The sequence below is a fragment of the Pristiophorus japonicus genome, chromosome 4, assembly GCF_044704955.1.
Source record: "Pristiophorus japonicus isolate sPriJap1 chromosome 4, sPriJap1.hap1, whole genome shotgun sequence".
NCBI classification, from domain to species: Eukaryota; Metazoa; Chordata; class Chondrichthyes; family Pristiophoridae; genus Pristiophorus; species Pristiophorus japonicus.
The window spans coordinates 262,957,358-263,029,446 of record NC_091980.1 but is presented as its reverse complement, the minus strand read 5'-3'; positions in this window follow the sequence as shown (position 1 = coordinate 263,029,446).

Sequence of the window (72,089 nt, the reverse complement as noted above, 5' to 3'; positions counted from 1 at the left end):
CGCCACCACCTAAGCACAACTCCAGCCCGACACGAGGTTGAAAAGGCCATCCGACAACTGAACAACAAGAAGCCATCAGAAGCAGATGGAATCCCCGCCGAAGCATTAAAACATGGCGGAGAAGCACTGCTGGTACGGATCCATGACCTCATCTCTCTTATCTGAAAGGAGGAGATCATGGCAGAGACGCTGTGATCGTGACCATCTTCAAGAAAGGTGACCAGTCCGACTGCGGTAACTACAGAGGAATCTCCCTGCTGTTGACGACCGGGAAAGTCAGTGCAAGAATCTTCCTGAATCACTTTCTTCCTGTGGCTGAAGAACACCTCCCAGAGTCACAATGCTGATTCCGCCCACTAAGGGGCACAATGGACATGATCTTCACCTCGCGGCAGATTCAAGAGAAATGCAGGGAACAAGACCAACCCTTGTACATGGTCTGCTTTGACCTCATAAAAGCCTTCAACACTGTCAACCGTGAGGGATTATGGAGCGACCTCCTCAGATTCGGCTGCCCTGAAAAGTTTGTCACCATTCTCCGCCTGCTCCACGATGACATGCAAGCCATGATCCAGACCAACGGATCCACCACAGACCCATTCCACTTTCAGACCAGGGTCAAGCAAGGCTGTGTCATCGCACCAATGCTCTTCTCAATCTTCCTTGCTGCAATGCTCCATCTCACCCTCGGCAAGCTCCCGCTGGAGTGGAGCTAAATTACAGGACAAACAGGAATCTGTTCAACCTCCGGTGCCTCCAGGCCAGAACTAAGGTCGTCGATTCGTTAGTCATCGAATTACAGTATGCAGAGGATGTCTGCGCACACTCGGAGGCCAAACTCCAAGCCATCATCAACACCTTCACCGAGGCATATGAGAGCATGGGGCTTACACTAAAAATCCGTAAGACAAAGGTCCTCTACCAACCTGCCCCCCGCCTCACAGCACTATCAAAATCCACGACGAGGCCTTGGACAACGTGAACCATTTTCCATATCTCGAGAGCCTACTGTCCACAAGGGCAGACATCGACAATGAGGTCCAACACCGCCTTCAGTATGCCAATGCAATCTTCGGTCGCCTGAGGAAGAGAGTGTTTGAAGACTAGGATCTCAAACCCAGCACCAAATTCACGGTCTACAGAGCAGTGGTTATATCCGCCCTCCTATATGGCTCAGAGACATGGACTATGTAAAGCAGGCATCTCAAAGCACTGGAGAAGTACCATCAGCGCTGCCATCGCAAGATCTTGCAAATCCATCGGCAGAATAGGCAGTGTCCTCGCTCAGGCCAACATCTCCAGTGTCTAAGCACTGATCACGCTCTATCAGCTCTGCTGGATGGGCCACATTATCCGCATGCCTGACACAAGACTCTCAAAACAAGCACTCTACTCGGATCATCGACACAGCAAGCGAGCCCCAGGTGGGCAGAGGAAATGCTTTAAGGACACCCTCAAAGCCCCCTTGAAAAAATGTAACATCCCCACCAACACCTGGGAATCCCTGGCCCAAGACCACCCAATATGGAGGAAAAGCATCGGGCAAGGCACTGAATGTTATATATGCAAGCTTGTATTGTTGTGTGATGTCTGTAACACTGAATGTACCCTTACACTGTACACGCCTTAGCTGTACACCAGAGGGTGCTGCTGCTGGAGACCTAAGGGTTATTAAAAGGGAATATTATTTGAATGGGGAGAAATTACAACATGCTATGGTGCAGAGGGACCTGGGGGTCCTTGTGCATGAATCCCAAAAGGTTAGTTTGCAGGTGCAGCAGGTAATCAGGAAGGTGAATGGAATGTTGGCCTTCATTGCGAGAGGGATGGAGTACAAAAGCAGGGAGGTCTTGCTGCAACTGTATAAGGTATTGGTAAGGCCGCACCTGGAGTACTGCGTGCAGTTTTGGTCACCTTACTTAAGGAAGGATATACTAGCTTTGGAAGGGGTACAGAGACGATTCACTAGGCTGATTCCAGAAATGAGGGGGTTACCTTATGATCATAGATTGAGTAGACTGGGTCTTTACTCGTTGGAGTTCAGAAGGATGAGGAGTGATCTTATAGAAACATTTAAAATCATGAAAGGGATAGACAAGATAGAGGCAGAGAGATTGTTTCCATTGGTAGGGGAGACTAGAACTAGGGGGCACAGCCTCAAAATACGGAGGAGCCAATTTAAAACCGAGTTGAGAAAGAATTTCTTCTCCCAGAGGGTTGTGAATCTGTGGAATTCTCTGCCCAAGGAAGCAGTTGAGGCTAGCTCATTGAATGTATTCAAGTCAAAGATAGATAGATTTTTAACCAATAAGGGAATTAAGGGTTACGGGGAGAGGGCGGGTAAGTGGAGCTGAGTCCACGGCCAGATCAGCCATGATCTTATTGAATGGCAGAGCAGGCTTGAGGGGCTAGATGGCCTACTCCTGTTCCTAATTCTTATGTTCTTTTCTTATGTTACCTGCACACTGCAGGTAACCCAGTCTAAAAGGAAGCTCACAGCTTGGTGTCCTCACTCGAGGAGCTGCAAATAAAGGACTACAGTCTACACAGTCTAAGTACCATACCCTGCCTCGTGGAGTAATTGCAAAAGGTACCTACATACACAACACTCAACACCTCGACTCTCTTCGCCAAGAGCAAGCTAAAGCCAAGCGTCGACAGCGGAAGGAGCCACAGCAACCCAAGCACCCCACCCACCTGTTCCTTCAACCACTGTCTGCCCCACCTGTGACAGACTGTAGGTTCGGCATTGGACTCTTCAGTCACCTGAGAACTCATTGCTAGTGTGGAAGCAAGTCATCCTCGACTCTGAGGGACTGCCTATGATGAGTGAGAGAGGGAATGAGAGAGAAAATGAGAGAGAGAAAGAATGCGAGAGGGATTGAGTGAGGGAGTGAAAAAGATGAAATTAAGAAAATTAATGAACTGCAATAAAATAATCACTAACATTACAAATTAAGATGGAAGGAGATGACTGGTATTCTTTCAGTCCTTTGTTTCTAAAGTTTTAAAACTTTTGATCAGAGACAACTTGGATATTTTGTGTAAAACGGGAATTCACACCGGTGATGTCAACAGTTGGGAACTTGATTCAAAGTCACATGGTTTCTACATAAAATATCGGCTCCTCGGTTACCTCTGACCATCCATTTTGAGGCACTATACAAGAGCAAAGAAAAGTAGAGTCACAGCACTAATCGAAAATATATCTCCCTGCCTTGCGTTAACGGTTAAGTGATAATATTTTCCCTTTAAGATTAGGTAGTACTATGATAAAGTTAGTTCTAAAATGTAATATATTTCGAAGTTGGAAGGAATAAATTCTTGGCATATTTAACATAAAATGGCTGAAGAATAAACAATTTTCCGTTTGCTTGATTTGAGCTCTAAAAGGAAGAAGAGTACGGATTTCTCTTGTGGATATGCTAAATAAGCTCCAGGAGGAGAATGCCAAGTACAACTGCAGTGTGATGGGGAAATCAAGCAAACAGTCCTTTTCATAATGTAGAGTTAAGTTGGGCTGAATCCAGCTGTTGTGCTGAGCGGATGAATGTCCTGCAGAAATAGGTGGGACTAAATTAATTTTGATGTAGACTAATTTAGATCCTGGATATTAACTCCCAGCAGGAGCTGTGTGGGCAGAGGTTGAGACAAATGGGAAACCATCTGGCCCTTCGTAATGTGAGGGTCAGGAGATGTGAACTATTTGGCCCCATCAGCATAGTCCACATAAGCCTCCCGTCTGAACCTGGCAATAAACATTGGTTGGTCAGTAGGCAGGAGCAGGATTTCGACTGGCAGGAGGCTGCCACCAAGGATCAGCGGTGAACAGGAATGGTCAGGAGGACATCGTGGTCAGGTGAGGGAATGAAAAGCCCAGCTCATCGTGTCTGCCGACTCTTTGCTGAAGCAATCCTTATTAAATCCACTGCCTCAACTCACTCATAAAGCTCTTCATCTTCCTTGATTTCTCTTCTTTTCCCGACAGTGGTCCCTACCAATGAATTGTTCCCTTCTATGCAAGGACAGGAAGGAAGTAAGAATTTCATGATCCAACACATGGCCCAGGTTTCAACACTGGTGCAAAGCAGCCAGCTGACATCTGGCATTCAAGGCCTCCAGAACTGAGGCAAACTCCTGATTTCATTTGAGTAATTTATGAACTGCATGGTTGAAGAAAATAAATGAAAAGCTAATTGGATAGCATCAAGGCTAGAAACAGTGCACCAAATCAAGTCTTAAAACCCACTGTGTGTGTGAGAGTGCGACAGAGATCAAAGAAAATATATATGCACTCACAAAGGAGGTTTAGTGACTAAAAGAACTCAGTTCCAAGTGGAACACGCTATGCCAAAACCAACAGCAGTAGCAGGAAGAGGTAGGAGCCCAGTGGATCGAATCTGGTCCGTGCAACTGGATAGAATGTTGGAAAGTGTGAGGTCATGCACTTTGGCAGAAAAAAATCAAAGAGAAAGTTATTAGTTAAATGGAGCAAGATTGCAAAGTGCAGCAGTACAAGCGGGACCTGGGGGTACTTGTGCATGAAACGCAAAAGGATAGTATGCAGGTACAGCAAGTGATCAGGAAGGCCAATGGAATCTTGGTTTTTATTGCAAAGGGGATGGAGTATAAAAGCAGGGAAGTCTTACTACAGCTATATAAGGTATTGGTGAGGCCACACCTGGAATACTGCGTACAGTTTTGGTTTCCATATTTACGAAAGGATATACTTGCTTTGGAGTCAGTTCAGAGAAGGTTCACTCGGTTGATTTCGGAGATGAGGGGATTGACTTATGAGGAAAGGTTGAGTAGGTTGGGCCTCTACTCATTGAAATACAGAAGAATGAGAGGTGATCTTATCAAAACGTATAAGATTCTGAGGAGGCTTGACATGGTGGATGTAGAGAGGATGTTTCCACTGATAGGGGTGTCTAGAACGAGAGGGCATAATCTTAGAATAAGGGGCCGCCCATTTAAAACTGAAATGAGGAGAAATTTCTTCTCTCAGAGGGTTGTGGATCTGTGGAATTCGCTGCATGAGAGAGCTGTGGAAGCTGGGACATTGAATAAATTTAAGACAGAAATAGACAGTTTCTTAAACAATAAGGGAATAAGGGGTTATGAGGAGAGGGCAGGGAAATGGACCTGAGTCCGTGATCGGATCAGCCATGATCGTATTAAATGGTGGAACAGGCTCGAGGGGCTGTATGGCCTACTCCTGCTCCTATTTCTTATGTTCTTATGTTCTTATAATCTAGTGTGCATTTAATTGCTCACATTGTTAGAATTTAACTTATTAACTTGTGCTGTAAACAGGCTACAAGGTGTATCATCATAGATAGTCCTTCGAGTCGAGGATGACTTGATTCCATGTCAAAAAGTTCACAGGTGTTTCAATGATGGACCTAAAACTCCAGGTCCGCACTAAATCTTGAAGGGTGGAAGATGCCTCACTTGGATTTTTTTAATGTGAGGTGACCGTTGTATACCAGCCACACGGGCTTGACAGAGCTACGTCTTGGTCCAGTAGCAAGGATTAACCAAGACGACTGGAGACCTGCTCTGCTGCATGGACCTAGTGCGCACACATATCGCAGTGTGGGCTGGCCCGTGCTGTCTCTGGGCCCTCGTCTCTTCTGAGCCCCGAACTCGCGCCTCTCCTGGGCCTCGATCACGGAGCAGGCAGGGAGTGTAAGGAGCAGTGTGGCAGCCTAGCCCAGCATACTGCACGGCCCCCGGCCTGCGAGAGACCATCGGTGCAAGCCGGGGAGCGGAAGGAGCAGCATGGTAGCCTACCAATCCAGGGAGCAGCACGTGCTGGAGCTGGAGAGCAACGGCAGTGAAGAGTGACGTCATCAAGGTCCAGGTAGGTGATTGGAGCGTGGGCAAGTACTGCAGGAGTGACGAGGTCGGGGCGAAGGAGCGGTGAGAGACTGTAGAGGGACGTACAGGGTATAATGTGGGAATCATCAGAAATTGTTCACTGAACAGGAGTAAATGGGAATGAATACAATAAGGTAGATGTTCCATTGGTTATGCAAAATGGGCACAACTCCTCCCAAGCAGACGGCAATACTGGACTTTGAGCAAGCTCCATCAAGTAGCAAACAGGGTCACCTCCCTCACACCCATCTCATTCAGCACCACTTTCACTTCACCTGCATTCATATAGGGGCATATTGAGCTACTCGTCAGTTGCCGACAGACTCCATTGCATGCCCCCATATTGGGTTTCATTTCATTTCATTTTTGCTCGTTACTTCTGGCCTTTCTATCTTTTTAGTCTTGGTAAAGCCTTATTATGGTTTGAAAAGTAGAGAAAGACTCTTTTAAAAAAAAAAATTGCCTCATCATGTGGCCATGTAAAGATGGGCATCCCTCTAAATTTTGTAGATCGCCACATTAGGCTAAGTTGCTGTACGAGACCAAAGCTGCCCATGGATAATTTGACGGATGAGCTGACCTGCACTGAATGTCTGGCCAACTTTGTACCAGTTCCAGGCCATTATGGACCAAACGACACTAAGACCGGAAAATCTACCTTAATGTGGTGGGGGCCTGAGACAGGCTTGCATGGATACATTTTAGATCATTCATGTACAGCATGAAGATCAAGTTAATTCAATAGGCTGATAACAGGACATTGTCGTAAACATTTGCCACAAATGAGCAACGTTAAGTTTCAACATGTTCTGAGTAGGTATAATATTTCTGTGGGCAGCATTCCACAAGAGCCAGATATTCCACAAATTCTCATCTGTGAGCAATGGTGTCATCATCTTTATCCTTATCAGTTTACACTACCTCCAAGATTTACTTGAGATTTTACTCTCTGTGAGATCCACTGTGAATCTGTACCTGCCACTTACATTTCTTTCTCAGTCAATTACTGTTCAGGAAAAGATGGACAGAATTGGAAAAAGATTAAACTAAAAGATAACACAACATAATGAAACTACAAAATAGATACTTGGCCCACAGTCACCATTGATGGTTATGCTTGATTTGCCATTTCATTAAAAAAAATACACAGACCTTGCAAACTAACTTCAAGCAATGAAGATCACAGAACTGTGCTCTGCTCTTTATAAAGCAGCAGAGACATGGCATATGGGAGTCATTCAGGAATTTGTCCACAGCGCGCAAGCACAGTTGGATCAGATATGAGAGGCTCTTCAGTCACATTGACTTATGTTGTTGAGTTTGCAGATAATTGGTGTAACACTAAAGTGCCATGATACTAATATTAAGCTGTTTCCATTGGTGACCATGGTAACTGGTGAGGTACCTTGAAGGTTGAATCTGGCTGAGAATTACACTGTGGGCAACATGGGTGGGTAGTTATCACAAAATACCTTTTTCTTTTTGTTATAGTTTTACTAAGCATTCCTTTGCTGAATGTTGAGGAAGGGTTTTGGCTAAAAGCCAGAGCTAGATAAATTAAAAAGTTGCGCAGACTAAGAAAACTAATCTCATGTAAATCCGTCAAGGATGAACATGCTCATTTTAAAATTGCGTCAATAAGACTATTTTTTGATTAGTTTGTTATTTGGAAGTGCCAAAATATTGATGGGAGATGCAAGGCTGATCAAATTTAATTAAGTCCCAATAACAATTTTTAAATATGTACTTGTATAGTCCTATCGCAATCCAATAAAACCATTTTAAAATTAAATTATTTGTGCTATTAAAGCATACAATCTTGAAATCGGTTATCTATCATATGTTGAGGATGACAACTGCATTCCTGAACAGCATTAATATACTTGTTAATTTTAATCAAATTATTTGATTAGTAAAGATATGCAATATCAAAGACTGTCCCAGACATTGATTTACAGTGAGATCCATTGTACAACCTACAATAAGATCGAGTTCTTGCAAGATTGATTTAGTTCACATTAAATAAAAAGCAAATGAAATGTGTCAACCTTTTGTAAAATCCGCCAATGAAACAACTAGGCCAATGCTGTGCTTCCAGTGAGGGACTGTGCTTGCTTGGAGCGCATTACAGGAAATCATGGGTGATTTACCATGGACAGAAAATCACAGGAAATCACAGGCTATGTATGCATCTGCGATTTCCCATGACGTACTGCCTGCGAGCACCACTCCCCATTGAGAGTGCAGAATTGACCCTTGTACGAGCACATACGGTACCTGCTTCGCTGCTGTGGCTGTGATTGCTCCGTCCCAATCGTTTATCTGAAGGCAGATGGCTCCATGGTAATTGAAATAACAGTCACATATCTTAATCAGAACCATTCATTGATGCTATGAGCATCAGGGCTGACTCTGCAGTGCTGCGTGCCAAGACACAACTGTGCCTTCGTTGCAGAGTTACAGAGTGCAGTAGGCCCTGCAGCCATTTCCTACTGGACTGCAGTGTTGCTGTCTGCTGCATTGTGCGTGCTAGAGAGGGTGTGTGCCTATTGCATGCTCGTCTCATCAAAGAAAGAAAAAAAGACTTGCATTTAGATAGCACCTTTCATGACCTCAGGATGTCCCAAAGTGCTTTATAGCCAATTAATTACTTTTGAACTGTAGTCACTGTTGTAACAAAATTAAGCTTCCAGATTTCAGGCAAATACATTTAAATAAACATCCCGCAGACTTGTATGTGATTTGCATTTTGTTTGCTCTGTTATCAAACAGCTGACTGATGCACTGGACAGCACTTTTATCACTGAAATCACAATGATGCATTTCCCAAAGTAGAAAGGGTTAACATACACAGCTTATCTGGGTCAGCAGATGACTAAGTCAGTGTTACAATGATGTGACACGTGACACCCTTAAAGCATGTGAATGTGGTGAGGCTTTCAATTGCAAACTGTAACTTGAATGTTGCCCCTCTGCAGCACGGCTACGTAATAGAAGCAACTGAGAACCATAAAGTTATGCAAAGGCTTGGCATGGTTGAGCAGTAAATGTGGAACATACTGGCAGGTGATATTTTATATGGTACAGCTGAGTTGCCTCATCTTGTCAGGCTCTTCACTGTGTAGTCTTCTCCAGTATCTGTTCACTGATCCTGCACATATTGTATACAGCATTGAGTCGAGCTTCTGCCTCCTGTCAGGCATGATGCATTGCTGTCCTTTGGGGAGGGTTCCTTGGAATGTCTAAGAGAGCAAATCCTTCTCATACAGCAGCACATCCATGTCACCAAACATTAAACAAGGGGCTATGGCACTCTTCCACTTGCCCATAGACACAATTTCATGTCACGTTTGTGGGATCTCCCCATACTACCTTTTGGAAAGGCTAACTAATATTAAAGCTATTCTTAACCTTTCTAAACGTTGAAAGAATTTTTTCCTTCTAAACAGCCACTCAACTTTAAATGATGACATCCCTTTAAATTTTCCTGCCAACCTATCGCTTAAGGAAATTTGCAACATACAGCAACTTAAAATGATAGTAAAACTTTTGGTCTGCGATTTTTCTCAAATGGCCAAGAAAATCACTATAAAGATGTCGTTGAAATTTCTTCTGCATCAGATTCTACCTTCTCTCCAGTTAGTGCATTCCCTGCATGGAATCCGATCCTTCATCGCCAAATGTGGTATATTCTCTACGACATCACAAAAACACCCAGACAACAAGATGGCTCTTAACACAGGAACTTGTCAGGTGACCTGTCACCTAATGCAGCAATGGCTGCATTACCACAGTGGTCCACTAGGTGGAGCTATATATTACAAAAGCAATGTGCACTAGGAATGTATTCATCATTTGAATGAGCTCAGGTCAGGACAGGTCAATGCATTACTGGCATACGTTTCGCTCAAGGAGTAGTTCTCTTACTATCACTGTGTGCAACCATGGAATCGGCCCCATCAATTCAGCAGCACAAGGTGATATTGTAATCTAGTTACAGGTCTAATCCTGGAATGCACAAATGACTACAACCGGAATACCATGCACAGCCTCTAACCAACTGGGCAGATCTAATAACTTCCTGTTGGCATGCCAACAAGACAGCTGGCAGCCAGAAGAGGTTTCAACGACATTAGTTCTTTACTATTAGAAACACATATTCAGTAAAGTGCATTTCAGATACCACTGCATTGGCAAAACAAAAGGCTGGAGATATTCACGTCTAGGCTTGCCATTAGCAATTTCCCTGACCATTAAAATAAATGGGCTGGCAAGCGCATAAACCTGGGCCAAAAATGTTACTATCATTTTGAACTGGTGTATACTGCTTGTAGGCAAATTTCCTTCAACAATACATTTTACAAGTATGCAGCACTCTTGTGAATGAAACAGAAAACTAATCAGTACACAAAACCCTGAGCCAACTCCAGTCATACAGAACTCAATCATTATTAGAATACATGTGTAGTCAGAACTGGTTTGTGAAGGAAGGAAGCACAAATAATTTACAGTTGCATAGTGCCTCACCACATTGTGAGGTTGTGCCAAAGCACTTTACAACCACTGTATTCCTTTGTAGTGCACTCACTTCGGCCGCCTGAGGAAGAGTGTGTTCGAAGGCCAGGCCCTCAAATCTACAACCAAGCTCATGGTCTATAGGCTGTAGTAATACCTGCCCTCCTGTATGGATCAGAGGCATGGACGATGTACAGATGATATCGCCAGTCGCTGGAGATATATCACCAACGATGTCTCCGCAAGATCCTGCAAATTCCCTGGGAGGACAGGCACACCAACATTAGTAACCTCGTCCAGGCTAACATCCCCAGTATTGAAGCACTGACCACACTCGATCAGCTTCGCTGGGCAGGCCACATGGTTCTTATGCCAGACGCGAGACTCCCTAAGCAAATGCTCTATGCGGAGCTCCTTCATGGCAAATGAACCAAAGGTGGGCAGTGTAAACATCACAAGGACACCCTCAAAGCCTCCCTGGTAAAGTGCGACATCACCACTGACACCTGGGAGTCCCTGGCCAAAGACCACCCGAGGTGGAGAAAGTGCATCCGGGAGGGCATTGATCTCTTCGAATCTCAATGCCGAGAGCGTGAAGAGGTCAAGCGCAGGCAGCGGAAGGAGCGTGTGACAAACCAGTCCCACCCAACCCTTCCCTCGGCGAATATCTGTCCCTCCTGTGATAGAGTCTGTGGCTCTCGTATTGGACTGTTCAGCCACCAAACAACTCACTTCAGGAGTAGAAGCACGTCTTCCTTGATTTCGAGGGACTGCCTATGATGATGATGACTCACTGGTGTTATATAAGAAAACTTGGCAGCTAATTAAGGTCCCCACAAACAGCAAAGGAACGAATGACTGGATAATCTGCTTTTCGTGTATTGGTTCAGCCAGGAGCACAGGACATCTGTGCTCTGTGCTCTTCTTTAAATACTCCACAAATAGTTTTGTTTTTAGATATTTTACTGACCAGTTGCCACCTTTTGTCAAGTCCAAAAGGAAGGTTGGGGGACGTGGTTTGGCTTTGAGGCATTAGTTATTAAGGATGTTAATACATTTTCATCAATAGCAATGTCACAAGGTTTAAGATGTCATAAAAAAATAGCAAAAGTAAACAAATCACTGTTTAAAAATAGGGAAAGAAATCAGACTTTTGGGACTGAACTTTAATGGGGAGGTGGGCTGGGAGTGGTGAGGCCCCGAGGTGGTCAGGAAACCCAGGACAACGGGTTTCCCATAGGCCCTGCTGAATCCGATTTGCAGCCAGCCAGATTGAGAGGTGGAGAGAGATTGGGAGGGGAGAATGATGGTGGGGAAGTGAGTGCAATAAAGTTAGTGAAAAGATAATGGGGAGAAATTCGGTCGTCCCTCTGTTGCGGCGTTAATCCAGGCGGAGCGGTACTTTTAGTGCCTTGAAAAAGTTTGCGCCTCCCACCAGAGCTGGGCGGGGGGGTGGTGGGGGAGGGGGCAAATCCAAAGTTTGATTGGTACATATTGCAGATCCTTTGCGCATGTGCTGAACTCCGAATCAGATCCTGGGAAAAGCCGAGTCTTAAAGGTACGGCATAGTAATGCACCCATTAAAGTTTCCACTCCCTCGAGATCGCCGCAGGTCAGGGGTAAAAAGAACTGGAGCGGCCGAGGAAACAGCATGGCCCCCCGACCTGCGAGAACATAAGAACATAAGAATTAGGAACAGGAGTAGGCCATCTAGCCCCTCGAACCTGCTCCGCCATTCAACAAGATCATGGCTGATCTGGCCGTGGACTCAGCTCCACTTACCTGCCCGCTCCCCGTAACCCTTAATTCCCGTATTGGTTAAAAATCTATCTATCTGTAACTTGAATACATTCAATGAGCCAGCGTCAACTGCTTCCTTGGGCAGAGAATTCCACAGATTCACAACCCTCTGGGAGAAGAAATTCCTTCTCAACTCGGTTTTAAATTGGCTCCCCCGAGGGAACACCAGCGTCTGCAGGGAGCAGCTCGAGCTGTCCCAAGAGGGCGATGGATCCGACGAGGGTGACTGGATTGATGTCACCAAATCCAGGTCGCCGATTGGAGCGCGGACAGGAACATCGGCGGCGCCCAGGTACAGCAGGAGAGGCGGCAAGCAGCAGAGGAGTGGCGAGGTCGAGGCAGAGGAGCCACGAGAGATTGTGGCGGAGGTGCGGCGAATCATGGGGGCAGAGGAGCAGTGAGAGATCGGAGTCCAGGAGTGATGTGATTGGGGCCCAGGAGAGGCGAGGGCCCAGGGAAAGGGGCAGCATGGGCCAGCCCACACTTCGATTTCTGGACAGGAGGAGTATGTGTGCACACTAGGTCCGTGCAGCAGAGCTTGATCTCCAGTCGTCTTGGTTAACTCTTGCCACTGGACCAAGACCTTGCTCTGTTAAGCACGTGTGGTGGCTGATGTGCATCGGCCACCTCACATTAAAAGAATCCACTCACAGGCATCTTCCACCCTTCAATATGTAGTTCAGGACCTGGATTGTCAGGTCCCTCATTGAAACACCTGTGAACTCATCCCTTTTTGGTGTGGAAGCAAATCATCCTCGATACGAGGGATCACCTAATACTACTGTACTAAAGTTTTCAAAATCACTTGTTTACAATCTGTACTGTTATGTCTGTCTGCCACTGCAAACTCAGAGGCTCACACATCGTGCTCTGTGTAAACGAACTTACTGTGACCTCCGAGGGAAGCGCTTCCTCACCCCTTTAAGTAGCCACCAGTTAACGACTCTGCAAGCCTGTTTTTCCAGATATTGTTATTGTCGGGTGCTTAATGAGGCACATGCATCGAATTTAGAGACCGCAAGCGTGCGCGTTGCACCAGGATTACATCATAATCGGAGTGATAGTCAGCAGCCAGGCGCTAGCGGTTTGCGCCCCTGGTGAGCCACTAATGAATTTTCCGTCGGGGTGTTAAAAGCTGCACCTCCAGTCGTCAAGCTCGAACGCTGGCATTAACGCTCCCTCTGGCTTCTAACTAAGGCATTAGGCAACCGAAAATCCAGCCCTCAATATCCTAAGGGATATATTATATCTTGTTAATCCACTGTTGAAAACTCTTTGATGCTATTTCACCTTCACCTTCCTTATCCTTTCACGGATCACATGGTCCCTATAAAGATCAGCATGCTTACAATGCTCATTGTAAGAAGTGCTTCATAAAAAATCAGAACATGAAACACATACGTAGAACAATAACTGTGAAGCAGTGGATTTAAGGGACATAGGAACACAGGCACGGGAGTAGGAGTAGGCCATTCAGCGCCTTGAGCCTGTTATAGAATCAGAAAGTCATTATTGCACAGAAGGGGGCCATTCGGCCCATTGAGTCCATGCCGGCTCTCTGAGCTATCCAGTCAGTCCCATTCCCCCGCTCTATCCCCGTAACCCTGCAAGTTTTTTTTCCCTCAAGAACCTATCCAATTTCCTTTTGAAATCATTGATCATCTCCACTTCCACCACCCTCGTTGGCAGTGAGTTGCAGGTCATTACCACTCGCTGCGTAAAAAAGTTCTTCCTCGCATGCCCCCTTATCTCTTGCCCAAAACCTTAAATCGGTGTCCTCTAAGTCGTTGTACCATCAATTCATAGGAACAGCTTTTCTTTGTCTACCTTATCTGAACTTGTTCGGCCATTCAATTTGATCATGGCTGATCTGTACCTCAACCCCATTTACCCACCTTTGCTCCATATCCCATGAGTCCCTTATATAACAAAATCTGTCAAACTCTTGGAAGCTTCAATTGATGCAACATCCACAACTTTTTGGAAGAGTGCTCCAGGTTTCTACTACCCTCTGTGTGAAGATGTTTTTTTTCCTGATTTCATTCCTGAATGGCCCAGCTCCAATCTTAAGATTATGTTCCCTTGTGCTGAATCCCCCACCAGAGTAAATAGTTTATCTTTATTTACCATATCAAATCCTTTATCATTTTAAACACCTTGATTAGGTCACCCCTTCAATCTTCTATATTCAAGGGAATGCAAGCCATGTTTATGCAACCTGTCCTCATAATTTAACCCTTTTATCCCCAGTATTATTCTGGTGAATTTGCGCTGGACCCCTTCTCAGGCCAATATATCCTTCCTGGGATGTGGTGCCTAGAGCTAAATGCAGCACTACAGATAGGGTCTGATGAAGGCTCGATACAACTGAAGCAAAACTTCCTCCCCTTTGTATTCCAGCCCTTTGAGATAAAGGCCAACATATCATTAGCCTATTTAATTGCTTTTTGTCCAATAACTTTTAGTGATTTGTTTACATGGACACCCAATTCTCTTTGTTTCTCACCATTTAGAAAATATTCTGATCTGCCGTTCTCTGATCCAAAGTGGATGACCTCACATTTCCGCATTTTGAACTCCATTTACCACAGTTTTTTCCACTCACCTAATCTAGCAATGTCCCCTTTGTAACTTCCTGCTCTCATCTGCACTACCTATTGTGCCTCCCAACTTAGTATCATCTGCAAACTTTAATAAACAATTCTCTGTTCCTTCATCCAAGTCAGTGACAAATATAGTGAAAACCTGAGGCCCCAGTACAAATTCCTGGGGAACACCACTTGTCACACCCTGCCAATCAGAGCACATCCCCTTTATCCTTAATCTCTGTCTCCTACCTCCCAACCTATTTCCAACCCATGCACTTTCATTTTGACTAATAATTGTCGATTCCGTTAAAATACCAGCTCATCAAAACTGTTATACTGCCTGTTATCTCTCTACCTGCCATCTTCTATCCAATATGAAAATTAAGGTTTAATAACTTGGGTCTATACTTATAATAATATATAATTATTTATAAACAATAGCCCTATCTTCACCATGTTTTGATGACGCACAAATATTTTTACATTTAAAAACGCAAACAATACTAAAAGCTGGAACTTTCAGTATGGAAATCTTTAATATCTCAGTCCATCATCACTCCTATTCATTTCAATTCAAAATATGAATTCAATGTCCACATACAAAAGTGTTTAAATTATAGATAACCATGCAAAAAGTGCTACAAACTTCCAATTTCTATCAGGCGAGACCTTCATTTTGAGAGGGGGTACCTGATCAAATCTCAACATTGGCCCCGATTGCTGCTAAAATGCATATGTCACATATCCGGCCTAGATTGAATTTTGGGACTGTTGAGATGGGAATAGTATGCGAAAGGCTAGTACTTAGATATTTTTAGTAATAATACGTATGTAAGTGTGTGCATAGAATAGCAAACTTTCCATTAAACAAGTATCTAGAACCAACTTCCAAGATTCTGAATGACCTGTCGTAACCTGTACATGAAATGCTGAGGTTTGCTTAAAATGAAACTCCAAAGACAGACAGGATGATGTGATCTTGTTCAAACCCATGATGTGATCTTCTAAAGACCATGATGCGGTCTTGTTGGAAGCCATGATGTGATCTTGTTAAAAACCACATGTGGACATTCATTTAATTAAACGTTGAGTAAGAAAGAGGATAAAAACCTGGCACTCAAAGGGAACTTCACACAGACACTGTAAAAACCCAAGAACGAGAAGACAGACTGAAGACGACGTCACCTGTGTTTGAGAGGCTCCAGGGACCAAGGGCTGTGAGTAACTCATCAAACTATCTCCTGTTAGTACGTGTATCACACTCTGAATTTAATAAACTCCTGATCTATTATTCGAACATCACTAGTTGCTGCCTATTTTTACAATAGACTCTGAGCTGGTCCCTCCAGGCTGCAGTGTTAAACGCATACTCTAATATGTAGGGCCCAGCAGGACTTCTCACAAACATCAATCATTCCAAAGTTTGATAAGCAGGAACCCGAGGACCTGCAATACAAACACACGCTATGCAGGATAGCAGGCATTCCTTCAGGGTATATAGCACAGGCACAAATCCTTGCTGTAACCATCTGAGAGCTTTGCCTTTGACAGCAGGCAGGGTTGTTATGTTGCATTGCTCACAATTATACAGAAAGGGTAGCCCAAATTTAAAATATATATATAAATCCATTTAAAAGTCAGGAATTATAATATTAAAGTTTACTTTCTCCATGTAAAGTCAAAATGGAGAGGCATAAGGGGGCTAAGAACAAACAGTCCTATTCTCTACTTTATAGAAAAAAACACAGTCAAAGGCTAGTATGACATGAGCTTAATTTCCTCTAAACCACTAAACTCACTTCTTTCTTTGCTTATGATGAAAGAGATGCAGCCAAAGATAATCAATATGAACAACTGGAGATCTCACAAAGAAGGCAGAAGATAGTTAGTAATGTGGAAATAAGCTGAGAACAAAAGAAAAAGAAACACACAGAACCAGCATAGAAACATAGAAACATAGAAAATAGGTGCAGGAGTAGGCCATTCGGCCCTTCTAGCCTGCACCGCCATTCAATGAGTTCATGGCTGAACATGCAACTTCAGTACCCCATTCCTGCTTTCTCGCCATACCCCTAGTAGTAAGGACTTCATCTAACTCCCTTTTGAATATATTTAGTGAATTGGCCTCAACTACTTTCTGTGGTAGAGAATTCCACAGGTTCACCACTCTCTGGGTGAAGAAGTTTCTCCTCATCTCGGTCCTAAATGGCTTACCCCTTATCCTTAGACTGTGACCCCTGGTTCTGGACTTCCCCAACATTGGGAACATTCTTCCTGCATCTAACCTGTCTAAACCAATCAGAATTTTAAACGTTTCTATGAAGTCCCCTCTCATTCTTCTGAACTCCAGTGAATACAAGCCCAGTTGATCCAGTCTTTCTTGATAGGTCAGTCCCACCATTCCAAGCTCAAGAAAAATCTGAGTTTAACTCCATCTAAATGAATTTGAACTAAATGTGTCAAAAAAATCTACCACAACATTCCAGACAACAATTCCAGAACTTCCCTGACCCACTTTGTCTATTGGCCACTTGACTTCTCATTTGCAGTCCTGACAATATTTGGGGAAATGATGGATGAAAGTTTGACGCCCCAAACTCTCCGCCTTTCTATAGAAATGCAATAAATCACAGAGGGGAATAAATCCTGGCAGCTGCACTACACCAGTCAAAGTACAGCACAGCAGAACCCAAAGGTGCCAACCCTGGGGGGAGAAAAATGGGGTCATTAGCATAGTCAGGGTGGGCACATCAACCCTGCCCTCCCCAACCAATTCCGCCGATGTTGGAGTGGCTCCATGGTACTCTGACATAGCAGCTGCTGCCCAAGAAGGGGACTTAGGTATCAGTAGTAGCACTCTTGTTCGAGTCAGAAGGTAGTGGGTTCAAGACACACTCCAGAGACTTGAACACATAATCCAAGCTGATACTTCAATGCAGTCCAAAGGGAGTGCTGCACTGTCAGAAGTGCTGTCTTTCAGATGAGACATCAAATCAATTACTCAGGTGGATGTTAAAAGCCCAATAGCACTATTTTAAAATGTGCCGGGGAGTTCTTCTTGTGTGATGCCCAACATTTATTCTTTATCGACCACCACCAAACAGATTATTTGATCAGTTATTCCATGACAGTCTATGGGACCTTGCTGTGTTGCAAATTGGCTGCCACGTTTTCCTACACTGCAACAGTGACTATACTTGAAAGTACTTTATTGGCTGTGAAGCATGTTGGCATGTCTTGAGTTTGTGAAAGATGCTAGATAAATGCCAGTTCTCTTTCCTTCTCTGCAGCTCCCAAAAGGAGCTATTGGGATGTCCTTTTGAGATAATCAGTGTTCTCCAGGATCAATCGCCTGCTCCCTCCAACATAGAGAGATTTTTACAAAAAGCATGCCGAGAGCAGCGGCGAGAACGGACCTGGTCAGGAACAGAGCGGAGCCGGGGAAATAAAAAGCTGAAGAGAGAGAGAGAAAAAAAATCAAGGAGTGACATCACAGGACTGCAAGTAGGTGATTGGTTAGTATCATTGTTCTCTCAGTTAGGCAAGTGGATTAAATTCAGAACTGGAAGGGTATTAACTACTATAACTTTATTGAATTAATAACTTAAACTAAATTAAATAATTAAAACTGTAATTAATTATGCAAATAAAATAAAGTTAATAGAGATGGCAGGGCAGGTGGTGTGTCGTAACATGTGAGAGTTGGTGGACACCAATGAGATCCTGAGCAACCACATTGGTGGTAAGTACCTGTAGCTCGAGGAACTTTGGCTCAGAATTGATGAGCTGGAGTCAAAGCTACAAACATTGCGATGCATCAGGAAGGGGGAGAGTTACCTGGACACTTTGTTCCACGAGGCATTCACACCCCCTAGGTTAAGCAGAAGTTTGTCAATTGTCAGGGCCAGGAGGGTGTAACTGCGAGTCAGGAAGGTATGGGGACCCAGGATATAGTGATGGAGGAGCCTCAGCCCTTGACCTTGTCCAACAGGTACAAGGTACTTGCAGCCTGTATGGATGAGAACAAGGACTGCGGGGAGGATGGGCAAATTGACAATGGCACCATGGTACAGGAGGCCATTCAAGTCGTGGGAGTAAAAAGGAATGTGGTAGTGGTAGGCAACTGTATAGTCAGAGGGATAGATATTGTTTCCTGCAGCTGTGACAGGGTGTTCCAGAGGTTGTGTTGCCTACCAGGATATCTCTTCGTGGGTGGACAAGAACTTGGAGTGGGAGGGGGAGGATCCAGCTGTCGTGGTCCATGCAGGAACCAATGACATAGGTAGAGCCAGGAATGAAGTTCTGCTGAGGAAGTTTGAGCAGCTAGGATTCAAATTAAAAAGCAGAACCACAAAGGTAATAATCTCTGGATTGTTACCTGAGCAATGTGCAAATTGGCATAGGGACAAACATATTAGAGGTTTAAAGGCATGGTTCAAAGTGTGGTGTGGAATGAAGGGATTTCAGTTCATGGGGCAGTGACAACAGTACTAGGGAAAGAGGGAGCTGATCCTTTGGGACGGGCTCTACTTAAACCAGGCAGTGACCAGTGTACTGGTGAACCGAGTAACTAGTGCAGTAGACATGGCTTTAAACTAATGAAGGGGTTGGGAGGAGAGGGGAGGAGGATTCTGGAAAGAGTAAATTTAAAAGCAGCAAGAGAAATGTCAAGGTTCTAGAGCAGAGTAGAGTTTTGGGTAAAAATAAGCAGAGTGGGTCAGGAAAGAATAGAGGGAGTAACAAAGGTAATAAGGAATCAATGACTAAGGTGATATCAGGGAAGTATAGAAATAAGTCAAAGCTAAAGGCACTATATCCGAATGCGCGAAACATTCGCAACAAAATACATGAATTAATAGCGCAGATAGAAATTAATAGGTTTGATCTAATAGCCATTCCGGAGATGTGTTTACAAAGTGGCTACAATTGGGAACAAAATATTCCAGTTTACTTAACTTTTAGAAGAGATAGGTAAAATTGAAAAGGAGGGGTAGGCCTGATAATAAAGGATGGGATAAAGACAGTAGAGAGAAAGGATCTTAGCTCTGAAAATCAAGAAGTAACATCAGTTTGGGTGGAGCTAAGAAACAGCAAGGGGCAGAAAACATTAGCGCGAGTTATTTATACTTCCCCAAACAATAGTTGAAATGTACGGCAAAGTGTAAATCAGGAAATTAGAAACACAAGAAACAAGAGTAATACAGAAATCATGGGGGACTTTAATCTGCATACAGATTGGGCAAACCAAATTTTCAGTAATAATGTGGAGGACAAACTCATGGAATGTATACAAGATAGTTTTCTAGATTAATATGTTGAGGAACCAACTAGGAAACAGGCTATTTTAGATCTAGTATTTTGCAACTAACAGAAAACAGAGAGTTGGGATAAATGGTTCATTCTCTGGTTGGCAACCAGTAACTAGTGGGGTGCCGCAGGGATCAGAGCTGGGACCCCAACTATTTACAATCTATATTAACAACTTGGAAGAAGGGACCGAGTAAAACGTAACCAAGTTTGCTGATGATACAAAATGGGAGGAAAAGCAATGTGTGAGGAGGATCAAAAAATCTGCAAAAGGACATAGACAGACTAAGTGAGTGGGCAAAAATTTGGCAGATGGAGTATAATGTCGGAAAGTGTGAGGTCATGCACTTTGGCAGAAAAAATCAAAGAGCAAGTTATTATTTAAATGGAAAAAGATTGCAAAGTGCCGCAGTACAGCAGGACCTAGGGGGTACTTGTGTATGAAACACAAAAGGATAGTATGCAGGTACAGCAAGTGATCAGGGAGGCCAATGGTATCTTGGCCTTTATTGCAAAGGGGATGGAGTATAAAAGCAGGGAAGTCTAGCTACAGCTATATCAGGTATTGGTGAGGCCACACCTGGAATACTGCGTGCAGTTTTGGTTTCCATATTTACGAAAGGATATACTTGCTTTGGAGGCAGTTCAGAGAAGGTTCACTAGGTTGATTCCGGGGATGACTTATGAGGAAAGGTTGAGTAGGTTGGGCCTCTACTCATTGGAATTCAGAAGAATGAGAGGTGATCTTATCAAAACGTATAAGATTATGAGGGGGCTTGACAAGGTGAATGCAGAGAGGATGTTTCCACTGATGAGGGAGACTAGAACTAGGGGGCATGATCTTAGAATAAGGGGCCGCCCATTTAAAAGAGAGATGAGGAAAAATTTCTTCTCTCAGATGGTTGTAAATCCGTGGAATTCACTGCCTAAGAGAGCTGTGGAAGCTGTGACATTGAATAAATTTAAGACAGAAATAGACAGTTTCTTAAACGATAAGGGGATAAGAGGTTATGAGGGTTATGTACATAAACATTGTAACTGTGTAAGACTTGCCACCAGGTGGCGCAACTGTTGGAGGGCCAAGGGTCACCTGCACACCTCACCTCGTGCAAGGGAATATAAAAGGTTGTCTGCCATGCTGCTTGGGCACTCTGGAGTAGTATTAAAGAGACTAAGGTCACATCAGTTTTAGCTCACAGTACTCAGTCTTGTGGAGTTCTTCTATACTTAGCAATTGACGACGAGTAACAGATTACGAACTTTCACGCGATCATGGCTGCCGTTGGTATTTTAGAGAGATTTGTAGAGAGTGATGATTGGGAAGCCTTCGATGAGCGTCTCGACCAGTACTTCATGGCCAACAAGCTGGATAGGAACGATAAAGCGATCAAGCGCAGGGCGATTCTCCTCACCGTGTGTGGGTCCACAATATACGGCCTCATCAAGAATCTGCTAGCACCGGAGAAACCAGCGGTGAAGATATATGGAGAGTTGTGTATGCTGGTTTGAAACCACCTCAAGCTGAAGAAGAGCATCTTAATGGCCAGGTATTGCTTCTACACGCACCACTGCTCCGAGGGCCAGGATGTGGCGAGTTATGTCGCCGACTTGAGACGCCTTGCGGGAAATTGCGAATTTGCTGGATTTTTGGGGAAATGCTGCGGGACTTTTTTGTGCTTGGCATCGGCCACGTGGTCATTCTTCGCAAGCTGCTGTCCACCGAATCCCAAGACCTGAGCAAGGCTATCACAATAGCTCAGGTATTCATATCCACGAGTGATAATACCAGACAGATATCTTCCCAGCATCAAAGCTCACCGGCAAGTATTGAGCATAAAATAATGTTGCTAGCAGGCAGAACTGCATATGGCAAGGCCTACACATCTGCAGCTGCAAGACCTAGGATGACTCAGTCCGCCATCGGGCGTGAATGCAAATCCATTAGCACCATGTTGGCGCTGCGGGGGTAATCATCGAGCCCATCAATGTCGAGTCAAGCACTATGTGTGCAAAGGCTGCAAAACAATGGGGAACCTCCAGCGAATGTGCAAGAGTGCTGCGACTCACCACGTGGCAGAGTCGACAGAGGATGATCGATCCGGCGTGGATCATGCAGATCAAACAAGAGAGGCAACTCAACCCAAGGAAGAAGTGTATGGGGTACACACCTTCACCACCAAGAGCACTCCTATCATGCTGAAAGTCAAATTGAATGGTATTCCGGTATCAATGGAATTGGACACGGGGGCGAGCCAGTCAATTATGAGCCAGAAGGCATTTGAGAAACTGTGGGGCAATAAGGCACAAATGCCCAAACTGAGCCTGATTCAGACAAAGCTGCGCACGTACACCAAAGAGCTCATATCAGTCATTGGCAGTGCGGCAGTTACGGTATCATACAATGGAGCTGTGCATGATTTATCACTGTGGATTGTACCAGGGGATAGCCCAACGCTATTGGGCAGAAGCTGGCTGGGAAAGATTTGATGGAATTGGGATGACATCAAAGCACTATCTTCAGTGGATGATGCCTCGTGCGCCCATGTGCTGAGCAAGTTTCCGTTGCTATTTGAACTAGGCATTGGCAACTTCACAGGCGCCAAGGTGCAGATCCATCTAGTCCCCGATGCAAGGCCTGTTCATCACCAGGCTTGAGCGGTTCCATAAATGATGAGGGAGAAAGTAGAGATCGAATTGGACAGACTTCAACGAGAGGGAATCATATCACCAGTCAAGTTCAACGAGTGGGCCAGTCCAATTGTTCTGGTGTTGAAAAGCAATGGCATGGTCAGAATCTGCGGAGACTACAAAGTAACGATCAACTGAGTCTCGTTACAAGACCAGTACTCAATACTCAAGATGGATGACCTGTTCGCAACGTTAGCCAGGGGGGGGGGGGCGGGGAAGTCGTTCACCAATTTGGACCTAACCTCCGCCTACATGACACAGGAGCTGGCTGAATCTTCAAAAAGATTGATGTGCATCAACACAAAAGACTGTTTATATACCACAGGTGCCCTTTTGGGAGTCGCTCGGCTGCTGCCATTTTCCAGAGGAACATGGAGAGTCTGCTGAAATCGGTTCCACGCACCATGGTGTTACAAGATGACATCCTGATCACCAGTCGTGACACCACCGAACATCTGCACAACCTGGAAGAGGTTCCAAGTCGACTAGACAGAGTGGGACTCGGGCTGAAATGCTCCAAGTGTGTTTTCCTGGTGCCAGAGGTCGAATTTTTGGGGAGAAAGATTGCGGCAGACGGCATCAGACCGACGGACTCAAAGACAGAGGCCATCAAGAATGAACCCAGACCACAGAATGTGATGGAGCTGCATTCGTTCCTGGGACTCCTCAACTATTTTGGTAACTTTCTACTCGGGTTAAGCACTTTGCTGGAACCGTTGCACATGTTGCTACGTAAGGGTGATGACTGGGTTTGGGGTAAATCTCAAGAGACAGCCTTTGAGAAGGCCAGAAACCTACTTTGTTCTAATAAGTTACTTGCACTGTATGACCCGTGTAAACGATCAGTGCTAGCTTTTGATGCATTTTCTTACGTGGTCGGCTGTGTGTTACAGCAAACCAATGTATCGGGCAAACTTCAACTGGTTGCATACGCATCTACAAGTCTGTCTAAGGCTGAAAGAGCCGACAGTATGGTCGAGAAAGAGACAGTAGCATGTGTATATGGGGCTAAGAAAATGCACCAATACCTATTTGGACTTCGGTTTGAGCTTGAAACCGACCACAAACTGCTCAATTCGCTGTTTTCAAAAAGGAAAGATATAAACACCAATGCTTCGTCCCTCATCCAAAGATGGGCACTAACATTGTCCGCCTATGACTGTTATCTGCCACGGACCAGGCACAGAGAACTGTGCTGATGCCCTCAATCGGCTACCATTGCCCACTACCGGAGTGGAAATGGCGCAGCCTGCAAACTTGCTCCTGGTCATGGATGTTTTGGAGAGCGAGGGGTCACCCGTCACTCACCAGATCAGGACCTGGACCAGCCAGGATCCTGTGCTATCACTTATAAAAAGTTGCGTCCTCAATGGGAGCTGGCTGGCCGTTTCCGGGCAAATGCAAGATGAAATTAAACTGGTTCACCGATGTAAAGCTGAAATGTCCATCCAGTCGGATTGTCTCTTATGGGATAATCGCGTGGTTTTGCCAAAAAAAGGCAGGGAAACATTTATACGCGACCTACACAATACCCACCCAGGCATAGTCATGATGAAGGCTGCAGCCAGGTCGCATGTTTGGTGGCCCGGCATTGGTTCAGACTTAGAGTCATGCGTACACCAGTGCAACACATGCTCGCAATAGAGCAATGCACCAAGGGAGGCTCCATTGAATCTGTGGTCATGGCCCTCCAAACCGTGGTCCAGGATCCACGTAGATTTTGTTGGCCCCTTTCTTGGAAAGATGTTTTTAGTTGTAGTGGACGCTTACTCTAAATGGATTGAATGCGTAATCATGTCAACCAGCACATCCACTGCCACCATTGAAAGCCTCCGGGGCATGTTTGGTCACCCATGGCTTGCCCGAAGTCCTTGTCAGTGATACTGGACCGCGTTTCACCAGCTCAGAATTCAACGAGTTTATGGCCCACAATGGCATCAAGCATGTCAGGTCTGCCCCATTTAAGCCCAGATCCAATGGTCAAGCGGAACGGGCAGTCCAAACTATCAAGCAGAGCTTGAAACGCGTGACGGAAGGCTCCTTGCAGACCCGCTTATCTCGGGTTCTGCTCAGCTACTGGACGCTACCCCACTTGGTCACTGGGGATCCCCCTGCAGAATTGTTAATGGAGAGAGCACTCAAAACCAGGCTCTCCCTAGTCCACCCGGATCTAAATGATCAATTAGAAACCCGGCGTCACCAGCAAAATATGTACCATGATCGCACGGCTGTATCATGTGACATTGATGTTAACAACCCTGTGTTTGTCCTTAATTACGGTCATGGTCCTAAATGGGTTGCTGGCACTGTCTTGGCCAAGGAGGGGAATAGAGTGTTTATAGTCAAATTATTGAATGGACAAACGTGCAGAAAGCATTTGGATCAGATCAAACTGCGGTTCACCGACAACCAGGAACAACCTGAAGAGGACATCACCATCATCGATCCACCAATACATACCCAACCAGCAATTGACCTCGCTGTCAGTCAAGAGGATGAACCCACAATTCCCAACAGTCCTGTCAGACCAGCCGCGCTGCAGTGCAGCAATGGTCTGACCAACTCACCCATGCCAGAGTTTGAACTCAGACGATCAACCAGGGAGTGTAGGGGAGGGGGGGGGGGGCGGCGGGGAAGTGATGTTATGTATGTAAACATTGTAACTGTGTAAGACTTGCCACCAGAGGGCGCAACTGTTGGAGGCCCAAGGGTCACCTGCACACCTTGTGCAAGGGAGTATAAAAAATTGTCTGCCAGGCTGCTTATTAAAGAGACTGAGGTCACATCAGTTTTAGCTCACAGTACTCAGTCTTGTGGAGTTGTTCCATACTTAACAATGGGGAGCGGGCGGGGAAGTGGAGCCGAGTCCACGATCAGATCAGCCATGATCTTATTGAATGGCGGAGCAGGCTCGAGGGGTTATATGGCCTACTCCTGTTCCTATTTCTTATGTTCTTATGTTTAAAGAATTAATACATCATTTACAACAAATATACAATCCTAATGAAGGATCCCCTTGGAATGAGTGGTCATAGCATGATTGAATTTCAAATTCAGATGGCCCCCAAATACACCTGTCGATAAAAATCGTCGTTTCTGGAGGATTCCTGGTGTAAACCGTGGCCCTCGTCAATTTCAGCCCGAGGCCAATTAATGGCAAAAATATAGTCCCTGGGAGGGGAGAAAACACAAAAAGAATGTTGCAAAAATTTTTTTTAAAAATTTTAAAAATCACAAAACATTCTCAATACACTTAAGTAATGAATCGCTGAAAATGAATTAAATAAATAAAAACTTCAACTTACCTTTTTTGTCGATCTTCATATCTACTGACGTTTCTGGGGCTGCAATGCAAAAAAATGGTACTGGAGGAATGAATGGGACTGAAAGCCAATACATCCCCTGGACCTAATGGCCTACATCCTAGGGTTTTGAAAGAGGTGACTATAGAAATAGTGGATGCATTGGTTCTCATCTTCCAAAATTCCATAGATTTGAGAATAGTTCCCGCAGTTTGGAAGATAGTAAATGTAACCCCACTATTTAAGAAAGGAGGGGAGAGCAAACGGGGAACTACAGACCTGTTAGCCTGACATTAATAATAGGGAAAATGCTATAATCTACTATTAAGGATGAAGAATCATTTTGTTGACGTTGTAACTAGCTGAATAGATAAGCGGGAACCAGTGTATTTGGATTTTCAGAAGGCATTCGACAAGGTGCCACCAAGACATTATTAAATAAAAGGCAGGCTCATGGGATTGGAGTTAATATACTTGCATGGATTGAGGATTGGTTAATGGACAGAAAACAGAGATTAGGAATAAGCGGGTCATTTTCACGTTGGTAGGCTGTAACTAATGGGGTACTGCAAGGATCGATGTTTGGGCCTCAGCGATTTACAATCTACATCAAAGATTTTGATGAGGGGACAAAATGTAACATATCCAAGTTTGCTGATGATACAAAGCTAGGTGGGAATGTAAGTTATGAAGAGGATGCAAAGAGGCTTCAAGGGGATATAGACAGGCTAAGTGAGTGGGAAAGAATATGGCAAATGGAATATAATGTGGAAAAGTGGGAAGTTATCCATTTTGGTAGGAAAAATAGAAAAGCAGAATATTTTTAAATGGTGAGAGATTGGAAAATGTTGGTGTTCAGAGGGACCTGGGTATCCTTGTGCACGAATCACTGAAAGTTAACATGCAGGTACAGCAAGCGATTAAGAAAGAAGATGGTATGTTGCCATTTATTCTAAGAGGATTTGAGTACAAGAGCAAAGACGTCTTACTGCAATTATATAGGGCCCTGGTGAGAACATACCTGGAGTATTGTGTACAGTTTTAGCCTCCTTACCTGAGGAAGAATATACTTGCCATTGAGGGAGTGCAATAGAGGAAGGTTCACCAGATTGATTCCTGGGATGGGAGGATTGTCCTATGAGCAAAGATTGAGTAGACTAGACCTATGCTCTTTAGAGTTTCGAAGAATGAGAGGTGATCTCATTGAAATATACAAAATTATTACAAGGCTTGACAGGGTGGATGCAGGGAGGATGTTTCCCCTGACTGGGGAGTCTAGAACCAGGGGTCAGAGTCTCAGAATAAGGGGTCAGCCATTTAGGACTGAAATGAGGAAACATTTCTTCACTCAGAGGGTTGTGAATCTTTGGAACTCTCTACCCAGAAGGCTTTGCAGGCTCAGTCCTTGACTATATTCAAGAGAGATTGATAGATTTTTGGATATTAAAGGAATCAATGGATATGGGAATAGTGTAGCCAAGTGGAGTTGAGGTAGAAAATCAGCCATGATCTCATTGAATGGCAGAGCACGCTCAAGGTGCCAAATGGCCTACTCCTGCTCCTATTTCTTATGTTTGTATGTTACCTGGCTCCTAACAGAACCTACACGTGCTTGGAACAGGTGTAGGTTACAATGGTCCCACTGGTAGGAGACTGGACAGAATATCCTGGGGAAGACCTCTTCGTAATGGAATTTCTTTACCTCCTTTCCCGGAATCTTGGATTCTGCCCCATTTACCATCCCCCAAACTCAGCAACAACACCAGAGGTGCATCAAACACAAGGCCCAGTTTGTCTTACTGCAGGTAAAGCATTCCCAACCTTCCTCTTGCCAAGAATTATGTTTCATCCATATTCACTGCACTTAGTTCATTCACAATGGAACCAACCCACTCTTCCTTTTCTCTCACCTACCAAAGATATATGTGCCTGTAATTTCCGCAGGACTCTCCTGAAAAACAGCATGAATAGCTAAAAATAGCCTTTTACACCATTTCTTCAGGGTTGCTGCTGACCTTTCACTGAAGTTATAGTGGGAGCTCCCCACAAAAATCCAGGTCCATGATATTCTACTCAGGAGGGTGGAACAATTCAGTCAACAAATGTCTCCGCAAATGCCAGCAGTGCCATTCCTTGTCTGGGCCAAACAGGAAGGGGGATGTCCCCTTCTTGCCCCACCTCCATACATCCCTTCCCCCAACATACCACCAAAGACTAATAAATTCACACTCTGGCAGAAGTTTAAGTGGAACTCATAGAACACTAAAGCTTAGCAGTTACTGACCAATATTTCATCATCTATCAGACTCAGAGCTTTTAAAGTCAATCCAGAACATCCAAGATAGAGTCAGGAGCAGAGAACATTAGGGCACAAAATAATCCAATAAAAGGAAGATTTGTTTGGATAATTTCTTTCAAAAGCTGATTTTCTGAACGACTGTATGAAATGTGCTTGCCTGGCTTATCCTGCTTTTCTCCTGGATTTGAAGTATTAGTATAAGGTATTATAGAATAATGCAGAGCAAATTGCAGTTTCAGTGACTTTTTCCAGTATAGCTTACATTCCGTGCAATGTTTTGCAAAAATATATCGGCCCCAGAAACTCAAACTCGTTCTCTGTATAAATCTGCATTCAATTAATTATTTTTTAAATGAAGAAAATGAACCATTATAGAAATGCATCTATAAATAGTGCATTTTAAATGTGGCCCATTCCCCAGCTCATCTATCTTTTGTCTGGAGCTGAACAGGAAATCTTTGCAAATAATCCTTAGCACGAATACTTCCTGCCCATCAGAGAACAAAAATAACGAGGGATAAAAGCTGAGGTTAGAGCTTGTTTTATTAATATTTATATAATAAAATACACCATTTAACTTGACATTATTCAAGAAGAAATATTTGAGGATCAGATAATGGATGATGCAGCACCTCTGATGCTGTTGTTACAAATTCGGGTCTGCAATAGATGACATGCTTGGGTTCAGGAGTCTTAGTCACTCCTGCAAGTGGTTTGAGCACCTAACTTTTTATAAGAATTGATTCACACTGTCCTATACCTAATTGTATGAGGGCATAACCTCCCATTGTGATCCGGACGAGATTTTTTTGTGTCTTTAACACGTGTGTTTCTTCATTTTCTCTGAAGGTAGACTGTGCAAACATGAGATGAAGCTTGATATGTAAAGTTGCATTATTTCACATGGTGAACATGCAGAGCAACAGTTGATTGGGTTCACTTATTTTAATCAATACAACTCTGATATATTATTTACGACATCACCATCGCACACATTACACAAGAAGGCTCTTACAGGAACTTGTCTTGTGACCTTGTCACATGACCTTTTTTGATATTTACATCAGCATAGTTGATACATTAGATAGTTGCATTACCACAGTAGTCCACCAGGTGGAGCACTAGTCCACGAGGGGGAACTCTATATTACACTTCTCCCTCCTTAATGAAAAAGTAATCATAACAAAATAATCATCATACATAACTTGCATGGTTATACACAACAAAAGATATGGACTTATCTTCCATTTTATAAATCAAACTTAACCACTGGTTTTCTGTTTCAAAGAGGACACTTTCACTCTCGAACATAACTTTCTAATCTTGGTGTAGTACTTAGACTCATTCTAGGCTGAGCCTGAGGAGAATTTTTCTCCAAGGGTAAGCCTTGATCTACATTTGGACTCTCTACACCTTCAGACTGTTTGTCTGCTTGACTCGGACTCGGACTTAAATTCTGACATTCTCTTGGACTTGTTTCTAGTACATCTGATGTAGGATTTGCTACTGGTACTCTACTTGTACCAAGACTATCTGACTCATCAGAAAAAATTGAATCCTTCCAACTTTTAACTCCTTCCACATCTCTAGATAAAATATCAATATGAACAAACCTAACCTTTCCATGATCAAACATCTTGACCAAATATGTGCGAGGGCCACATATCCTCACTTTAACCATTTATGTTGATGGTTCTTCACTCTAACCTTTTGATTCAATTTCACGCTTTTCTCTCTTATTCTACCTCGATCATGATTCTCTTTCTGTCTTGATTGTTTCTCTTCTACTGACTGTGTCAAGTTTGGCTTTAACAATGAGAACCTGGTCCATGGCTGTCGTTTGAGAAACAACTCTGCTGGTGTTCTACCAGTAGTTGTATAAGGAGTATTACGATAAGTAATTAGAAAATTTGCTAGTTTGTGATCCAATGACAACTGCCATTTCTTTGGATTTGGATCCAACACTTCCTTGATGAGGGCACATTTTACAATTTGTACTGTGTGCTCTGCTGCACCATTTGAAGTAGGGTGATACGATAGAACCTTGGTAGGTTTCACACTATTTCTGCTCATGAACTGGGCAAATTCTTCTGAACAAAATGTGGCCCATTATCAGATACAATTTCTTCTGGGAGACCATATGAAGAAAACAATCTTCGCAAATTATCTAGTGTTTTACTTCTTGTTATTTTCTGCATCAGAAACATCTCTGCCCACTTCGAATGGCTATCAATCACAGTGAACAATTGTTGTCCTTCTAGCTGAGCAAAATCTATATGTAAGCTTTGCCACACCCTGGGAGGTCATTTCCATGGCTGTAATGGTACTGATGGTGGTTTCTTGCTTACCGATGGATATGTTGTACACAGACTAATGATGTACTCAATATCTTTATCTAACCCTGTCCACCATAAGTAACTGCGTGCAAAACTCTTGGTCAAGCACATTCCAAGGTGCTGGTCATGAAGATCTCCTAATCTAGACCTGAATTTATTTGGACCAACTATTCCTGCACCCCACATGATATAATCTTTATCCACTGATCGTTTGTAGGAATGAATTAAGTAAAGAGGAATACCTTTTTCTAATACCTGATTTGGCCAGTCATTTGCTATCTAATCATACACCTTTAACATAACTGGATCACGCTTAGTTGCTCTGACCAATCTCTTCAACTGGGACTGGTTCCAGTTCACCAATGTGTGAAAAATAGAACATTTAAGAACATAAAAACATTTGAACATATGAAATAGGACCAGGAATAGACCCCTCGAGCCTGCTCCGCCATTTAATATGATCATGGCTGATCCGATCATGGACCTAGGTCCACTTCCCTGCTGGCTTCCTATAACCCCTTATCGGTTAAGAAACTGTCAATCTCTGTCTTAAATATATTCAATGACCCAGCTTCCACAGCAATCTGATGCAGAGAATTCCACAGATTTACAATCTTTGAGAGAAGAAATTCCTCCTCATCTCAGTTTTGAATGGGCAGCTCCTTATTCTAAGATTATGCCCCCTAGTTCTAGTCTCCCCTATCATTGGAAACAACCTCTCTGCATTCACCTTGTCAAGCCTCCTCATAATCTTATACATTTCGATAAGATCACCTCTCATTCTTCTGAACTCCAATGAGTAGAGGCCCAACCTACTCAACCTTTCCTCATTAGTCAACCCCCTCATCTCCGGAATCAACCTAGTGAACCTTCTCTGAACTGTCTCCAAAGCAAGTATCTCCTTTGTTAAATGTGGAAACCAAAACTGTACACAGTATTCTAGGTGTGGCCTCGCCAATACCCTGCATAACTGTAGCAAGACTTCCCTGCTTTTATACTCCATCCCCTTTTGCAATAAAGGCCAAGATTCCACTTGTTCCCTATTGGGTGTAACTTGTGATGGGGATGGCAACCTGGACATAGCATCAACATTACTGTGATCAACATTACTTAGATCTACCTCAGAGATAATGTTCTCAGTCTCTAGTCTTTTGAGTTCTTGCTCAACTTTCTCCGTGAGTGCATATGGTATGGGACGTGGCTTGCAGTAAACTGGTCCAGCATCCTTCTGTTCCTGGACACTTGCCTTGAATCGAACTGCCTGTTTTGTGGAACACCTTCAAAAACTGCTTGGTGACATCATCCTTCAAGGCAACTCTTGTTTCCAGAAAAAAAATTAATTCCAATCCAGCTTCAGTAATCCCAACCAATTTCTACCTATTAAGGCAGGCTTGTCTTCTGCCACTACGAAGAGATGCAAGCTCTGAAACTGATCATTGTATTTCACCAGCACGGTGATACATCCTACAATAGGGATTTGCTCTCCTGAGTAGCCTCACAGGTCTATCTTCAATTTCTCCATAGAAAAATTGCTTAACCTGTCAAGACATAGCAATATCTATAGCAAGGTATAGCAAGTTCTACGCTCATGGATGCACCAAGGTATCTTGGTTTCTGCAACATCTACTTAGATTACGATATTTTTCGAATCGTTGTTAGATACCCTCATGCTCCTGATGATGTCTATCTTCAGAACCGCCTCATCCTGTTGCTTCTCTTCAATGCTATGTAGTCTCTGGTGATTTCTACTTATAGCATTGAACATCAGTTTATTCTTCACTCAGCACACAAGATGCCCAGTTTTCTTGCATATGGACAGCTTTGAGCAATGTGCTGTCCCAGACACTGATTGCATGACTTCAATGCGCTGTTACCTTGGCTTGTTGCTGAGACCTTGAGGCCCAACTGCCTTTTACTTTTACCCTGAAGATGATTCACTTCGGTTGTCTGATGACTGGAAATGGCACAAAATTCTTGGGAGTATTGTTCGGCCATATTCATCAACATAACTGTCTGACAAGTGAAATCAGAAGTCAAGTGAGGGGTTGTCAACAACTTTCTTCTGATTGCTTCATTTTTCATCCCACAAACAAAGCGGTCATGCAATGCTCGGTCCTGAATGTTTCCGAAATGACAGTGAATAGATAGCTTTTTTAAAGCTACAAAAGTACTCACTGATACTTAATTGATCTCGTATTCCAAAATGATAACTTTGAGCAATTTCCAGGGGCTCAGGACTGTAGTGCTGAATCTCTGTCCGTGGTGTGTCCTTCAACTTGACAAGAACAAGCACATTTTTCAGGATTTCATACACCTCGGGGCCTGCTCCAATCAAGAAAATAACCCGTTTCCTTTCTAACATCTCACGATTATAGTTTTCATCATCGGGGACTTCAACAATGACTATTTTCAGTGAAAAACATTTCTAGCCACTCCACATATGCTCTGAAAGTCTCTTGGTCGCGATGAAACTCACTTAAGCGCCTATTATTCCCATAGGCGCAGCCATCTGGACTCTGGCAATGTCAACAGTGTGCTTGAAATTTATCTTGAATTTTTTGCTGTGCTGCAAAACAAAGAAACTCTCAAAGTCTCTCTGTTGTTTGGCAGGAATCATCCACCAACATAAATTTCAGCTAGGGCTTCCGATTATCCGATCCTACGTCACTACTAGGCGGGGCCTTATAGTACAACAACTATACAACAATATTGCATAATAATACAGAATAATGAGCACACTACACTTCCTTACCTCAGTGGGTCAACATATTTGACAATATAACTTCTGTGTTCTGGCCTGCAGTCCAGGGCAGAACCTCTTCTCCCGACATCCCGTCCTTTTTTTAAAACCTACCTTTTCTGGGACCTCATCCACTCTTTCTTTATCGCCCTTTTTACAGGCAGGAATCAAAAAAGAGTTTTCCAACACAATGGCCTGGATTTTACAGGGCCAGTGACTACATACACAGTGTACACTGTTGTAAGTGCCCACAAGTTCCGGGTTTTCGCATACGAATCTGGTGGAAATTGATATTCGCTGGAGCAGATTTGGGCTATTTGCCCAACTACTGCCCAGCGAATACCCACCAAACTCTTACGCCTGGCAAAAGCAGGTTCAAGGCATTCTTTTACCAGTGTAAGGGTTTAAATAAATGTTAAAATATAGATTTTTTTTAAAACCATTTAAACATTCCTTTTTACATTTAAAAAAAGTTTAGGTTATTTTTGGCCTGTTTAAAAATGTTTCAATTTATTTTTCCATTTTTTAAAATGTTATATATTTAATAATATTGTATTTTAATTCATTTTGAACCTGTAATGATTTATTTTTATTTCAGTGTTGTGAAAATGTAATTTTTAGGGGATTCCTTTAAGCTTATGGGAATTCCATAATAATCCCCATAATGGGAATCCCTGTTTGTCATTAGTTGGGCCGGTCCACGTGATCCCAGGGACGCTTGCCCCAGGGATGCATGGGTGGGCCTTTACGCAGGCATACACCTGCAGGCCCAGGAGCGCCAGTCTTTGAAGGGCCGAACCGTCGGGTAGGTGCAGATGTTTCTTGCGGTTCGGAAGCGTTCACCCGTGGCATTCTTCCGACCGCAATTTACAAACAAGAGAGTGTGAGTTGGGTTTTTTCAAATACCCAGACAAGCTAATAAATTGCGTGTTTACTCTTTGAGGAAACAAACTTCCATTTATTATATTATCCTCCTTTATAAACTTGTGAGAATACACGTTTGCTTAAAGCATTAAAAGTGGTTCTTATTTTCAATTACTTTGTCTAGAAAAATGACACAATGATCCTGAAATGTGACAGGTTCGGTATAAAACATTTTTTTAAATCAAAAATTAAACTATGAAGTTGTGGTATCATAACCTTACAGAGGTCTGTAGCAGAAAATATTAGCTTGCAGGTAGCAAATAAAGTATATATTGCAAGATGTGTCATTCCAATTTTTAAAATGTGTTTCTTTAATTAAAACAATTCAGTTTACAGTTCATGAAAAATGATCTCTTTCTCCACACGGCTGCTAAAATCTAATTTTATTTGATTTTTATTGCAGTATTATTAATTGGTTCTATGCTATTGGGACTGAGAAAGAGTACATGCAGTGTCGTCAAGGGTGCATTACTAATTTAAGTTGACATTGCAGAAAGGAATACATGCAATTTTATTTCTGGGGAGCTCAATGGTTCAGTATAACTGAAAAGACCTATGGAGCCACAATGTTATTTCTTAGAGCTGGGTACATTGCTTAGTCATTTACCTACTATAGTGGAGAAGAAAGCAGGTTTCCTCACTTGATAACTCATGCTGACTTTTTCCCCCTGGCATCAGAAGAAAATATATGCCAGGGTGTTTATTGAGTCAGTAGCTTTTATGTAACAAAATACACTGGTAGAGCGGCACAAGGACAGCAAAGTATAGATAATATCTGATTGCTGGAGTCAGTGAGCTGATGGTTACTCAAAGCTTCCCCTCCCTTACTAGGGTGAAATGAAACAACAGCTTGTCCGGCCGAATAATTTTGATGGTATTATACAGCAGCCAATTCCAAGACAGAAAATTTTAGAAACACTGACCCATTCCAAGATGCTGACTTGATTTTCTCATCTGTGTGCTTCCATACACTGCATCTATATCTGTACTAGCAGGATGATTGATGTTGGCCAATCTAAAGCAAATCTGTTTCCCTAACACCACAGACTTGTCAATGGCACGTTTCAGCAAAAGCAGCAGATGGCAATGCTAAAGGTTGTCATAAATACTTAAGCCTGCACTAAAACACGCTGATAGGTTTAGATCCTTCCTTGAAATTATGCTTCAGAACAGTACAGTAGCAACAAGTCTGATCCAACTACAGGATTTTAATGCACCATTTCCATTTTATAGCATTTCAAACTCAAACATCGACGAGATACAGTTATAACATTTCTCAATAACATTATGAATCCAAGTACAAGCTTCAGTATATATAGTAGTTTAGTATATGCATGGCCCAGAATTTGCGGTCAGTGGTAAAACAAAGGCGTTCACCACTGGCTCCAAAGTACATTTAGCACCTAGATCTCATGATCCCTGTGTCGAGAACTTTGTGTTTTTCAATGCTCAATTCAAATCAATAGAGTATAGTGGGGATCCCCTTACGTGAGATGCTGGGGTGTTAACAGGCTGTCTAAGCAGCCAATCAAAAGTAAAATTCTCACTATGGATTTTGATGACCGCGGGGCAGTACTGTGTGGCGGGGTCAGGTTGGTGAAGGACCTTTGTCTTACGGATGTTTAGTGCAAGGCCCATGCTTTCGTACGCCTCAGTGAAGATGATGGCTTGGAGTTCGGCCTCTGAATGTGCGCAGACGCAAGCATCGCCTGCATACTATAGTTTGACGACAGAGGATGGGATGACGTTGGATCTAGTCTGGAGGCGATGAAGGTTGAACACGTTGCCATTGGTTCTATAGTTTAGTTCCACTCCAGCGGGGAGCTTGTTGAGAGTGAGATGGAGCATTATAGCAAAGAAGACAGAGAAGAGCGTTGGCAAGATGACGCAACCCTGCTTGACCCAGTCTAGACTTTGGTCTGTGGATCTGTAGTGGATCCGTTGGTCAGGATCACAGCTTGAATGTCGTCATGGAGCAAGCGGAGGATAGTGACAAACTTTTGGGAGCAGCCGAAATGGAGGAGGACGCTCCATGGTCCCTCACAGTTGACAGTGTGAAAGGCCTTGGTGGGTCAAAGAAGACCATGTACAAGGATTGGTATTGTTCCCTGCATTTCTCTTGTAGTTGTCGCGCGGTGAAGATCATGTCCGTTGTACCCGTTAGAGAAATGGGAGGATAGATGCAGTGTACAGTGTTTTCGCTCAGGCCAACATTCTCAGCATCGAAGCACTGACCACACTCGACCAGCTCCGTTGGGTGGGACACATCGTCCGCAAGCCCGACATAAGACTCCCAAAGCAAGCGCTCTACTCGGAACTCCTACTCAGCCAGCGAGCCCCAGGTGGCCAGAGGAAACGCTTCAAGGACATCCTCAAAGCCTCCTTGATAAAGTGCAACATTTCTACCGGCACCTGGGAATCCCTGGCCCAAGACTGCCCTAAGTGGAGGAAGTGCATCCAGGAGGGCGCTGAGCACCTCGAGTCTCGTCGCCGAGAACATGCAGAAAACAAGCGCAGATGGCGGAAGGCGGTTGTGGCAAGCCAGACTCCCCACCCACCCTTTCCTTCAACCACTTCCTATCCCACCTTTGACAGAGACTGTAATTCCCATATTGGACTGCAGTCACCTAAGAACTCACTTTTAGAGTGGAAGCAAGTTTGCTTAATTTCGAGAGACTGCCTATGATGATGATGATAATTCTCAAAGACAGCAAACAAGGAATTGATTAAGCCCTTAAAATTCTAAGTTTCTTAAAAATGTTAGAGGGTGCAAAACACAGATTCAGGGGTGGGGGGCGGGGTGGGGGGGGGGGGCAGAGAACAGCCAGTGTCGGAGCAGTGAATGACAGACTGCAACTTCAGGATTTCCATATTAGGCTACGCATGCGCTAAATCCCCAAGTTGCAGCAGAATGATGCCAAATTATGCCATGTTCACCATCATCTCAACCACAAAGTCTGGCCCATTATTTATTTTCTATGCTCAATAGTCTGGGGCAATTTGAACACCGATTCCAGTAAAAGTATTGAGCTTTATATCACAGTGGAAAGTATCAGCTATGCCAGGATTCACAAAGTTCCTTTTGCCTTTTCAAGAAAGCAATCAATAGAGGACAGTTCAGCTGAGTTCTCAGGGAGCCTTGGTTGAGGTGAGATGTATAGTCATGAAAGCTGCTATTAAATTATTTACTTATAAATTATTCCATAGCACAAGAAAAGCAGAAAGATACAGTCAACACTGTGCAGACATACATGTTATAGCGGTTTAAAGGAAGTCTATGGGAAGTAGCACTGGTACTAGATAGTAGCAAATCAGGAATGAACAAAACCATATCCAGATATCAGTAATGATTCCAGGGTGCTTGCTCCATCCAAAGCCTATGGCCCAAATTTTGCAGTTAAAAATAACAGAGAGGCTCTCATGCTCACCGTTGTTAAAGTGTAAACCGGACAGCAGCCTCGAGCGACCGCACATGCGCAGTCACAAGGGGAAATCTGGAAGTTGCTGAGCGAGTTGACCTGCTCCGCCAAGAGACTCGGCATTCAAATTCATGAAGGGCATGAAGCTGCGATACTTACCCACTACATTACAACAGTGACTACACTCCACAAGTACTTCATTAGCTGTAATTTGATGGTCATGAAAGGTGCTATATAAATGTAAGTCTTTCTTTCTTTCTTTCTTTCAACTAAACACACCAGAAAAAATTAGGGCTTGTCCATTCCAGTGTAAGTAATTTTTTTAACAGCATGCTAAGTTTTAATTACGACCAAACTTTTACAAGTGTGGAGTCTCATTCCTTCAAATTTTAATCATTGTTGGAGATTTTAGAAAAAATACAAATTTAAATAATTTTATTTTTTTTAACTTTTTTTGTTTCTTATCTCTCTCTCAATCCCATCTTTCATTCCCAATTTTTCCATTTATGTACTTGATTTGACATTGAAGTAAATATTCTAACTTACACTTCCTGGCTTAGACTCTGTATGCCTCAGTAAGAATTCTTCAATCTGATTGTTTAAGGAGATACACAGTTGCTTGCCCAGCTCTCACAGGTCCCAGATTTCCTGTAGAGGGCGCTGCATCAAAATGGCTCTCTAATTACAGCAAGTTCCAATTCAAAAGCCCATAGAAAGTGTGTGGGCAAGTGTAAGTGTAATGAATGGCGGACACTCTTCGTGTGCCGCTGACCACAAAATCTGAGCCAATCTCTCAGTTTAAAAAAATATATAAATGCACCATGTTCAGTATCATTTCTTCACCACGGGTATTATATCTTGAAAACCACCAAATTATGTGCATTGGATATACAATGAAATGATCTTTCGATTCATTGTGAATTGGAGTAGAGTCAATTTCTGGCAAAGTCCATTCATTTCACACTTCCCTGTGACATCAATTGAAAGAATCTATATTCACTCTGCTTATTGGTGAAATGAAGAGTGAAGTCCAGCATTTTCCTGAGGCTATTAACACAGTAAGAAGCCAAAGAGTAACAACAGAGATGCTGGCTTTAACACTGCATTCGGATATGGTCCTCAGTGAACTCTCAATAATCCCACATCACCCCATCACACATCCACAACTTGTGCATTTCAATGAAAGATTCAGATGCACCTGAACAATTACAAATACAGTAGTTTTGCCTTGTAGGTAACCATTCTTCTGAGATAAAAGTTAAATACCAACTTTGTTGGAATAGACATTTGAACCGATGATATTTCCTACTGGATCAAAAATAAGAGGCACAAATCAGAATGAATTGCAGTAGTTACATGTTCTACACTCAATTACAAAGGAAATAGAGTTTATATCAGTGTATACATATATATTTGAATAAACTTAGTTTGTATAGACTTCCTATACAAGTTACATAGTAAAGCAGTTTGGAACATGAACTTTAACCAACACCTGGTGAGACAGACAACATGATTTATCAGAGAATGTCACAGAGAGGTAAAGTCGAAGACCTGACTCGCAGTACATAATCCTTCACCTGAACAACAGGAAGATTCCCCTTTGCCAGACTGATCTATCAACATAGATTGGGGTTGCAGTCATACAATCTGAGACCAATACAATTGAGTGAATTGCAGCCGGAAAGACTAAAGTTATACTATCGATCACAACATGAACTCTGCCCGACAGCAGAAAGCACTGAAAATATATACACACAACTCCACTAGCACAGCTGATTTTTTCTCATCATATTGAAAAGACTCCATACTAAATCTAGAAAGTGCTGAAATAGTTCAGTGAAACAACTGAGTGCTTTTTGAACCTGCCTTCACATTAGATTGGAGTTTTATTAAAGGAGATATCACACTGCTTGGCTTTAGTGCATTCAAGAGTCAGGGTGGAACAAGAAGCTCGAGGTATATTACCATTTTGTGTGGATGCACACCTAAAAATTACTTAGCTATGACCTGAATGTGCCTGTGTAACTTTAGTCTAGTTATTACCCAGGCATTATGCTGAATGAGATTTTTTTTTCTACAACATACTACAATGTGTTTTCCTCTCAATTTTGGTCAGTGATAGCTTCAGCTTTAACCTCCAAATATGGTAGTTACACCACCTATACCATTAAAATTGTGTCGTGATTTCAATAATATCATCGGACCATAACTTTTAACTGAAAGGTTTTGAAGTAAGTGACAATGGCAGAGGGTGGGAACACATCAGGAGAAAGGTGTGCCTGCCCCACCCCACCAGCGCTATTGTAACAATCCGCCTCTCCCCTTCGTGCCAAGTTAAAACCCTTTGTGACTTTTGATGTATTGAGCAACGTTGATGTTTATGATCCTAAAATAAATTAAATGCAATTGACATAATTCCTTAATATTATTAATTATTTTCTTAAATATTACCAGAAGGAAGATTTAAGGTCTTTAAAATTACCTGTGATTCTCTCCTCTTCATACCCCGATTTTGCAGGCTAGGTAAAAATTGTAGTCTCTAAGCATAAACCTTTGCACCTTTTGCCAATTTTTGCGTATTTTGTACATCATACACTCAGTAACATTTTCAACAGTTTGCTCGTCTCCATGTTTCTGTACATTTCTGGTGCCTGTATGCTGAAGCACAAGACCGAGGAGTGATTTCAGTATTTTATTGTTGATCTCTGTCTCTAGCACAGGATAGCCATGCATCCAAAGAATTCGCTTCTACGGTACTCATAAGGAATGGAACTGTGCATCCAATACTTCTGTTTTCATCGCGATCCAGGGGAATTCCCTTCCATTTTCTTCTCATGTGTATCATAATATCTTTAAATGGTCCGATTCAGAGTTCAGAATTACCATATAAAGTACGTGTACTGGCAGGGGGAGGAGGTGCATCCCTAATTACATTGTATTGGCACAACCATCTACATTTAAGAACATATGAATGAAATAGCAATCATCTCTTTCAATCAGCACTTTGGTAATGGAGTGAGATGTAACCTTTCAGAACTCCATCTGACCTCTGCTTCCAAACTGCAGTGTCTAAGTAAAAATGAATCACATTTTGTTTATTTGAAGCTTTTTTATTCCTTTCTGTCTTCATATTATTCATCGTTAACTGGAATTGGACTGCGGAATTCTGCAAGGCCACCAGCAATAGCATCCATCATAGGCGGTCCCTCGGGGTCGAAGATGACTTGCTTCCACACTAAATACGAGTTCTCAGGTGACTGAAGAGTCCAATGCGGGACCTTCAGTCTCTGTCACAGGTGGGACAGACGGTGGTTGAAGGTGGGAGTCCTGGGTTAATGTACACTCCTTCCACTGTCTACGCTTGGCTTCAGCTTGCTCTTGGCGAAGAGATTCGAGGTGTTTAGCACCTTCCCGGATGCTTTTCCTCTAATTTGGGTGGTATTGGGCCAGGGGTTTCCAGGTGTCGGTGGGGATGTTACATTTTTTCAAGGAGGCTTTGAGGGTGTCCTTGAAGCATTTCCTTTGCCACCTGGGGCTCGCTTGCCGTGTCAGAGCTCTGAGTAGTGCGCTTGTTTTTGGAGTCTTGTATTGGGCATGCAGATGATGTGGCCCATTCAGCAGAGCTGATTGAGTGTGGTCAGTGCTTCGACGCTGGGGATGTTGGCCTGAGCGAGAACACTGATGTTGGTGCACCTATCCTGCCAGTGGATTTGCAGGATCTTGCAGAGGCAGCGTTGGTGGTACTTCTCCAGTGTTTTGAGGTGACTGCTGTACATAGTCCACGTGTCTGAGCCATATAGAAGGGCGGGTATCACCATTGCTCTATAGACCATGAGCTTGGTGTCAGGTTTGAGGTCCTGATCTTCAAACACTCTTTTCCTCAGGCGACCGAAGGCTGCACTGGCACACTGATGGCAGTGTTGGACCTCATCTTCGATGTCTGCCCTTGTTGACAATAGGCTCCCGAGGTATGGAAATTGGTCCACGTTGTCCAAGGCCTCGTCATGCGTTTTGATACCCAGGGGGCAGTGCTGTGTGGTGGGGGCAGCTTGGTAGAGGACTGCGTCGTCTGTGTACTGTAATTCGATGACGGAGGATGGGACGACCTTGGATCTGGCCTGGAAGCGGCGGAGGTTGAACAGATTCTCACTTGTCCTGTAATTTAGCTCCACTCCAGCAAGGAGCGTGCTGAACGTGAAATGGAGCATTGCAGCAAGGAAGATTGAGAAGAGCATTGGTGCGATGACACAGCCTTGCTTGCCCCCAGTCCGAATGTGGAATGGGTCTGTGATGGTTCCGTTGGTCAGGATCACGGCTTGCATGTCATCATGGAGCAGGTGGAGGATGGTGACAAACTTCTGAGGGCAGCTGAATTTGAGGAGGACACTCCATAATCCTTCACAGTTGACAATGTCGAAGGCTTTTGTGAAGTCAAAGGCAGCCATGTACAAGGGTTGGTGCTGTTCCCTGCATTTCTCTTGTATCTGCCACGTGGTGAAGATCATGTCCATTGTGCCCCTTAGTGGGCGTAATCCGCATTGCGACTCTGGGAGGGGCTCTTCAATCACGGGGAGAAAGCGATTGAGGAGGATTCTTGCGATGACTTTCCCGGTGGTCGACAGCAGGGAGATTCCTCTGTAGTTACCGCAGCTGGACTTGTCACCTTTCTTGAAGATGGTCACGATTACAGCATCTCCGAGATCTCCTGGCATGATCTTCTCTGTCCTGATGAGAGATGAAGTCATAGATCTGCGCCAGCAGTGCTTCTCTGCCATGTTTTAGTGCTTTGGCAGGGATTCCATCTGCTCCTGATGACTTGTTGTTCTTCAGTTGTTGGATGGCCTTTTCAAACTTATGCCGGGCTGGGGTTGTGCTGAGATGGTGGTGGGTGGCATGCTGTGGGATGAGTTGAGGACACTCACGTTGAAGACAGAGTCTATGTAAGGAGATCCTCGAAGTGCTCCTTCTAGTGAGCACTGACTGCCTCTCTGTCCTTGATGAGCACCTCTCCATTCTTGGCTAGCAGTGGGATAGGGCCTTGGGAGCTAGGCCTTGGGAGCTTGGACCGTAGGTCGTCTGGACTGCGCTGAAGAATCCTCGCACGTTATGGTTGTTGGCCAACTTCTGGATTTCTTGAGCTTTCTTCACCCACCATCTGTTCTTTAGGTCACGGGTTTTCTGTTGGACCTCGGCCTTCAGACGTCTGTAGAGCTGCTTTCTTGTCCTCAAGTTGTGTTGCTGCTTCCAGTCCAAGAATGCCTTGCACTTGCGGCATATTAGCTCCTGGATCTCCTGGTCATTCTTATTGTGTCAAAGTTCTTACTGCTCAGAAGATGACATAACAGTCCCTGTGTCACTAACTGGAGTTGCCCAAATGCATGGATTCCATCTGTCTAACATATTAATTGTATACTTTTGAAAAACATTTAGGGATCCAAAATTGCTCCGCGCTGGGTTTGGAGCACATAATTCGAATTGGAGGTTTTTTTGCGTTGGCGCAGGCAGTGCCGGCTCTGTCATGTACTTGGTCTCTGAGAAAAAAAATGTTTCTTGCACTAATGAGGTGCTCACGGGGCATGATGCTCAGCACATCAGTGCGACGCAGAGGGCCGTGTCATGTTGATGTATCACAATATCCCTCCCCTTCTTTTAAAGGGGAGGGCCGCTGCGAACTCTGCAGCCTCTTTAGTGGCGCCCACTGGGCCACCAGCGATGGTGTCAGCCGGACTAGCGGCATGTTGGCAGCTCAGCCACAGCAGCGGCCGCCATTGTTGGGCCGACTGAAAAAAGATGGCAGCCGCTTCGTTACCACCTCCACTTTAAGAGTGTCTGGGCCGCCACAGCCACCACAGCTTCTCGCACTGAGAAGTTGTCGATGGCATCGCCACACGCCAACCTTGATGACATCATCATGTGTACATCGGGCTGGTGCATTAATCATGGTGTGCAGCGCAAACCACTTCTTGCCGTCGAAGCTCTGGGAGTAATTCCGCGTGGGTCGTTGTGGCCGCCACGCCTGTGCGCTCATTCGTTAGCACTCCATTGATGCTGGCTGGCAGCGCTAACTGACCCTGCGCAAAGAGATAATTTCGGCCCTTTATTAGCTGCCTGCTTTGTTGGTTATATTTAACAGTTTCTTGATGAAGAAACAACATTATTGCACTGATTAACATAATGACCCATGTCTACTTTAATCTCAACCCTATCAGTAAACACTTAATTATAACAATATTATATAACCCGAGAAGAAAGAAAGTCATACTAAACAAATTCAAAATTCCTTTAGGAACATTACCCAGCATGGTCAATCACTGCGCAGACAGGCTTGGTCAATTTGTTATGTAAGAAATGTAATTTTGACTACAATGAAAGAACATCAATGATTTGGTACAGGCCATTGCCAATGAACTGCTGTAGCTAAAAGGAATCTCAGCAAGAAACATCTTACCAACTGTTTAACTGGAAAACAATGTGCTAAAAGAGGACAGTGCCCAAATGACAAGCATGAGCCTTGAGTGAATCATAGGGCCTGAAATTCAGATGGTCCGACTGCGCTAATGCAAATGTGGCAAAGCCATATCCCGTCTGCCCAAGCACAAGGCCGGGCACTCCAGTTAAAATTGCAGGGCCAGCAGGCTCACAACTGCTCCGCCAAAGGCCTTACTAGGCCGAAGTAAACCAGCACATTCAATTATCTTCAGCCTTTAAAAGAACCCATTTCCCAGCAGAACAAAGGTAGCACATCCACTCCAGAGTTGACTAACTTTTGACTGCTAACGGTTTGGAGCCTTTTCTGGGACCTTGACAGAACACATGCAATCTCTGCTACGATCTTATATAGGCATAGAGTGGAATATCTAAAGTAGCTCAAGACCCCTCCCAAATATATGATGTGGAGAAAGATGGAGAAATCATTCTTCCCTCCACTAGAACGTGAGAAGAAATGGGACGGAATCACAGCAGTGAATTAGGATAAAATTGGGGTTAATATTTCAATGGTGATCTAACTAATCATTTGGACTAACATTATCCATTTGCACTTCATATACCTCTATCTGAAAAACCTAGGATCCCATATGCATTTTATCGACACAAGGCCCTGATTCAAACCTGTTAACATTTGATTGTATGCTTTTGCTGACTAATTAACTTCCCAGAGATCAGGCCAGACAAATGGAGAATAAAGAAAAACAAATGAAGAACAGAGAGAGAGAGAGAGAAAGCCTGAAACAGAAAGGAAAACATACTGAATGAGAAGAAACAGCGATAGCAAAATGAAAATGAAATTGAAAGAATTTTATTTAAATATAATATAACAAAAACGTGCATTTATGTTGTGTTTCACAGGAGTGTAATCAGACCAAAATTGACAGAGCCAAAGAAGGAGACATGAGGACAGGTGACCAGAAGCTTGGTCAAAGAGCAGGGTTTAAGGAATGTCTTGAAAGGAGGAGAGAGAGGTGGAGAGGTATGTTGGGATGTTTTACTATGTTAAAGGTGTTGTGTTAGTGTGGATTGTTATTGTTTCCTACATTACAACAGTGACTACACTTCAAAAGTACTTAACTGGTAGTAAAGTGCTTTTGGTCGTTCGGAAATTATGAAAAGCTCTTTCTTCCTGGTTGTGGTTGATAACATGTATGCAATGTGCCTGATGATATCACTAAAAAAGACTTGCAATTATATAGCGCCTTTCACGACCTCCCGATGTCCCAAAGTGCTTTAGAACCAATGAAGTAATTTTGAAGTGTAGTCGCTGTTGTAATGTAGGAAATGCAGTGGTATATTTACACACAGCAAAGTCCCACAAACAGCAATGAAATAATGAGCAGATAATCTGCCTTTTTAAAAAATATTAGCAAGGACACTGGGGAGAACTCCCCTGCTCTTCTTCAAAATAGTCCCATTTGAGCTTTTATATCTATTTGAGAGGCCAAACGGGGTCTTGGTTTAACATCCGAAAGATATCTTCAACAGTGCAACACTCCCTCAATACTGCACTGGAGCGTTAGTCTAGATTTTGTGCTAATATCTCCGGAGTGGGACTTGAACTCACAACCTTCTGACTCAGGGGCGAGAGTGCTACCTGACCTGTGGTGCTAGAGGGAAAATGATGGTGGTCGTCAAAGTTTAATAGACATGTACACTTATGGGCAATTCTGATGACTGGGCAAGCTTCACCCTGAAATCTACCGCTGATCAACATTCAAGAGACTCATTAAGGAAAGTACGAGTATTTATGATTTATAATGAAAATGGCACAAGAAATGAAAGAAAATAGCACAAAAAAGGAAAGAAAATGTGCATCAAGATGTATGTTCATTTAAACCTTTTATACTGTAGAGCAATGATAGGCCCCGAGACAAAATGAAAAATACGTACAAAATGAAGTATATCTGAAAAGCTTCCATAATGACTACAGCTAGTTTATTAACAACATGGATATACTGCATACAATGATTGCACTATACCGTTCATAGCAGATACTGAAACATTTAATTTCAGCATTGACCATTATATTTGTCAAACTTTAAAAATATTTATGCTTCACGACACTGCTGGTGATGCACTATTTAAACATACATTTCAGCAGTCACAAAAAGCTAGTATGCAGGTACAGCAAGTAATTAGGAAGGCAAATGGAATGTTGGCCTTTATTGCAAGGGGGGTGGAGTATAAAAGTAGGGAAGTCCTGCTACAACTGTACAGGATATTGGTAAGACCACACCTGAAGTACTGTGAACAGTTTTGGTCTCCTTGAGGAGGAATATACTTGTATTGGAGGCAGTTCAGAGAAGGTTCACGAGGTTGATTCCCGAGATTGATTTCCGAGATGAAGGGGTTGTCATATGAAGTAAGGTTGAGCAGGTTGAACCTATACTCATTGAAGTTTAGAAGAATGAGAGATGATCTTAATGAAATGTATAAGTTTCTGAAGGGGCTTGACAGGGTAGATGCAGAGAGGATGTTTCCCCTCGTGGGGGAGCCTAGAACCAGGAGGGATAGTTTCAGAATAAGGGGTCGCCCATTTAAAATGGAAATGAGGAGGAATGTCTTCTCTCAGAGGGTTATGAATCTTTGGAATTCTCTATCCCAGAGAGCTGTGGAGGCTGGGTCATGGAATATATTTAAGGTAGAGATAGACAGATTTTTGAAAGATAAGGGAGTCAAGGGTTATGAGGAGAGGGCAGGGAAGTGGAGTTGAGGCCAGGATCAGATCAGCCATGATCTTGTTGAATGGCGGAGCAGGCTCGAGTGGCCAGGTGTCCTACCCCTATTATGTTCTTATGTTCATTTTCCATGCACAGTCGAGTCACAAATGTTGCTGCCAAAGTAGCTTGATATTTTGTGATCATGGAATCTTGCACTTGCATTAATTTTGCAACTGCCAGAGGTCCACAAAAGTAGAATCTGTGAACTGTGCAGATAATTGTTGGTTGACATTTAGCATAAATGTGCCTGGTTTAGTCTCTTGCTTGCTTTCCCGAGGTTTAATGATGTTCAAAATAAACTGATTTTTTACTGATTTTCTTTTTCAAATTTTTGGGGATCTAATTTCAACACCCCCCACCCACCCTGCCCCACCCTCAACCATCTGAGATTTTCTCCTGGTTCTTGTTGCTAAAAATAAAAACTGGAAATAGCATTTTTTTTTAAAACATGTTTTTTAAAAATTGTCAATAAAACTGATTTCAAAGTATTATAATATCTTACTTCTGTTTTAGAACAGAGCTAGCACGGTTCAGCCTCTACTAATCCTATCCACATGAAGAGAGGCATCAGTGCAGTTACTGGGTCTCAGCTCTGTGAATTCCCAAGCTTCTGCTCTAACAAACATATAATTCATGACAGAAATGGTCTGCAAATGTTATCCATTGGCCCAGATGTCACGGGGGTGGGATGAAGGAGGAGTAATAGGCACTTGGACCTTCCATTGCAAATGTCAGAGTTTCTAAAACTTATGCATTCTGAGTCCTAAGTGGAGTGGAGAGACCTAGGACAGAAAGGGAATTAAATCAGGGTCAGCATAGGAGTCAGTAAAATATGGTTAAACACAGCTTGTTTTTTTAGCCACCAGATGTATCCTATACCTTCATGGTTGTTGGAAGCCAATTATCTCAACCACAGGACATTGCTGCAGGAGTTCCTCAGGGAAATGCCCTGGGCCCAACCACCTTCAGCTGCTTCATCAATGACCTTCTCTCCATCATAGGGTCAGAAGTGGGAATGTTGGTTGATGATTGCACAGTGTTCAGTTCCATTCACAACTCCTCAAATAATGAAGCAGTCTCTGCTCACATGCAGCAAGACCTGGTCAACATTCAGGCTTGGGCTGATAAGTGGCAAGTAACATTCACACCACACAAGTGCCAGGCAATGACCAACTCTAATAAAAGGCAGTTTAACCAACGTCCTTGACATTCAACGGTATTACCATCGCCAAATCCTCTACCATCAATACCCTGGGTGTCACCATTGACCAGAAACTTAATTGGATCAGCTACCTAATTACTGTGGCTACAAGAGCAGGTCAGAGGTTGGGTATTCTGTGGCGAGTGTCTCATCTCCTGACTCACCTTTCCACCATCTACAAGGCACAAGTCAGGATTGTGATGAAATACTGTCCACTTGCCTGATGTGGACAGCTCCAACAATACTCAAGAAGCTCAATACCATTCAGAACAAAGCAACCTACTTGATTGGCACCCCATCCACCACCTCAAACATTCACTCCCTCCACCAGCACATCGTGGCTACAGTGTGCACCATCTACAAGATGCACTGCAGCAACTCGCCAAGGTTTCTTCAGCAGTACCTCACAAACCCGTAACCTCTACCACCTAGAAGGACAAGGGCAGCAGGCACATGGGAACACCACCACCTGCAAATTCTCCTCCAAGTCACACATCATCCTGATTTGGAAATATATCGCCGTTTCTTCATAGTCGCTGGGTCAAAATCCTGGAACTCCCTTCCTAACGGCACTGTGGGAGTACCTTCTTCTCTTATTCTTGGATGGACAAAAAATGCTGGCCTTGTCAGCGACGCCCATATGCCAGGAACAATTTTTTTTTTAAAGAATCTCGTGTCTTTAATATGCAGACAGAATATCAGCCATTTAGACTTAAATTCATTTAATGGTGTTAATTGCCAAATGAACAAAAGATGGACAAGCAAGTAAGTCACACAGTTGTTTATTTATAGTAGAAATCTTTCTGATATGTATAATTTATATGTATGTATGATATATATTGTTAACAGAACACTAGAGGGCCTCCTGATGGGAGCAAGCACATTGTATTAATTACACTTCTCTTGTATTACTTTTGTTATTCTTTGATGGGAAGGGCCAGGAAATAAAAGCAATCTGTTATTACCACTAATTTCAACTGGGATTCTGCTTGGCTGAAATCCAAAATGCAACTGCCAGTCTCAGAATCCTTACTGCAGGATGATGGAAGACTGCATCCCATTGGCCATTTTGAGAGAACAGTGAACATTTACTGATTAGCAAAAAAGCCAACAAAATGTATTTGTGCGAGAAATATTTGAGCAAAACAGTAGTGACAGATGAAAGTTACTTTTTTAAAAGGATTGAATCTTTTTATATCATTTGTCAGCAGAGGATGGTGAAAAGCCAATCATCATCATCATCATCATGAGCAGTACAATAACACCATGCTTCTGCTATACCAAATTTACCAAAAGTAGCTTAATTCTAATCATCACAATTGTAGAGGACGGTTAATAACAGGCTGTTTCCTACAAGTGAGCCCGCATGAAAACCCTTGGCTAGAATGACACTGACTCTTACTAGAAGAAATTCCTTGAGATTCAACATTAATTGTTGGTGTATTTTAATCATTGAGAAGCAGAGCAGAGAATTAACTCCAAATTTTAGAGAAAGTACACAGATTTATAAAGGAGATGACATAAGAACATAAGAATTAGGAACAGGAGTAGGCCATCTAGCCCCTCAAGCCTGCTCCGCCATTCAATAAGATTATGGCTGATCTGGCCGTGGACTCAGCTCCACTTACCCGCCCTCTCCCCGTAAAACTTAATTCCCTTATTGATTAAAAATCTATCTATCTGTGACTTGAATACATTCAATGAGCTAGCCTCAACTGCTTCCTTGGGCAGAGAATTCCACAGATTCACAACCCTCTGGGAGAAGAAATTTCTTCTCAACTCGGTTTTAAATTGGCTCCCCTGTATTTTGAGGCTGTGCCCCCTAGTTCTAGTCTCCCCTACAGTGGAAACAACCTCGCTGCCTCTATCCTGTCTATCCCTTTCATGATTTTAAATGTTTCTAAAAGATCACCCCTCATCCTTCTGAATTCCAACGAGTAAAGACCCAGTCTACTCAATCTATCATCATAAGGTAACCCCCTCATCTCCGGAATCAGCCTAGTGAATCGTCTCTGTACCCCCTCCAAAGCCAGTATATCCTTCCTTAAGTAAGGTGACCAAAACTGCACGCAGTACTCCAGGTGCGGCCTCACCAATACCCTGTACAGTTGCAGCAGGACCTCCCTGCTTTTGTACTCCATCCCTCTCGCAATGAAGGCCAACATTCCATTCGCCTTCCTGATTACCTGCTGCACCTGCAAACTAACTTTTTGGGATTCATGCACAGGACCCCCAGGTCCCTCTGCACCTCAGCATGTTGTAATTTCTCCCCATTCAAATAATATTCCCTTTTACTGTTTTTTTTCCCAAGGTGGATAACCTCACACTTTCTGACATTGTATTCCATCTGCCAAATCTTAGCCCATTCGCTTAACCTATCCAAATCTCTTTGCAGCCTCTCTGTGTCCTCTACACAACCCGCTTTCCCACTAATTTTTGTGTCATCTGCAAATTGTGTTACACTACACTCTGTCCCCTCTTCCAGATCATCTATGTATATTGTAAACAGTTGTGGTCCCAGCACCGATCCCTGTGGCACACCACTAACCACCGATTTCGAACCCGAAAAGGACCCATTTATCCCGACTCTCTGCTTTCTGTTCGCCAGCCAATTCTCTATCCATGCTAATACATTTCCTCTGACTCCGCGTACCTCTATCTTCTACAGTAACCTTTTGTGTGGCACCTTATCGAATGCCTAAGTGACTCATGAGCAGCAAGATTCCAGAAAAATAAAGCGTAGCACATGGTTAGCCAGTGTGACCAAGAAGGTGAAAGGTCAGCAATCTTACTGAACTGTTTTGAGTAACCTGCTGCTCTTATTCACCTCCCAGGAATGAGATATGGTGATGTACTGCTTATGGGCTCAATTTTTCCCAAAGCATTTTTTTGGCGTACTTAAACAGTTACAGTAGATTTTTTGGGGCCCAAGTGTCTCTCTGTCTCTCCCTCTCCCCTACCGAGAATGGAACCAGACAGCCTTCCTGTGCGTGGGGACCGAGAATGGGACCGGATAGCCTTCGGACGGGGTCGGAGGTAAGTTGCTGCTATGTGTTTTTCAATTCATTCAGTATGTCCGGGCATTTGCTGCGCTGCTTTCCTTAACTCTAGGGAAGGTTTTTCAGGACAGGCCACATACGCTGGCCTAATCAGAACTGGAGTAACTCTCAGCTGGCCAAACTTCCCTAAATGGTCAGAAGTAGTGTGGGTGGCTGGTTATACCCGCTTTGGCTGAAAAAAAAACTGACTTGAAAAATTCATGACTAACTGAGTTACGCTGGTGCAAATTGATTGGGGAAACTGGGGATTTTTAAGTTAGGCCAGAAAAAGCAGCCTGCTCCAAATAAAAGGGCGCAAATACTGGGGAAAATTGAGCCCTACGTTACTGGAGTACTAATCCAGAGCATGCAAGTTCAACTTTGAACATGGCATTTTGAGAAATTGAATTCAGTTTTAAAAATATGCAACAAAAAAAAAATCAGTAAAAGCAACTATTTTACAGTAAAGATATAGTATGGTCGTAACAGCCCAACTGGTTCACTATCTTTGAGGGAAGTAAACCTGCTGTCCTTACCCAGTCTGGCTTATCTGTGACTCCAGTCCCACATCAATATGGTTGATTCGTAACTGGCTTCTGAAGTAGCCTAGTAAACCACTCGGTGTATCAAACTGCGACTGCAGCAGGTGAAGAACCTTCTCAAGGCAGCTAGGGATGGGCAATTATTGTTGGTCTTGCCAGCGACCCGCACATCCTGAGAAAGAAACAAAACGCCTGCCTGAGGTAACTTATCCTTTCCTCCATTTTCACTAAATAATGAAATTCTGTTGCTGATAGCATCGTTCATCTTTCATTTATTTTTCTGAATTTTCCTCTCAAAGAATTAATTGACCTAGTATATTTATTGGGGAAAAAAACTGTGATAAGGGCCATATTTTAGGATACAACCAAGGATGAAAGGAGTGGATGAGCTTGAAAGGTGAATTATAACTGTTGTGTATCTGTACAGCATGCGCTCCCATGTTCCGCCACCAGGGAGTGCATCCCCTGAAGTCCCAAGGGATCCCAGCATCACTTGGGAGCAGTGTATATAAGCCGGCCCCTAAGGCCTGTTCCTCACTCTGGAGTGTCTTAATAAAGGCTGAGGTCACTGTTACTTTAACCTCCCTCTGTGCAGTCTCATTTGTGTTAGGAACACAATAACTGGCGACGACTATACGAATCCAACGCAAAGATGCAGCAAACTGTGGGCATCCTGGAGAAGTTCTCGGAGGGTGAGGACTAGGAACCCTATGTCAAACGGCTAGACCAGTACTTTGTAGCCAACGAGCTGAACGGAGAAGGAAGCGCTGCAAAAAGGAGAGCGGTCCTCCTCATGGTCTGCAGTGCACCGACCTACAGCCTCATGAAGAATCTTCTAGCTCCAGTGAAACCCACAGATAAGTCATATGAGGAGCTGTGTACACTGGTTCAGGAGCATCTTAACCCGAGGGAGAGCGTGCTGATGGCAAGGTATCGGTTCTACACATGCCAGCGATCTGAAGGTCAGGAAGTGGCGAGCTACGTCGCCGAGCTAAGGCGACTTGCAGGACAATGTGAGTTTGATGGCTACCTGGAGCAAATGTTCAGAGACTTTTTTGTACTGGGCATTGACCACGAGACCATCCTATGAAAACCTGTGACTGTAGAGACACCGACCCTCAGTAAGGCCATTGCAATAGCACAGGTGTTTATGTCCACCAGTGATAACACCAAACAAATCTCTCAGCACACAAGTGCTAGCAATGTTCATAAATTAAATGGAACTGTGTTTGCGAGCAGAAATGTACAGGGCAGAAACCATGAGTCTGCAACTACCAGCAGGCCTCAGGTGACCCAGATGACTCAGAGTCCCCAACAAAGGATGAATGCATGGCAATTCACACCTCGTTGGTGTTGTGCAGGCTTCCATTCAGCCTATTCATGCTGCTTCAAAGGGTATGTTTGCAAGAGCTGTGGAACAATGGGGCACCTCCAACAAGTTTGCAAATGAGCTGCAAGCTCTGCAAAACCTGCTAACCACCACATGGCAGAGGAAGATCGGTCCATGGTGAATCAAAGCAATTTCGAGCCTGAGAGAGAGGAGGCAGATGCTGAAGTACACGGGGTGCACACATTTTCGACGAAATGTCCACCTATAATGCTGAATGTAAAATTGAATGCCTTACCCGTAGCCATGGAACTGTACACTGGCGCTAGCCAATCCATCATGAGTAAAAAGATGTTTGAGAGACTGTGGTGCAACAAGGCACTCAGACCAGTCCTGAGCCCCATCCACACGAAACTGAGAAAGTACACCAAAGAGCTTATCACTCTCCTGGGCAGCGCCATGGTCAAGGTCACCTACAAGGGCACGGTGCACGAACTGCCACTCTGGATTGTCCCGGGCGATGGCCCCACACTGCTTGGAAGGAGCTGGCTGGGCAAAATCCGCTGGAACTGAGATGACATCCGAGCGCTATCACGTGTCGATGAGGCCTCATATACCCAGGTTCTTAACAAATTTCCTTCCCTTTTTAAGCCAGGCATTGGAAACTTTTCCGGGGCGAAGGTGTGTATCCACTTGGTCCCAGAGGCACGACCCATTCATCACACCGCGCGATGATGGAGAGTGTGCGAATTGAGCTGGACAGGCTGCAACTCGAGGGCATCATCTCCCCAGTGGAATTCAGCGAGTGGGCCAACCCGATTGTTCCAGCACTCAAAAGTGATGGCACGGTCAGGATTTGCGGCGATGATAAAGTAACTATTAATCGTTTCTCGCTACAGGACCAATACCCGCTACCTAAGGCAGTCGACCTTTTTGCGACGCTGGCAGGAGGCAAGACGTTCACCAAGCTCGACCTGATTTCGGCCTACATGAAGCAGGAGCTGGAGGAGTCTTCGAAGGGTCTCACCTGTGTAAAGCCCTTACACAATACCACAAATCCACACGAGGCACTTTCTATGGACGAGGTCACTCCATGACCTGAACCTTTATTCACAGGATCAAGAAGTGATGACTCTGCGAGGGACCTCCTTTTATATACCTGGATGACCAGGTGAGGAGTGTCTCCCACAAGTTCACCCCCTGTGGTCAAGGTGTGCATTTCTTACATATATAGAGTATTGCAGTGTTGTTACCTAAAGGTTACATACATGACAACCTGCATCAACACGCACAAGGGACTGTTCATCTACAACAGATGCCCGTTTGGAATTCGGTCGGCTGCAGCGATCTTCCAGAGAAACATGGAGAGCCTACTCAAGTTGGTACCACGCACGGTGGTTTTTCAGGATGACATATTGGTCACAGGTCGGGACACTGTTGAGCACCTACAAAACCTGGAGGAGGTCCAGCGACTGGATCGCGTAGGGCTGCGGCTGAAGAGGTCGAAATGCATCTTCACGGCAACAGAAGTGGATTTTTTGGGGAGAAAGATCACGGCGGATGGCATTCGGCCCACAGACGCCAAGACTGAAGCTATCAGGAATGTGCCCAGGCCACAAAACGTCACGGAGCTGCGGTCGTTCCTGGGACTCCTCAATTATTTTGGTAACTTCCTACCAGGGTTAAGCACCCTCTTAGAGCCCCTACATGTGTTATTGCATAAAGGTGAGAACTGGGTATGGGGAAAAAAACAAGTAATTGCATTTGAGAAAGCCAGAAACATTTTATGCTCCAACAAGCTGTTTGTATTGTATAATCCGTGTAAAAGACTTGTGTTAGCATGTGATGCGTCGTTGTATGGAGTCGGGTGTGTATTACAACAAGCTAACATTGTGGGGAAGTTGCAATCTGTCGGCCTATGCCTCCAGGAGTTTGTCTAAGGCCGAGAGGGCCTACAGTATGATTGAGAAAGAGGCTTTAGCGTGTGTGTTTGGGGTAAAGAAAATGCATCAGTGCCTGTTTGGCCTCAAATTTGAGCTGAAAACCGATCACAAGCCCCTCATATCCCTGTTCGCTGAAAACAAGGGGCAAATACTAATGCCTCAGCCCGCATATAAAGGTGGCACTCGCGCTATCAGCGTATAACTATACCATCCGCCACAGGCCAGGCATCGAGAACTGTGCGGATGCTGTCAGTTAGCTACCATTGCCCACCACGGTGGGGGGGGAAATGGCACAGCCTGCAAACTTGTTGATGGTGGCGCAGCCCGCAGATTTGTTGATGGTCATGCAAGCGTTTGAAAATGACAAATCATCTGTCATGGCCTGCCAGATTCGGACATGGACCAGCAAAGATCCTTTGCTGTCCCTAGTAAAAAACTGTGCACTGCATGGAAGCTGGGCCAGCATCCCCGTTGAAATGCAAGAGCTAATCCAGCCGTTCCAGCAGCGAAAGGACGAGCTGTCCATTCAGGCAGACTGCCTGTTGTGGGGTAACCGCGTGGTGCTACCCAAAAAGGGCAGGGAGACGTTCATCTCGGATCTCCATAGCACACACCCGGGTATATAATGATGAAAGCGATAGCCAGATCCCACGTGTGGTGGCTCGGTATCGACTCTGACTTAGAGTCCTGTATACAGCAATGCAGCATGTGTGCTTAGTTGAGCAACGCGCCTAGAGAGGCACCACTAAGTTTGTGGTCCTGACCCTCCAGACCATGGTTGAGGATCCATGTCGACTACGCAGGCCCGTTTCTCGGTAAAATGTTCCTGGTGGTGGTGGATGCTTTTTCAAAATGGATTGAATGTGAAATAATGTCGGAAAGCACTGCCACCGCCACCATTGAAAGACTGAGGGCCATGTTTGCCACCCACGGCCTGCCTGACATACTGGTCAGTGACAACGGGCCATGTTTCACCAGTGCCGAATTTAAAGAATTCATGACCCGCAATGGGATCAAACATGTCACTTTGGCCCCGTTTAAACCAGCCTCCAATGGGCAGGCCGAGCGGGCAGTACAAACAATCAAATGAGTCACATAAGGCTCACTCCAAACCCGCCTGTCCCGAGTACTGCTCAGCTACCGCACGAGACCCCACTCGCTCACAGGGGTACCCCCGGCTGAGCTACTCATGAAAAGGACACTTAAAACCAGACTCTCACTGGTTCACCCCAACCTGCATGATCAGGTAGAGAGCAGGCGGCAGCAACAAAGTGTAAACAATGGTCGTGCCACTGTGTCACAGGAAATTGATCTGAATGAACCTGTGTATGTGCTAAACTATGGACATGGTCCCAAGTGGATTGCGGACACGCTGATAGCTAAAGAAGGGAGTAGTGTGTTTGTAGTCAAACTAGACAATGGACAAATTTGCAGAAAGCACCTGGACCAAATGAGGCTGCAGTTCACAGACTGCCCTGAACAACCCACAGCAGACACCATCTTTTTCGAGCCCACAACACACACCCAAAGGATCCAACGACACCACCCAGGACCAGGAAATCAAACCCATCACGCCCAACAGCCCAGCAAGGCCAGGCTCACCCAGCAGCCCTGCAGGGTCAACAACACACCAGCCCAGCGAGGGCACAGCCAACACACCAGAACAGACATTTGTACCGAGGCGGTCCACCAGGGAAAGAAAGGCTCCCAACCGCCTCACCTTGTAAATAGTTTTCACTTTGACTTTGGGGGCGGGGAGGGGGGGGGAAGTGATGTTGTGTATCTGCAAAGCATGCAATCCCATGTTCCACCACCAGGGAGTGCATCCCTTGGGAGCACTGTATATAAGCTGGCCCCTAAGGTCTGTTCCTCACTCTGGAGTGTCTTAATAAAGACTGAGGTTACTGTTACTTTAAGCTCCCTGTGTGCAGTCTCATCTGTGTTAGGAACACAATAATAACCATCAGTAAAATTAAAATATAGTTATTGGTCTGATGCAGAAGAGACAGCAGAGAATAAATAAATCACATTTCTACAGTATTGTAGAAATCTATTGTCTACCTTACAGAGAGCAGTGAAATGATGGAAGGGAGTATGGCTACAAAGGTATAAAAACATGGCAATTTTTCATTCATTTATTCTTTTAGAAATATCATTGAAAAAGTACAAGGTTTTTCTGATTAAGATAAAATATATAAAACTCTTAGTTTTACAACAGCTTCTGTCATGAATGTTTTCCAGCAGCTGTGCTCAGATTAATCAGTTAAATCCTCTGTATCTGTTTCTAGAAACCAATCTATAATCTAAAAAACATGAAACGTGCAGAACACAAGAGCAAAGCGTGAATAATAAAGAGCAGCAATCAATTGCACACCGCTGCCACTCAGGAGAAAATGGCATAATCTCCCTTCACTTATTTAAGCATTGTGATTTATTGTTAAGAAAACCAATGTATGCAGTAGCTCATGAATTGACTGTAGCTTCACACTGCATGAAAAGGGCACACTCTCTACCAAGAGATTATCAATCATCTTCAAGACCTGCCAGTTTAGCAAATATCATCATCATTGCAGCTTTAGTGATGGAGCATGTTTTGGAAAACTGACCAAATTGCAAAACTTGCCGACATTATGGACGGTTACCGAGTTCGAACATGGCATCATCCCTTTACAGTGTAACCTTTGCCATGAAAGGGCAAGCTTCTGCTCCCAGTTCTTATCAGAAGTCAGATACCTTGATCGTTCTGCAGTTGCTTAGCTAGAATCAACACTGACTTTGTGCAGTTGGTTTGGCTAGGTCTATTTTTGGAGTTACCAGTGCCTGTTGCTGGTTGTGGAGCTGCAACTCAAACCGTCGGAGGTATGCCAGAAAAACAAGTACAATGAGAAGCCGACAAGTCCAAAAACCCAGTCCCACTGTCAGGCACTTCACTCTTTGACATTTGGGTGTCCTTACACTCACCTAAAGCTTCCAAGAGCCAAGCTGTCTGAATTGACAGTAATAGGATCTCATGATAAGATAGCATTCTTTCACCTTCATGGCCATCAGTGAAAGATTAGCATTATCATCTCTCCCGGAGCTACAAATTGAATTCTGTTAGAATGACAGCATCATAGAGTACAGAAGGAGACCATTCAGCCCATGGTGCCTGTGCCACTCTCTGAAAGAGATACCAATTAGTTCCACTCCTCTTCTCTTCTCTTTCCCCATAGCCCAACAAATATTTCCTTTTTAAGTGTATATCCAATTACCTTTGAAAGTTACTATTGAATCTGCTTCCACCACCCTTTCTGGCAGTGCATTCCACATCATAACAACTCATTGAGTAAAAACATTTCTCTTCATCTCCCCCAGGCTTTTTGCCAATTATTTTAAATCTGTGACTTTTGGTTACCAACCCTCCTGCCATGTAGAAAGAGTGCTTCCCTATCTATTCTATCAAAACCCTTCATAATTTTGAATACTTCCATTAACTCTCCTCTTAACTTTCTCTGCTCCAAGGAGAACAATCCCAGATTCACTAGTCTCCCCACATGACGGAAACCCTCATCCCTGGTACCATCCTAGCAAATATCCTCCACAACCTCTTCAAGGACTTGATTTCCTCTCTAAAGTGCCCAGAATTAGACACATTACTCCAGTTGAGACCTAACAAGTGATTTGTAAAAGTTTAACGTAACGTCCTTGCTTTTGTACTCAGTGGGGGTTAAATTGGACAGCCACCAAAAACGGGCACAGAGATCGTGATGCAGGATTACCTGTGCCCATTCAGTGTAATGCAGGCAGCACGCTAACTTTTTGTTGCCTGCTCATCATGATGATTTCTGCGTGCAGCCAACACTAACCACGCGGTTCATTGGCTACACACATCAGCAGGGGGGCCAATATGGTTACTTCCTAGCACTGCAAAATGCTAGCCTGCACCTCTTACAGGGAAGGTGCATTGCAGCTGCTGGAAGTGCTGAGATAATTGTTGCACAACACATTATTCCCAATCAATAATGGCTGACCATGGGAGAGAGCGTGCATTAAGGTTTTCCTCTGTTGCACTGGAGGTCTTGGTGAAGGAGGTGCAAAGGAGGAGAGATGTCCTTTATCAGCAGGGGGGCAGGAGGTCCAGCAGACACATGAGAAGATAATGGGAACAGATAGCCACACAGTTCAATGCCAGGAGTTTAGCCCCAAGGACCTAGATGCAGTGCCGCAAGAAGTTTAATGACCTCACACGAGTGGTCAAGGTCAGTGAATGCATCTTCAAATACCATATCCTACCAACTGCACCACTGGCCTCAGTCACTGCTCAATTCACCACAGTCCCATCACTCACCTACCAACAATCTTGATCAATCAGGACTCATCTAACATTCACCTTACCCTCACACACTTAGCACTGCTACAAGTCTCACAGCTTATGCACACTGCCAGCTATTCAACATGACAGTCACATCAACAAAACTGATTCCACGATAGTCACTGACATAATTAGTTCTCTCTTGCAGGATAAGGCGATGCACAACTGGAGGCAGCAGGACATAACTGGAGAGGGACAGAGCGCCTGCATGTTCTAACCCCCATGGAAGAGACAGTGCTGGCCATTATGGGAAGGATCATTGCTGATACTGTGGCCACCGGTGGGGCTGAATCCATTGAAGATAAGGGTATCCATATCCCTAATCCTCCTGCTCTCATCCCACTTCCCTCCATCCCACAGTCTCTTCTGACTAATGAGCTGGAGATGGTGTAAGCATGCATTTCTTACTTTCTCCTCCCCCTGCTCCACAGTCTTACCCTTGTCCCTTTTTCCTTTCATATACCAAAGAGCTGCAACCTACCCAGGCAGTGAAGGAAGAGCAAGAAGACAGTAATGATGAAGACACACCATCACTCGATTTCACACTCGCAGCCACCAGCTCAGATACTGACAGTGTGTGTATCTTAGAGTAGGCGGGATCTGCATATGGTGACACACTGGGCACGTGTGCAGGGGGCAAGGATCGTGAAGGTGCCAGCTAGCCTGAGGGCAAGGTTGCACATGAGTTCTGCTGCAGGGGACTCAGATGAGGACTTCGATGGGCCAGGCTACAGAAAAGGTCTGATGGGTCTACACACCAAAATGCTTGGTGCATTGGAAGGCCTGCCAGAAAGCCTGCATTGAATGACAAGGAGCATGGAGGAGTCCAGCACCAACTTGACATTGGGCTTTGCACAGAGCTTAAAGCCCATCCTATCCAGCAAGGAACTGGTGGCCCAACTCCATCAACACACTTGTGGAACCAACCATGATGCAGCTTCTGATGGCCAATGTCTCAGCTTCCACTGCAGCACAACCAGCAGCCACCCAATGTCTGAGTGCTTCAATGGAAGCTCAGTCTGCTGCCATCTTGGCTCTGGATACCAGTGTTCAAAGAAACATAGAAACATAGAAAATAGGTGCAGGAGTAGGCCATCCAGCCCTTTGAGCCTGCACCACCATTCAATAAGATCATGGCTGATCATTCCTTCAGTACCCCTTTCCTGCTTTCTCTAAATACCCCTTGATCCCTTTAGCCGCAAGGGCCATATCTAACTCCCTCTTGAATATATCCAATGAACTGGCATCAACAACTCTCTGCGGCAGGGATTCCACAGGTTAACAACTCTCTGAGTGAAGAAATTTCTCCCAATCTCACTCCGAAATGGCCTACCCCTTATCCTAAGACTGTGTCCCCTGGTTCTGGATTTCTCCAACATCGGGAACATTCCACCCGCATCTAACCTGTCCCGTCCCGTCAGAATCTTATATGTTTCTATGAGATCCCCTCTCATCCTTCTGAACTCCAATATATAAAGGCCCAGTTGCTCCAGTCTCTCCTCATATGTCAGTCCTGCCATCCCGGGAATCAGTCTGGTGAAGCTTCGTTGCACTCCCTCAATAGCAAGAACGCCCTTCCTCAGATTAGGGGACCAAAACTGAACACAATATTCCAGGTGAGGCCTCACTAAGGCCCTGTACAACTGCAGTAAGACCTCCCTGCTCCTATACTCAAATCCCCTAGCTATGAAGGCCAACATACCATTTGCCTTCTTCACCGCCTGCTGTACCTGCATGCCAACTTTCAAAGACGGATGAACCATGACACCCAGGTCTCGTTGCACCTCCCCTTTTCCTAATCTGCCGCCATTCAGATAATATTCTGTCTTCGTGTTTTTGCCCCCAAAGTGGATAACCTCACATTTATCCACATTGCACTGCATCTGCCATGCATTTGCCCACTAACCTAACCTGTCCAAATCCCCCTGCGGCCTTTTAGCGTCCTCCTCACAGCTCACACTGCCACCCAGCTTCGTGTCATCTGCAAACTTGGAGATATTACTCTCAATTCCTTCATCCAAATCATTGATGTATATTGTAAAGAGCTGGGGTCCCAGCACTGAGCCCTGCGGCACCCCACTAGTCACTGCCTGCCATTCTGAAAAGGACCTGTTTATCCCGACTCTCTGCTTCCTGTCTGCCAACCAATTCTCGATCCACGTCAGTATATTACCCCCAATACCATGTGCTTTGCTTTTGCACACCAATCTCTTGTGTGGGACCTTGTCAAAAGCCTTTTGAAAGTCCAAATACACCACATCCACTGGTTCTCGCTTGTCCACTCTACTAGTTACATCCTCAAAAAATTCCAGAAGATTTGTCAAGCATGATTTACCCTTCATAAATCCATGCTGACTTGGACCGATCCTGTCACTGCTTTCCAAATACGTTGCTATTTCATCCTTAATAATTGATTCCAACATTTTCCCCACTACGGTCAGACTAACCGGTCTATGATTACCCGCTTTCTCTCTCCCTCCATTTTTAAAAAGTGGTGTTACAGTAGCTACCCTCCAGTCCATAGGAACTGATCCAGAATCAATAGACTATTGGAAAATGATCTGCAATGCATTCACTATTTCCAGGGCCACTTCCTTAAGTACTCTGGGATGCAGACTATCAGGTCCCGGGGATTTATCGGCCTTCAATCCCAACAATTTCCCTAACATAATTTCCCGCCTAATAAGGATATCCTTCAGTTCCTCCTTCTCACTAGACCCTCGGTCCCCTAGTACTTCCAGAAGGTTATTTGTGGCTTCCTTCGTGAAGACAGAACTGAAGTATTTGTTTAATTGGTCTGCCATTCCTTTGTTCCCCATTATAAATTCACCTGAATCCGACTGCAAGGGACCTACGTTTGTCTTCAGTAATCTTTTTCTCTTCACATATCTATAGAAGCTTTTGCAGTCAGTTTTTATGTTCCCAGCAAGCTTCTTCTTGTACTCTATTTTCCCCCTCTTAATTAAACACTTTGTCCTCTGCTGAATTCTAAATTTCTCCTAGTCCTCAGGTTTGTTGCTTTTTCTGGCCAATTTATATGCCTCTTCCTTGGATTTAACACTATCCTTAAAGCCACGGTTGAGCCAACTTCCCCATTTTATTTTTACTCCAGACAGGGATGTACAATTATTGAAGTTCATCCATGTGATCTTTAAATGTTTGCCATTGCCTATCCACCGTCAACCCTTTAAGTATCATTTGCCAGTCTATTCTTGGCAATTCACGCCTCAAACCATCGAAGTTACCTTTCCTTAAGTTCAGGACCCTAGTTTCTGAATTAACTGTGTCACTCTCCATCTTAATAAAGAATTCTACCATGTTATGGTCACTCTTCCCCAAGGGGCCTCGCACAACAAGATTGCTAATTCGGCCTTTCTCATTACACATCACCCAGTCTAGGATGGCCAGCTCTCTGGTTGGTTCCTCGACATATTGGTCTAGAAAACCATCCCTAATACACTCCAGGAAATCCTCCTCCACCGCATTGCTACCAGTTTGGTTAGCCCAATCAATATGTAGATTAAAGTCGTCAAAGGAGCTTGCAGGGTGTCACAGCAGTCCAGCAATCTGTCCTCCTACAGATTACCAGGATTGTTGAGGCATCACCCTAGAGGAGTGGCAGTGGCTCCATGGAACATGAACCTGCTGTCCTCTCTAAGGAGGACAGCATTGGTAATCCCACCCCTGCCACTCCACCAGTGTCCTTGCTGTTGCCTGTCAGCCAGCCAGCCCAGACTGCAAATTGCAAAAGATTCCTTATTATGCAATACCCAGTGACAACCGTAAAACATAAAAGAATACAAATTAAAAACCAAAAGGAAATTCTTCTGTTCAGCCTCCATAACTTCGTGTCGATCTTGGGTTCTCGCCAATCTTCCACCAAAGATACATTCGGCAGCAAATTGGGTGAACTCAAGGAAATTCCTGGAGTAGATATCAAAAAGGAAAGTTAAATGGGAAGGCACGACCTTTGAACTACACTCACCAAACTAGGCCCGTGTAAGTTGTTGTGTGCACACATATAGGATTTATTGTAATGTTAACAGACCAGGCCAAATCTGTGTGCACAGAAGTGCCAATCCCAATAGAGATGAAATCTGTGAGAAAGATTAAATATTTGATGCCAGTGATCAAACTAATAGGGTGACATTTCTGTGGCATAGGCCTTACTCGGGCCTGATATCACCCGCAGCAGTGGGATAGTAAACAAAGGAAAAAAATCAACACTGATATGGATTTGAAATCTTTTGATCCGTGTCACTGCTTTTTGCTCAGCCTGTATCTGACCTGCAAAATCCTATCACAAACTTTAGAGTCTCCAAATTAAACTGCTGAGAATCCACATTAGTCTCAGTTTGCCTGAATTGGGAGTTCACACTCCTGTCCAAGGACCACACTTCATCTCCACAAGTGCAGCCAAATTGGGTACAAGTTGACAGTTACGACCCCTCAAGCATGCATACGAGTGCAACTGGAGTTTAACAAACTAAAATCATGCAGAGAACACTGATAAGATTCTCACTGCCTAGTCACCAAGAAGACCTTACATCTTGGGGCACTGGCTTTCAGGGCCAATCTGGAGCAGAGTAGAAAAGAATGCAGCCCTGGTGACATTTACCTCTCCGGGTTTGAGGCTCCCTGAACAATTATGAAGGGTGCCCTGCAGTACTGTGATCCTGCTGAACTCAAATATCAGATTACAAAATCTACCACGGAGGGTCAACTCGGTTCCAGTCCACCATTATCAAGCATGCCATCTTGAAGCCAACTTAATTGCTAAGTACATAAGAACAGAAGAAATAGGAACAGGAGTAGGCCATACGGCCCCTTGAGCCTGCTCCGCCATTCAATAAGATCATGGCTGATCTGATCATCAACTCAGCTCCACTTACCTGCCTGTCCCCCATAACCCATTAATCCCTTATCGCTTAAGAAATTGTCTATCTCTGTCTTAAATTTATTCAATGTCCCAAGCTTCCACAACTTCTGAGGCAGCGAATTCCACAGATTTACAATCCTCAGAAGAAATTTCTCCTCATCTCAGTTTTAAATGGGCGACCCCTTAGTCTAAGATTATGCCCCCTAGTTCTAGTCTCCCCCAATCAGTGGAAACATTCTCTCTGCATCCACCGTGTCAAGCCCCCTCATAATCTTATACGTTTCGATAAGATCACTTTTCAATCTTCTGAATTCCAATGAGTAGAGGCCCAACTTACTCAACCTCTCCTCATAAGTCAAGCCCCTCATCTCCGGAATCAACCTAGTGAACTTTCTCTGTACTGCCTCCAAAGGAAATATATCCTTTCGTAAATACGGAAACCAAAACTGAATGCAGTATTCGAGGTGTGGCCTCACCAATACCCTATATAACTGTAGCAAGACTTCCCTGCTTTTATACTCCATCCCCTTTGCAATAAAGGCTAAGATTCTATTGGCCTTCCTGATCACTTGCTGTACCTGCATACTAACCTTTGTTATTTCGTGCAAAGTACCCCCAGGTCCCGCTGTACTGCAGCACTTTGCAATCTTCCTCCATTTAAATAATAACTTGCTCTTTGATTTTTTCTGCCAAAGTGCATGACCTCATACTTTCCAACATTATACTCCATCTGCCAAATTTTTGCTGACTCACTTAGCCTGTCTATGTCCTTTTGCAGATTTTTTGTGTCCTCCTCACACATTGCTTTGCTTTTCCTCCCATCTTTGTATTGTCAGCAAACTTGGCTACGTTACACTCAGTCCCTTCTTCCAAGTCGTTAATATAGATTGTAAATAGTTGGGGTCCTAGCATTGATCCCTGCAACACCCCACTAGTTGCTGATTGCCAACCCACGAATTAACCATTTATCCCAACTCTCTGTTTTCTGTTTGTTAGCCAATCCTCTATCCATGCTACTATATTACCCACAACTCTGAACTTTTATCTTGTGCAGTAACCTTTTATGTGGCACCTTATCAAATGCCTTCTGGATGTCCAAATACACCACATCCAAAGGTTCCCCTTTATCCACCCTGTTCATTGCATCCTCAAAGAATTCCAGCAACTTTGTCAAACATGACTTCCCCTTCATAAATCCATGCTGACTCTGCCTGACCGAATTTTGCTTTTCCAAATGTCCTGCTACTGCTTCTTTAATAATGGACGCCAACATTTTCCCAACCACAGATGTTAGGCTAACTGGTCTATCATTTCCTGCTTATTGTCTGCCTCCTCTTTTTTAAATAGGGGCGTTACATTTGCAGTTTTCCAATCTGCTGGTACTGCCCCAGAATCCAGAGAATTTTGATAAATTACAACCAATGCATCCACTATCGCTGCTGCTACTTCTTTTAAGACCCGAGGATGCAAGCCATCAGGTCCAGGGGATTTATTTGCCTTTAGTCCCATTATCCTTCTGTTCTAAGGGGGAAGCTATTAGACTTATGTTTGTGATCTTACTGGTATATATGTTGCACTGAGTGTCAGCGTTACTTCCACAGCACGAGTTAAATACAAAGGAACTTCTTTTGCTCTGCCCTAACAATTTGAGCTGATTTTAACTTCCAAAAGTGACCGTTGATTGCATTGGTGTAACATTCCAATGTACTTTGTGTTATGCTGTGAATTGAAGCTGAATTTGGGGCAGCTCTATGTTGTGGACTCGCTATCCCAGCACTGAATTTGGACTGTCCCCATCTCAATTCATTTCACTTAGAACCCTTACAGCTATCAGAGAAGAGAATCCCAGCACATCAAGCTGACTTGGAATCAGAGTTGAGTCCCAGAGGCAAAGTGACAATGTGTACTACTCACTTTTGCCCTTTATTTTTGTGTTACCAGAAAAGGTAAGTTCAGCCAAGTAAGTTTCTCACTCAGAAAACTGTACATGACTCCAAACATGTAACAAATGACCTCAGACGTTATGTCAGATTACTTGGTGGTGCTTCCTCCTTATTACAGAACAGATCAGTGAAAGCACTAATGATACTATCCTTCGAGACACTATACAAGAAAACTCCCATTAGAAAACATTTGTCCTATTTGGTATATATCACTTCATGCCTCAAGGATTTGAATTATGTATATTGCTGTAGTTTCATTAGACATTGGGGATCAGAGAATTACATAGCCCATTCAAACATTTAACCAGCAATTCATCATTATAAATTAATTACCAAAACCATCTTGTATTAAGCATAGAGACGGTACTTTATTTAAAAAAAAACTTTATCAGTGACAGGCAAACAGTAATTTTTGAAATAATATAAAGTATTGGCTCCCAATGGTCTATTGAGTAAAGCATTGCCTGGTATAGTACTAAACTATACCAACTAGTAAATCCCTGGTTCAGCCACGTTGCTGCTAGGGTTTGAAATTGGACCTCAGTTGTCATGGTTTGGGAAAATTGGATGGGGTTGGGGTGGGGGGGCAGGAGGGGGCAGTGTAATAATGTATGCACCTGTGATTATGCTCACTGGTTTGTAGAGCTGTGGCATTGTGAGTGGCTTAGCCAAGCACGTGATGTTCACAAGACTCAATAAAACCCCAGTCAATTGAGTCTAAGTCATCCACGATGAGGTATGCAGTTGTGAGCCCAGTGAATGAACTGATAATGTGTAGTTTGATTGGTTTATTAACAAAGGTTTAATAATGTGTTGCTATGAATTCTTATGCAAAGAACCCAGGAAGCAAATACATTACAGGCGGGCTGGTGGATGCAGGTCAGTCAATGTTCCTGCTCCTGCTCACTATTTAGTGACCTTCACTGGAAAGTGCATTCTTCCACGATCTAGTAGTCTGCCAACCTTCGATGCATGGGTTCACTCATGAAGATTGACCACAAGAGCAAGGTTGTTGGCAACCTCACAGCAGCAGCACTCCCAGCACGAGTCAACACCTTCAGTAGAGAAAAAAAAGTCCTCATCAGGATCCCTTTAACATAAAAGGATGGGGCATTAGAATCTTCGAGGCCAATGCTTCATTTGCTCAGCCGTCATACGTAGGTGTTCAACATAAAAGAAATTGAAAAATGCCAATCTGCAGCAAAATATCAGATGATGTTAATTGCACATTTATCAGTTCAGTCAGAAGTTGTGGGCTTTCAGCTTAATTATATTGAAATGATAATAATATGCTTCTAAATGTGAATTTAGGTCAGCCCTCGCAAGCGGCATTTGTCACATAATTATATGTATACCTCAGCTGCTACTTACATCTGTCCAAGAATAAAGATATTAACAGATACAAAGACAAAGCATATGCTTTAAAAATTGAAATGTTTGTGTCTATTGGAACAGACATCGGGGCCGAAATTGCCCCCTGACAGAGCAAGCGCACTTACTGATCTTTGATTTTTCTCCGCCCCAGTCCATGGGCCAGATCTTGCACCGATATTCACCTCTTTGTTTTGTATTTCTGGTTGGGATGGTGTTGAGGGGCGGACATGCCTTTGAATTGGGTCGGCCGCCCCAACGAGTCATTAGCGCCGCGCTGCCGTCAGCGTGACGAAAACGTACCGCATCGCGCTGCAGCGTCACAACGTCCCACCCCTTCAGTTAAAGGGGAGGGCTGCTGCGAGCTCTGCAATAAGTTTAGTTAGGCCCACTGGGCCACCAGGAAGGGTTTCGGCTGGGCCAGTGACCCGGTACCCAAGAGGGGGTGCCAGGTTGCCTGTTGGTGGCCCGGCCGAACCCGTGGCCACCATCGTCGGGCCAACCTCGGAGTCGTCCCAACAATTAATATAAAATGGAGGCACCGGCAGCGCACCCTCCCCTTTAAGGGTGGATGCGCCGCCCAGGCACGCACAGCTTCCCGCAGGGGAAAGCTGTCAGTGGCACCGACCGGCGGCATTGTCGCTCCCATGGGGAAATTTCTCGTGGGGTAATTTCCTGAAGGGGTCGGAAAGAGGGTCGCCGCCGGTCGAAAGGGGTCGGTGCGTGCCGATGGGTGGCAGCACGGGCAGCACATAAACCTGTTTCTGCCACTCCTGGCCCGGACACAATTTAGGACGGGTCGGCCCATCTGTCTGCCCCCGGTCGATAAGGTCTATCCGCTCCGTTACCCACTCTTAGGAGGCCCCAAGAGGTGGGAATGGAGATGAAGGAGGGGGTCAAGTTCTGCCCCATGGTATTTAAAGAAATGATGGGTGTCTTTGCTAGTGCTGTTGGGGTGGGTTTAAATTAACTTGACAGGGGAATGGGCATCAGGATGTAGCATTAGAAGGGGAAACAAAGTGTACAAAGGATTGGGAGAGACAGAGAGCACTAGAGTAAGAAATAATAAGGTATTACGTGGGGTCAGACTAACAAAGAATGCAAGAAGGTCTAAGATAGGTTAACAGCGCATGTGTGCAAATAAGGTTGGTGAGCTGCAGGCACAAATAGCCACATGGGAATATGATGTTGTGGCGATAATGGAGACCTGGCTCAAAGGGCAGGATTGAATACTAAATATTCCTGGAGGCAACGTGTTCATGATAGATAGGGAAGGAAAGAAAGGATATGGGATGGCAGTATTGGAGAGAGACAGGCAGAGAGAGAGAGAGAGAGAGAGAGAAAGAGAGAGAGAGAGGAGTTAAGAAATAATAGAGGTGCCATTACACTACTAAATGTATTCTATAGGCCACCAATTAGTGGGAAGGATATTGAGGGGCAAATTGGCTAGGAAATTACAGAGAGGTGCAAGAACCATAGAGTAGTGGTAATGGGGGACTTCAACTATTCTAATATAGACTGCAACAGTAATAGTGTAAAGGGCACGAAGGGGGAAGAATTTCTTAAGTGTGTTCAGGAGAATTGTCTTGATCAGTATGCTTCCGGCCCAACAAGGAAAGGGGCATTGCTGGACCTGGTTCTGGGGAATGAGGTGGGGCAAGTGAAGATTGTGTCAGTAGGGGTACATTTAGGGAACAGTGATCATAGTTTTTTTAGGCTTAGATTAGCTATGAAAAAGGAGAGGGAGTAATCTAGAGTAAAAATACTAAATTGGAGGAAGGCCAATTTTAGTGAGTTGGCCCACGGAAATTGGAATCAAGGATTGGCACAAAAACTGTAATTGAACAATAGGCTGCCTTTAAGAGGTGATGGTTCGGGTACAGTCAATGTACATTCCCACGAGGGGGAAAGTTAGGGCAACTAAAGCCATTGCTCCCTGGATGACGAAAGAGATAGAGTGTAAGATGAAGTAGAAAAAGAACGCTTATGACAGATGTCGGGTTGTGAATACAAGTGAGAATCAGGCTGAAAGTTCAGAGGGCAAGTGAAAAAGAAAATAAGAGGGTGAAAGAGAAAGTTATGAGAATAGATTGGTAGCTAACATAAAAGGGAATTCAAGAGTCTTCTGTAGATATATAAATAGTAAACGGGTAGTAAGAGGAGGGGTGGGGCTGATTAAGGACTAAAAAGGAGACCTACACACGGAGACAGAGGGCATGGCTGAGGTACTAAATGATTACTTTGCATCTGTCTTTACCAAGGAAGATGATTCTGCCAAAGTCATATTGAAACTGGAGGTAGTGAAGATACTGGATGGGATACAAATTGATAAAGAGGACGTACTAGAAAGGCTGGCATCCAAGGACGCTGAGGGAAGTGAAGGAAGAAATCACGGAGGTACTGGCCATTATCTTCCAATCCTTCTTCGATAGAGGGGTGGTGCCAGAGGACTATAGAATTGCAAATGTCACACCCTTGTTCAAAAAAGGTACGAGGATAAACTCAGCCATTACAGGCTAGTCAGTTTAACCTTGGTAGTGGGGAAGCTTTTCGAAACAATAATCAAGGACAAATTAATAGTCACTTGGACAAGTGTGGATTAATTAAGGAAAACCAGCACTGATTTGTTAAAGGCAAATTGTGCTAACTAAATTGATTAAGTTTTTTGATGGGGTAACAGAGAGGGTTGATGAGGTAAAATCAAGGAAAACCCAAAGATGTTTTATAAAGCTGGCATGCGCACGACGGGCTGAAATGGCCTTGTTCCATGCTGTAAAATCCTATGATCTATGGTTCCATGATGAGGGAAATGCAGTTGATGTGGTGTGCATGGACTTCCAGAAGGTGTTTGATAAAGAGCCATATAATAGGCTTGCCAGCAAAGTTGGAATAAAAGGGACAGTGGCAGCATGGATACAAAATTGGCGAAGTGACAGGAAACAGAGAGTAGTGGTGAATGGTTGTTTTTCAGACTGGAGGAAGGTACACAGTAGTATTCCCCAGGGGTCGGTTCAAGGACCACTACTTTTTTTGATATATATATTAATGACTTGGACTTTGGTGTACAGGGCACAATTTCAAAATTTGCAGTTGATTAAACTTGGAAGTATAGTGAACAGTGAGGAGGATAGAGATAGACTTCAAGAGGACATAGACAGGCTAGTAGAATGAGCGGACTCATGGCACCTGAAATTTAACGCAGAAAAGTGCAAAGTGATACATTTTGGTAGAAAGAACGAGGAGAGACAATATAAACTAAAGGATACAATTCTAAAGGGGGTGCATGAACAGAGAGACCTGGGGGCATATGTGCACAAATCATTGAAGGTGGCAGGGAAGGTTGAGAAAGCAGTTAAAAAAGCATGCAGGCTTCATAAATAGAGGCATAGGGCTAGAATTTCGGGTTTTAGCGATTTCGCCTGTTTTTGGGTAATAATCGTGGTAAATTATTTTTTTACCGATGGAAGGAGATGGGAGCAGGCAGCGAGCAAGAAAGTTTAGCAATGAAGCCAACGAGGCCCTTGTCAGTGCTGTGGAGAGGAGATGGGCAGAATGAAACAGGAGGGGTGCAAGTAAACTCCTCCCAGCAGTTATGATTGCAATTGGACCGACATTGCTGAAGTGTCTTATATTGACGACATCCGAAAGACCCACACCCAGTGCCGCAGACAGGCAGAGCACACCTGGACATGCTGGGACTGTCCAGGAAGAGCGTCCAGCTCACCAGACAGCTCCGAGAGGTATTGGGTAGGATTCCTGCAGCATCGCAGCAATATTTGCGAATGTGACGGAGGTCGGGTCACACATTGTCCGTACGAGCCGCGAAACCTGCGAGGCTGTCAATGCCCTCGTGCAATTGATGGCCTCCATCTTGCACGCCGATTGACATCATCAGCATGCACATTACAGCAAAAATCTAAAGGGAAAAAGTGTTTTAAAAACACTAGCCTGAAGACTCTGTGCCTCAATGCGAGGAGTATTCGTAATAAGGTGGACAAATTAACTGCGCAGGCAGCTATTAACGGATATGATATAACTGGAATTACGCAGACATGGCTCCAGGGTGACCAAGGCTGGGAACTCAACATCCAAGGGAATTCAATATTCAGGAAGAATAGACAGAAAGGAAAAGGAGGTGGGGTGGCGTTGCTGGTTAAAGAGGAAGTTCATGCAATAGGAAGGAAGGACATTAAGCTTGGATGATGTGGCATCTTTATGGGTAGAGCTACAGAATACCAAAGGGCAGAAAACGCTAGTGGGATTTGTGTACAAACAGTAGTGATGAGGTTGGGGACAGCATCAAACAAGAAATTAGGGATGCGTGCAATAAAGATACAGCAGTTATCATGGGCGACTTTAATCTACATATAGATTGGGCTAACCAAACTGGTAGCAGTACGGTGGAGGAGGATTTCCTGGAGTGTATTAGGGATGGGTTTCGAGACCAATATGTCGAGGAACCAACTAGAGGGCTAGCCATT